We start from the raw sequence: 71,090 nt of genomic DNA, 5'->3' as shown, positions 1-71,090 counted from the left end.
TTTCTCATTGACGCTGCAACTGTTTCACAATAAACCTGCAAGGAAGAAGAACAGATAAGGTTGTGCTTAGAACAATCTTTTACAAATTAGAGCTGAAGGAGGACTTGTTTTTCCAGCTTTCTTAGCATGCACCCATGAAAAGAACGACTATCCCTCCCCTTACTTCAAAACAACTGTGTAATAGGCCAGCAACCAGCAATTAAAACCACACACACCTTCCGCTGCAGACAATGAAGATATCTGCTTTAAGCTGGGGCTTTGCTTCAAAAGCAGTTATATGCTTAGAGCAAACACCAATTAACACCAACGTTTACTGTTGTTCCGTCAACAGTAAATTTGGCAGCAACACATTCTGCTGTTACAACAGTAGTGGCAGCCTTTAAAAACTGAGAGCAGACTTGAATACCAGTATAATTTGGTTGCCAATAGTATAGCTATACACTACAGGGAAACATGCTTTGGAAGCTGAAGATATGCATGGCCTGAACAGCGCAACAGAAATCTGTGTTATAGAAGTACATATTTGCTTGTTTATCCAGAAAAATAAAAAGCCAAACACCCACAACCCTAACAACTCTTAGATTGACAAAAACTGGTAAAATGAGTTAGTTTATTAGGAAAAAAGTATCTGATGTTTTATTGGACCAGAAGTTTTGTTATAAACGTTTCATTATTATAAAGTTTTATTATTATAAAGTTTGGTTCAGCCTGGAAAAGAGAAGGCTGCTTAAGGGGAGACGTTAGAGCAGCTCCAGCACCTAAAGGGGTTACAGGAAACCTGGAGAGGGGCTTTGGACAAGACATGTAGGGACAGGACAGGGGGGAATGGCTTTAACCTGCCAGAGGGGAGATTGAGATGAGCTCTTAGGCAGAAGCTCTTCCCCGTGAGGGTGCTGAGGTGCTGGCACAGACTCTTCCCAGAGAAGCTGTGGCTGCCCCATCCCTGGCAGTGTTCAAGGCCAGGTTGGACACAGGGGCTTGGAGCAACCTGCTCTAGTGCAAGGTGTCCCTTGGCAGGGGGTTGGAGCTGCATGACCTTTAAGGTCCCTCCAACCCAAACCAGGCTGGAATGCTATGATAAGGAGATGGTTCGCTGCCCCAGGGTGAATCCCATCGGGAACAAGCGGCCTTGGCAGAGCTGGACACGACGGGGACCGAGGGGCGACTCTTCCCCAGCCTCACCCCTCACAGCAAGCCACCAACGCCGCTCCCTCAGCCTGCCCGGCCCGGCGGGAGGCTCGGGGGCTCTCCCTCCGCCTGCTCCGCTCGGTCAATATGCTTCACCCGCCGCTGCCCGCCCCTTGGGACGCCGCTCGGGAGCCGGCCCCGACACCGCTGCCCACACCGCCGCCACCGCACCCCGAACAATGGGGCAACGCCCGGGGACTGGACAACGCCCGGGGGCTCGCAAGCCCTCCTTCCCCGCCGCCGGCCCGCACCCGCCGCCGCCACCCGAGGGTCCCCGTCCGCCGGACTCCGCCGCCTGCTCACCTGAGGAAACAACCTCCGCCAGCACCGGCGGCAGGTTCCCGTTCGTACCCCCCGCCCTCAGGCGGCGCCCTGCCCGCTCCTTCCCGCGGCGACCTGGGAGTTGTAGTTCCCTCCTGCCGGACAACACCCCGTGTTCCCCGTATGGATCATCCGCTCTGAACTACAAGTCCCAGAAGCCACCGCTCCACGCCCTACCTGCGCCCCCCCTCCGCGCAGGTGAGTGCCCTCCCTCAGCCCTGCCCCGTCCAGCTCCGCCCGCCTACGCGTGGGGGATGCTGGGAATGGGAGTCCCGCGTCCGCAGGTGGGCGCTGGGACCGCGGGTCCAGGCACTGCAACTCCCGGCGTGCCTAGCGCGGCGGCCGCCATTTTGGGCGTTGCTCGGCAACGCGGACGCGCAGGGAGGGAGGCCTGTCCATCCCTCCCTCGACAAGCGGCGATATCGCGATCAAAGGATTAAATATTTCATTAAAGAAATGTCATGATAGAGGACACAGGGGACTATGGCACGTCTGAGATCCTCCCAAGCCTTTGTACATTACACAGGTCCCGTGGTACCACCTGACAGCAGCCTCCATCACATCTGAGCCCAATTAACAACTGAAACGTGCTAGAAAGGGCAGGATCTTGTGGCAAAGCCAAGGTTGAAACAGGAGTCAGGATAAAAACACTTTTAATCCAAAATCTACACCTTTATGCAACAGAAGTTTCCTAGCTTTTGAAAAGGAGGATTAAAGTTTGTTCCAAGTTTCAGATGGCAGTATGTTAAAATACAAAGATTACAGACAATGCCCAACATCATTTGGGTGAAGATATCTCAATCCTATAGAATGCTTTTTAGATGGATATGTTTAAATTCTGTGACAATTGCTCTCTCCTGGACCACATATTTTCTCCAGTAAGGAAAAAACAATCTCCTTGACCACATATTTTCTCCAAGAAAAACTGGCTGAGTGTAATAAGGAATAAAAATATTTACCAAGAAAACTCATGTTCGGCTTTGCTGAATATTTATGACTATACAGATAAAAACTAAATGCAGCTCTTCAAAAAATTCCTAACCTGGATACCTCAGAGTAACTGCAATTTACTGTGATTTAGGGACTCTAGTGATAGGACAAGGGGTGATGGGTTCAAATTTAAACAGGGGAAGTTTAGGTTGGATATAAGGAAGAAGTTCTTCACTGTGAGGGTGGTGAGTTACTGGAATGCGTTGCCCAAGGAAGTTGTGAATGCTCCATCCCTGGCAGTGTTCAAGGCCAGGTTGCATGGAGGCTTGGGTGACATGGTTTAGTGAGAGGTGTCTCTGCCCATGGCAGAGGGTTGGAACTGGATGATCCTAAGGTCCTCTCAACCCAAACCAGTCTATGATTCTACGATTTAATGCTTTCAAAGCAGGTGCGATGCTTCAGAGCAGAATCCCAGAGAAAGACTCAAGTGCACCACTTATTCTCAATGCTGAAGAAACCATCAGGAAAAAGCCTTCACGGAACTTTTGATGCACCAGTCCTAGAGTTTCTCCCACAAAGTGGAATAATTCAGTTCACTTTGCTAAAGAGCTGAATATGGGTGTTTAAACTTGCTGCTTTCTGCTCTCTGTGTGCAGCACCCAGTGATACACAGAGTAGATAAAGTGCTGAAACTGCAAGTGAATTGTTATCATTGGTTTCAATTGTGGTTACACTGAACTTAGAGATGCATCATTTGCGCATTAGCAGAACAGTTAAAACAGTTCTCAAATACTTTTGGATTCAGTGAGTTACTGCATGTAAAACCACACAGAGTTATACTACAACAAGGTATTTTTACTTAAAAGCACTACTTCGTCTCAATATCGGATTCATCCTTATCTCTTCAGAGATTAAATCTTCTGCTTTTTATTCTGTTCAGTAGCTTACAATGACTTCATAGCCAGGAAAAACACTTCTCGCCTTCTTTTCATAGCTGTGTATTGTGGTTTGGCATCGCTTTGGGTATGTGTCACTTGAGATTTGTTCTGCAGCTTGGTAAGTTTGTGGGAGCCCTTCCCACCCCAGCCTGCTACCAGCATCTCACAAAATAGGACACTTGGCTCAATGCAGAGTGTGACAGTGCAGCTGGGAATCTTCTTGCCTCACAGATTCAATGCATGCAAGAGGCTGCGATTTAAATCCTATGAATAGTTTAGTAGTTGACACCCAAACTTATTACATGTCTCCATAACCAGTTATGCTGTAAAACTCGGTTATCTTTCTCTACAACATGCCTGTGCAGGATGAGATGTGCTACTTTCAAGTTTATAGATAGAGGAAAGGTAGGAATTGTAAGGTTTGAATTTAGAGTCAACAAATGTCATCATTTACAAGGCAGAGCAAAGCTCTGCACATGGACATGCATAGATAGGGGATTTGTTGGTTATTTTTCCCCATAATTCAGAGGACAGCACTTCTGTGGGATAAAATAGCTGGAAAAGAATTGTAGATGCTGGCAAAACAAATGAAGATGCTAAATATCTGTCTGTCTGGTCCCACAGCTACTGCCACTGCAGCACTAAAACTGCAGTCCCTCAAAACTAGGTTGCTGCTCACAAGCACATATTTTACCAGAACAAAAGAATAAATCAACAGGACATATGGTTCAAACAGCTTTCTGCAGTGACCTTTCCAATCTGAGGGTGGGGAAAAATGGGATATGGAAAGTTTCATTGTGTGCAAAAGCATAAGCTACAATCACAATTAACCACAACCAGACAGATATATAGTAATAGATATTATTATATATTATAATAGGCTTTATTAATCCTTTTCAAAATGTGTCTACCTCAGTAGTGCTTTCAAAATACTTCTTACTGCATTGAAGTTTTCTGTTCAGCTCTGTTTAAGGTTTTCTCACACAACAACATGTCCAAACATCTCTTCAGAGTGATGGTGGCAGATGTAACTTTGCAGTGGTTTCAACTGCTGCGTGTTGTTTGGAGTGCTCAGCAGAAAAGGTGTCAAATTTAACGTTCCTTTAGCAGGCAGAGAATTACAAATTACTTCAAAATAAACAGCTATTATTGTATCTTACTTGACGGAAAGATCTAATCTATCAAATCTATTGTCAAGCTGTGAGACAGGAACAAAAATACTCTTTTAGATCATAGTATCTGTTTTCTCTGTAGGGTATTTCCAGTATATCTGTGCAAATGAAGTTTGTAATGCTGGGAAGAAACCACGCTGCCTCTGCTGTGTTTAGGAGGTTCTTCATCCTGCAAGTGTATGTCAAGCCTTGCTTTTGCAGTGGTTTTATTAATTAGGTTTCTGTACTCAGGTTCCTGACTCTCCTCTTTCTGCACACAACAGCCACTAAAGCGTTCTGGCATTGTGACTTCCTGATTTGTGGCTTTCAGCAGTTGGTTGAGGCAGTTACCAAGATTTCCCCTTAGAGACAAATGAAAAACACTCTCACTTTGCTTGTTACAGAGCAGCTCTGAAATAAACCAGAAAGCACAGGGCACAGTTACTGAGACTATGGTTTTCTTTGAGATTTCTGTTCTATGCAACAGCTGCTGTTACAGAGAGATGCTCTGTGAAGGTGCTAAAGGCAGGTAACCAGATTGCTTTCATCCATGGCACAGACAACGACCAACTGCTTTCTGATACTGACATCTGAAAGGATGCCGTCTGAAAGGATGCTCTGATAGATCTGACAGAGGGGAGATTGAGATGAGCTCTTAGGCAGAAGCTCTTCCCCGTGAGGGTGCTGAGGTGCTGGCACAGGGTGCCCAGAGAAGCTGTGGCTGCCCCATCCCTGGCAGTGTTCAAGGCCAAGTTGGACACAGGGGCTTGGAGCAACCTGCTCTAGTGGAAGGTGTCCCTGCCTGTGGCAGAGTCCTGAAACTAGATGAGCTTTAAGGCCTCTTCCAACCCAAACCAGCCTGTGATTTGGGGTATGGGAATGAGAATACAGGTTGTTGTAGAAAGCTGGATGCCTCTGAGCAAAGAAATAAGGAAGAATTTCTTTGACCAATGGCATTTTTCAGTGAATACCATATCCTTAAGGAAATACCTTGGAGTATTGACTCATGTGGAGTCTAGCACCATCTGCACCAATGCTGACAAGTTTTCCTAGATCTAACCTACTATACTACTAGTAAATTAAAGCATTAGTTCTTATATATACTCATTCCCATTCAAACTGCTCCAAATGAGCCATATTCTTTAATCTTCTACTCTGGAATTCTATCTATGAGGCTGCTTGCCCTGACAGCGCCTCTAAATGGCACCATCTCAAATATATCCAGGGTTTCTAGCACTGATTTCATACTGACAAGTTTCAAAGGTCTGCTTTGGATCAAAGCAGGAATAGGAAAGCTTAAGCCTTTTTCAAATCAGCTTTAACTGGTAAAAGTCTATTAGTAGATTTGCATTAATATTAAGGAAAAGCCCAAAACCTTTCTGTTTTTAAGAAGAATAGAAAAGCTATTTGCAAAACCTGCAATAGGACTCAAACAATGCACACAGATGGCAGATGATGCTCCCTTTCACATACATTTGCTCATCCCATAGCGTTCCTGGAGGAGTACCTGGGTGGCACACAGTGAGGCGGTCAAGCAGAAAGTTATTGCTCTTGAGCAGATCTGACCTACATAAGACAAGTAGAAACACTAGCTGCCATGTCAAGAGAAAACGACTGCTGGCACTGACATAATTTTATGGTCTGCTAATCCAGTGGCAATATTTCTATTAACCAGAGAAACATCTTGATATATTCCTGACACATAGAGCAGCCCTTCAGGAGAGCTGTATTTCCAGTGTGACTGGATAGATTGGGGCAGTTTAACAGTTGTCGTTCTGAGATTGCTTAACTGTTTGTTGAGAAATAGCCAGAAGATTCCCTGATTTCTCATTAATTTTAATGGGAATTCAAGACCTCCTGAGAAACACCTTTCAGTCAAGCCAAAGGATATTTCAAATTGAACTAAAAACATATGGATCTATCTACTGCTGTGTAGGATGCTCTTATCAACCAGAAGCCTTTAGCTTAAGATTTTCTGCTTCCCATATACCCTTTACTTCTTTCATTTGATAACTTCTTAGGGGAGGGGGCAATTCCAGCCCAATTTTCATGGACAGTTTGAGACTTAATACAGTGCCATTGAAGTAACTTGCTCTACTATCATCATTAAGCAGGGATTTTTAATACTACCAAGATGAATATGCACCTCACTTGGCTTCCAGCTGTATTTTATTTACAAGTTTCCTTTTTTTCCCCTTAAGGCATTTCATTTCCAAAGAAAATGAAATCACAACTGCTTTTTAATGGTAAATCCTGGAAGTTTAAAAGTAGAAGAGAAACAAAGAGCAGTCACAGACTTGATGCACACAGGGGATATTTCCAGAGTTCAAAAAGAAAACAACAGATGGGCATAGTCTCTGCCTGGGTTACAGTAGGGCATGAGATAAACAATTCACAGGCTACGTGGAATCTGATAATGAACAAAAGGCATTTAAAAACAACCAGAAATTATTCTTATGCCCAAGGTTGCTTTAATTGAGAACAGAAGAATTCAAGTTCTTTTCCCCAAGCTGGAATTACCCTATATTACTTCCCTGCCTCGTAATTTCACTAGGTAAACTTAGAAGTACCTTTCCATTGAAACTTAGAAGTACTTTTACTTTTAAACTATTTTCTGAGACTGTGTTTAAGATACACCAGGTGAAATGCAAGTCTTGTCCTGAGAAATACAACTAGAAAGAAGCAAAGAGAAAAGCATAGAGCAAAAAGCAGTTCAAGAAAAGCTGATCGCATATTAATAAGAATATCGCATCAAATCTGAAATTATTCCTGTTTAAACCCCCCCAAAATCTCAAAAACCTCCAAAACAAGTTTAAATATTGTCCCTGTTGATGATAAACCTTCTTTCTGTTCAAAATATGGAAACCAATGTTCTATGTTTAGTGTAAAAAGCATTGACACACTCTCACTGGTAACCTACTGCTGTGCTGCTGTTTTACTGTCACCAGTGTAAAGCGAGGAGTTGTAAGTGCACTGCTTATCATACAGCTAAGTGGCTTTGTCTGTGTAATCACACTACTCTTATAGTACTATACAAGAATAGAAACTTGCGAACCTCTGCTTTTGTGCAGTGCTTTCAAACCTTTTCTGATTTTCTATTCCCTAATGGAGGTGTAGAGTCCTTTGTGAAGGACTTCCTCTACAGGAGAAAATACTTTTGTTTTTCTTAGCTAAATACTGATATATAAATCCCTTAGAAGTAATCTACATGTTCTCAGATATCTGCAAACCACAGATTAGGTACCACAGGCACAACAAGATTATGCTGGAAGGGGCTGTCATTATTATGGATTGCTTTTTTGTGTGGTTCATTTTCTCCCCCTCTTTAATCTGTTGCTATTTTGCATGTATACAAGGACTAGCAACTTACCCAATTCTAGAGCTATCCTACCACTTGTAGCACATATATATTTAAACTGGGCATTTCTAAGTCGACTACTCATTTGCCTCAGATGTTTTGCCATTAGGCAACAGTTACAGGTTGACGACAGAGTTGTGGCATGTGGCATGCAAACAAAAACCTTTTAGGCTTCACCTGGAAGTTAGGCATGCCAGGAATTGCTCAGCACCTTGATCTTGCCTCTGTCCTATACCTGCACATGCTAGTAAGGTCCAAGAGCTTGTGTCTCACATTTTTCCCTGCCATTCCATGCTTTGTCCCTCATTCTGAGCACGACTATCATGCTGTAATATACTGCTCAGTGTATGACCTTGGCAACAAGAGCCAGGCTGCATGTTGTTACCTCGTGACGTGGATCATTCATTCCTACAACCAAATGTCATTTGTTAGCTTTGTCTGGATTTATGATAGACCCTTAGGATACATTTCTAGGAATTTTATAAACAGCTTTCTCCCATATTGCAGAACTAGCCTATAGAACCAAGCAATTTGTATAGATTAATCTAATACCGATTGAGAAGTCTGTAGATTCCACTGTATTTAAACAAGTTTCCTTCCTCCACCAACTATCTGCTGATGTGTAACACGAGGAGAATCTAGTTTTCTGCGTAAACTCTTTGTATATGGACATGGAAGAGACTCACAGCAATTTATGATGTCTGTTACCTAAACTTTCCTCACACTAGAAGTTGTACTCTGCAAATTGCACAATTGTTACTATACATTTTAGAGTTTTTTTTTCCCCTTCTCTTTAGGTGTTAGTTCTTTGTTATGAAACAAAACACCATCTTCACATGCAAATATTTGTAAAGCATGCAAGCATAGGATGTGGGAAACCATAAATATTCATCATTCTTAATGAAACGTTTATTTCTGCATGTTTAGTTGAAGGTAAATTTATCAAATATGATAATTATATGAATTACAGCTAATAAGGTTTAAATCTTTGCATGCCTTTGCAAACATTAGCTATACCTTTCACATAGGGAGAAGGGGAGGGAAGGAGAAAAAGAGGGTGGAAAATCACTCTTGCTGTGAGTACAAAGATTAAATATAAGCTATATAAATACATGTGAAAGTGCATTAAAGTTTTAATGCCTCCAGTAATATATAGCTTTGCTTACAATCCCATTGAAGAGAGATTTTCAGTGATAGATTGATTTCCATTTAAGTTTTATTAAAAAGTAAATTGCATTCTACATTGGCAGGATTTCTCATTTGGCTTGATAAACACAAAAATTGATGGCAGTGAAGGTGTATTTTAGCAGTCTGAAGAAATCACTATTGCATAGGTGTCCCAAAATGGAATATGTGTTGGCGTATGTCCTGTGCTGTAAGATTAACTAGCTTGAGCAGTATCTAGGCAAGATGGACAGCAGTGGGTCTTACTAAGGTGAGGACAGGAGCAAGAGCATAATGTTTTCAAGCAATCAGAAGAGCTTCTACTGCATTTAAAAAGTATAATGTTGTAATTTCTGCAGCCCCTGGAGGCTTTTTGGGGCTTGTGGGGGTTTGTTTTTTTTCTTGGTGACTGATTAATTTACTAGAGAACTGCTACATGGAGTAGTAGTGCTTTAAAAGATAAACTGTGGCCTTCAGATGGAAGACCTGCATTTACCATTTGCTAGCCATTCTCAATGCAAGATTATGGATGAGCTTTTGGAACAGAGCCTGTAGAAATCTGGAGAGAGTACTCATTTCATGGCCATTCCTAAAGACCTAACTGGATTTAGACATCTAGGCATGGAAGAAAGTTTCCACAAGAAAAGTAGCTCTACAGCTCAAAGGACCTTTTTTACTGGGTTGAGACCATTAGAGGATCACCACATTTATTTTTCCCTCCATGTGATCCAGCCATCTTCCACTCTCCATGTAACAGAAGAAACTGGGCATCTGCCTTTATTTTACAAACTCCGCAGCTCCAGGACATTCTACAGTGTATTTACAGCACAGCAACACTTGTGTTTGAATCTAAAGCATCCAGAAGTGTTGTTAAATACAACCAGTGCAGGGACACCTTCCAGTAGAGCAGGTTGCTCCAAGCCCCTGTGTCCAACCTGGCCTTGAGCACTGCCAGGGATGGGGCAGCCACAGCTTCTCTGGGCACCCTGTGCCAGCGCCTCAGCACCTTCACAGGGAAGAACTTGTGCCTAAGAGCTCATCTCAATCTCCCCTCTTTCAAGGCAGTATACGGTCACATATACAGAAACAACTCATCTTTCCTTCTGTGCTTTCAAAGAATGGAGTCTCAGGCATCCCAGGCACATGTGAGCAATTATCAGAGCAGCACAACTTCAAAAGCTGAGAAAAACCTGCTTTTCTCCCCTGAAGAACTTCTTTATCTGGGCCGATGGGAACTCCTGCATTTTCTCACTGCCTTTTGCATTGTCCCAACTCCATGCATTCCTCCTTTATCAGCACTTCTTCCACATCTGTGCTCATCAATTGCTGAGGCACAGAAAAATCAGCCCACAATTCAATACTCACAAGTTTTCCAGAGTGAACAGAAAGAACGCTAGAGCAGCTTGGAGAGAACAAGCCTGGCTTCAGGATTTCTCAAAAGGACCTTAGAGAATAAAGAATAAATTTAATAAATAGAATAAATCAAGAAACAGAATAAATCAAGCCATGGCAAAAACTCCCTTTCCTCAGTCCACAGCATTCAAAAGATGGATTGTTTCTGATCAAATTTACAGCACAGGAAGCAAGAAGGAAACAGATTTACGCAACAGGATTTCCTGCCAGGAGGCTTCTGTCACAGCCACTGGAACTGGGCAATTTGATGCTTCTCCTCCTTAGGGGAGCACAGAGTATGATGTTGCTGCCATTTATTAAGCTGTCCCTGAGGGGTTACCTTTTCCGTTCCTGAGCAAGCAGTTGATGCTTTGTAAATACCTTTCTCATCGCCAGGAAATTCACAACATACTTCAAAAGGCATGCCTGTAGCTGCAGAAGGAGGGAGGAGTCTTGGCACCTTTAATATTGCTTTTATGAAAGTAAATAATTCCCTTAGTTTTTGAGAACACCAGTATACAAAGCTCAGCCTCAGATCTATATCTATAGATCTCTCCATTAAAGCTCAGGGCAATTTTCTTTCAGCTATTCTCACAGCTGAAAGCATAACAGAGTTTGGCTAGAAAAAGCTATTACCTCGTCCTACAAACTCTCCCTTTTATATTCCCAAACTGCCACAAATACAGCTTTAAGCTGTTGTCTTGAATAACAGGAGAAATCCATTGCTAGCTTGAAAACTTATACTTTGATTTAAATCAGTTCAGCTTATGGCAAGAGAGGCTTATAGAAAATAACCTCTTCACTATGTTTAGCTACTCAATACACTTACTAGAAAGGAAATTCTCTTTGAAGAGTCAGTCATGACAACCTTGTGCTATCTTTCAATAAGGCTTTGCAGAGTGATACAGCTTCCATAAAACAGAACTCACTCCCAGCTTCCACCCTGCAGCTCACAACCTGTCAGGTAAGACATGAATGAACATCAGAATTGCAATTACAACTCACTTTCTTCAAGCTCATCTTCCAGCACCTGATTAGCACTGTCCTGTCTTCAGCTCAGGAAAGAAACATAAAAGACAGACAAAAAAGTCCTTCCCACTATTGAGCTTTCCTATTTATACTCCAGCCCTCCCAAATTAACACCTACTCAATGGGCACACCTGCAGCTTGCTGATCTGTCCTCTGATCTGAAACTCTTTTAACTCTATGCTTGCCCTATAACACACGAAAGATACAATGATTTCTCTGTTTTCCTCCCTTCTCTTTAATTTAACAGCTCTGAAATCTCTCATTCTATAGCTCCAGTTTTCTGGCTCCAGAAGCAACATGCCATCTCCACATGCAGCAATATTTAGATACTACTTTGTTCACAGTAAGTACAAGTAAATAAGTAAAATAAACATAGAAATATGTTCTATGAGTATCTCAATGTTGATAAAGATTCTACAAGGAAATGTAAATAACTAGGACTAAATTTTCTAGGGAAAAGCATGCATAAGAATATGGCAAATCAGTATAATGCAATAAAAAATTCAGGAATTCATCTGCCGGTTCATGTGTTGAACCCTCCAGAGGATGAATGAAGCCAGGTTGGACGGGGCTTGGAGCAACCTGCTCTAGTGAAAGGTGTCCCTGCCCATGGCAGGGGGTTGGAACTGGATGAGCTTTATGGTCCCTTCCAACCCAAACCAGTCTGGCACTCTGTGATTTTAACCAAATGCTCAACCTAGTGTAAATTATAGCATTTTTGTGTCAAGAAATGAGGATGGGATGAGCAATGGGGAAAGCATGTGCTAATCATGGCTCTCACAAGCTCCTCTGTGCCCAAGGCCACAGTTCCACAGGGGCTGCACAGGTTCTGGTGGGCTCTGGCACCTTGAGGAGTTTCTACCAGCTGCTTCTTCCCATCCTACCTGTGCATCAGTGCAGCCCTCATGAGCACTGGGAACCAGATCCCTAAACCAGTCTGCTCTTCCTTTCCCACCATGTTATTCATTCCCCATCACCTGGGGGCACAGGAGAGGTGAGGCAGCTCATGTTTATCCAGGTCTGGAAAGCCAGGATGTAGTTGTGCATCCTTGCAGACACAGGACACGAGCAAAGGAACCAGTAATTTTCCAGACACCCACTCATGGCTTTAAAATCCACACCGTATGATACTGGCACGTGGCACTTGTGATCTCCAGCTTGCTGGAGGCTACCATGCTCAGAACATCATCTTCAGGGCAGTAGAAGTTCAAACTGCCTCAGCACATGGTCAACAGCTTTCTGTGGGTCTTATAGCTCACCGCCATCACAAATATAAAGATTACCTCACTCTCTCTTGGTTACTAATATGAGACTAAGTAGGATGTTCCCTAGTTTAAAGAAAAACCATGGAGATGACCTGTCTCTTCTGTAAATGCTTCACCTACCTTTTCTACAGTGACTCTAAGTGGTGCAGCACCACCTATCCCCCTGCTCAGGCAACAAGATCTTATTTTTACGACATTGCAGTTGGTTTCCAGGACTATAATTCTCCCATCAACTCAGCATTGTGATTGCAGTACATTTGGAACATGAAAGCAGTAGGTATTGTTGGCTGAGAAAGGCAGCCATATGTCATTCAAACTATCTCAGGAACATTTAAAGTTGAGTGATGCACAAAATAAAAGGTGTTTATATACATATAAAAATGTTACAATATATTTTGTTGTAGAAATCTTGGTTATAGGAAATAGCAAAAAAAAAAAAAAAAAGGCAGGAAATTGAAAGAGAAATCTTCCTTATGGTTGAGAAACTAAAGCCCCAAAATTCCCACTTCCCTTTGGAGATGCCAGACCTGCCAGTATTTGACTTTCCTTCTCTAAAGGGAGTGCAATGAGATTAATAGGAATAATCATTGATCTATCAGTTTGCATTTGGGTATTGAAGTGAAATTTAAAGTTTATGCTAAATTGCAGCTCAAAGATGCCATTGAATATTATCCTAGTCATTTGCAGGCCAGGGAAGAAAAAGAACAGCAACTGATCCTAGAGCTGGTTTAGTTTTTGTGTCTCCTTTTCTGTGTGGTACATGAGGGAAATAGAGCAGTTGATTAGCCTGACCAGTATGTCCATTACTGGACCAGCACTGGAGCCATGAACCAGCCCTGTTCACACTGGAGCCACACTTTCAAGAGCTGTTTTACCCATGGCATCAGGAGAAAGACACGTTTATTATGCCACAGGTCTGAAGAAATCCAGATCCAATGGATATTAGTGCACCTCACAAATCTGCCTTGTTTTCTTCTCCATTTTTGTCACCATTGTCACAGTTCACTGACACCTTCCTTGGCTTTTTCCTCATCTCTGTCTTCCTGATGTCAGTTTTGATCAAAAGCCCTTTTATAACACAGAGCCCTGTCCCCTCCTGCCACCTGCATCATTTATTTCCCTAGTGACAACTGTGTAAAGGCTAACTTAAGGTCAGGAAGCACAAGAGGTGGAAAAGAAGGGTGCTCAGGAGACCCAGGGAAGCTTAATGCTCTTCAAACAAAATCACTTCATATCATAAATATTGATCATGAGCAAGAATGGCAAGAAGGATTAGAGCAACTTAATTATTTATTCCATGTTGATTGTACAAACATTTAAGATTGCACTTAGGCAAAGCAAATTGGGACACAATTAGTTTAGCTGTTAATATCACACCCATTGCTAAAACACTGGCTGTCTGCATTAGGTACATTAAAAATACATCAAAGTCCCTCCAGAGTTGCTCTCCTTTCATTTCGTGTTCTGATCAGTGAGAACTATTGACTTGAGGACTAACCAAATCCAGGTGTTGACCTTCCAGGGGGATGTCACCTGGGTAATTCTGGGAGAAGGTCCAGACAACGAGATGGGAAGCTTGGAACACTAATTGTGGGAAGGCTGGAGGCAGGTCTGTCCCTGGCATAACTTCAATCAGCCGTTCTGTTCTGATATTTCCCTTTCACACAAGGTCCACAGCTAAGCAAGAGAGCTTAAATATCATCACTGATGATTACACAGAGATGGAGTAGTAGGAGGAGGAATCTCTAGTTCATGTAGTATCTCAAGGCACGTACATCCCTATGACATCCTGGAAAATTGAATACAGAATCAGGTCTCAGGGGGTTTGCTACCTTGGATACACCATCTAGAACTGACTCTCTCATCTTGCTAACTAGAGTGAAGATTTCTATGAAGAATATGCAGCAATTATATTTCAACTTTAAAAGATTTCATTCTTCTGTTGGAGTGTAGTTTATTACTCAGAATGAGTGGCAGGGCACGATGCTGAGCTTGTGAGAGCCAAACATCTGTTCCTGGAGGCTGCTGAGCACCCTCATTGTCCTCTGAACTCGCTGTAAGTTGTTGTTTAACACAGGATTAGGCTTGAAGGAAGTGAGTGTAAAAAAACCACAAACATTTGCATTTTATTTGTAAACTAGAGTTAGGATCTGGATTAGCAGGTGGAAAATGGTTTGCACTGTGAATACAAATATTGGAATGTTCCCCTGTGTTTTAGCCCATGCACAAGGGATTCCTCCTTTCCATTATTTGCAGAGGGCCAAATCCCACGACCCTCTTCCAAGTTCCTCCTGCTATGCTGGGACAGACAGCCCATGCCTATCCAGTAATTGCACTGGAATGTCATTGTTATGCTAGATCTGAAAGGTGCCGATGCTCTGTGTGGTGTAAAGTGCTGAGCAAAGGATACAGAGCACATAACTGAGAGCATGTGGTGTGGAAAGACCATGTCGGGATGATGTAACTGGAATGAGAGCAGCATTTAGCTGTGCAACTGTGTGCATGCATGTGTGTATGTGCATACTGAAGGCAAGGGAATTGCCCCAGGAGGCACCAAGGTAACTCCAGTCTGCTTATTCCTCTGACCCCTGGGTCCTCAGCAATCCACACTGGGGAGCTCAAGGATAGCCCAGTGTAAAACCCACTTGTATCCACTGAGGATCTGGTGAGTTTTCCCCTCGTTTTGTTCTCTCTAGTCACGTACTTATGAAACACCAGCTTCTGTGACTCTACCAGTCCCCAGAGTGAACAGCAAGTGACTTGGAGCCTGGAGCAAGAGCTGCAAAGGGCTCTAGTGTCCTACTTTGCTAAAATAGCATAATAAATATGTATATGGAAAATAGAAATATATTAAAAGGACATCACTCATGATTGCTCCTTCCCTTTGAATTGTTAACTGGAATGATGTCTCTTGCTGGAACACCGAGCAGGAGAGTGTCTCTTCAGCTCGGATCCGTATGTCAGTGCTTGGGGACAGAACCAAACCCATGGAGGAAGTTATAAATTAAACTTTTATGAAGGCACAAAGAACATCCTTATGTTCTTTTTATATCCCCATATAAGGGTAATGGTGATAAATTATCTGAGGCATTAGAAGGACGTTTTACCCTTGTGCCAACACTGGCTGCTTTTCACTTTGCCTTATCTCACTGGAACTCAGTTTCCATCTCTGCATCTACTAATGTATTTACACATTCATATGAGGATATGTTTTCCATTCTTGCCTCACCACATTCTTTAGGATTGAAGTATAAATTGCTCTCTTCAGCATAGACCATTCACTAAGATATTTTTCTTACTGTACTTACAGCCAGGCTCACATCTGGGATATTATCCTACACTGGCTTAAGCAGCTGAATGATTAACTGTGTATACTAGTAATATAAATTAATATTCAATTGCAGATATAATTACAAGAACTGAACCTATTATGGCCATAACTGAAGTGTCACACTTGAAAAAGCATTCAATCACTGTGTGGAGGAGATCAATTCTATCAATACTTCAGAAACTCAAGGAATGCAAAGCAAATATAGATTCCATATATAAAAGAGGGATAGAAAGAGATCAGGGTTTTAAAAGGACAGCTATGGTGGCATGTCCTAAGTTCATTCACCACATCCATCATTTCTTTGTTGAGTCAGTAGAGGGTAAAGAAGTAACAATTTCTCTCTGGGGCTTTAGAGAAAGAGAGAAAAGAAAGCAAAAGATAAGAAGCATTTGCCCACTGCAGTTTTAGGACTATAATATGGCTCAGGGATAATTAAGCTTCTGGGATGGGAAAGGGAAGGAGACAGTAGGTGGAGTCCTGTGCTTGCTCAGTGTGGGAGAAACACAGTGCCACTGAGCCCAAAGTGTGCTGGTGTCCTTCCTGCAGCTGGGACTTACAGAGGTTCCCATGTCCACCACTCCACTTGCTTTGCTGAGCTTTATGGAGAAGTGACTTTACTGGTTTCTCAATCCCAGACTGAGATTTCATCTGGGTTGTGGGATTCCATCTGTGGGCATAAGAGAAGGAAGACTGTTCATCCTTGGGGATGGGGAGAATGTGACGAACGTGACAGAGAAATAGAGAGCTTATGATCACGCTTGTCCTTGGGGATCACTGAGAAGGTGTGTCAATCATCTGATCCTTCTCAAGCTGGTGGAGAACTTGGCCAGGAGAGGGCGGGTGGCTTATTGCATAAGGAAGAGTCTCAGTAGAGGAGATGCGAGATGTCCCTGCAGCCATTCACTCCTCAGCTCTGACATCACAGGCCATTTCCCAAGCTCATCATGTCACCACAGCGGGCCGGGAAGTGAGTAACACTGCCGGAACATGACCTGTGTGGGACAGTCATGGAGCGATTAGCACTGGGCTGGGGAGAGCTTCTTAACACTGCCCTTTACCTTGCTTCTATTGCCATCTCCTCTAGCCCTGCTGATAGTCTTCCCCATCAGCAACACGCTATGACTGCAGCTGCCTCTGGAGAACATATTCTAGTGCTGGCAACAAGCTACCTGTTGCCCATGGGAAGAGCATCCCGTTTGTGTTTCAGGAGAGCCATTACTTTGGTTCCTATGCACTTTGCATGCACTACATCTCAACTCTAGCTGCACTTGAGCCACTCACAACATCAAAAGGAGCTGGTGCTGCAGCTCTTAAGAACATCGAATGCCCCTTCAACCAAGCCCACTCCTTTTACAGGCCACATTGTGCCACACTCACAGAATACTTCCAAGGACCTTATTTCTGGTAGGATTTACTCTTCCTTTGAGCCACTGCTTATGAGTGTTGATCTCAAACTTTCATTGCAAGCCACTGTAGAAGCAAACATAAACATCTGGAAAGCCAACAGTCTCTTAGGCATGCTTTCATGGATCACCAGTGATTTCTGGACCACAGTTCAGCCATTGGTACAAGTCACTTCATCAGAAGTAAAGGGCTAGAAAAAGAAACCTGACCTTATGTCGAGAGAATGGATGCTATTCGTGCTATTTGAGAAGCTGGCCGCGAGTGCCTGAATCATAGAGCCTCAAGCCACTGAAGAGTAATAGTCACATGAGTGATGGAGTATCAGGAAAATTGCTATGTTGCTGCTGTTCTTTGTAATGATTATCTAATCATGGTGCTTTCCTGGTGACTACAGGAAACTAAGAACAGTGCAAAGTTAGGTGCCAGGTGGATCCAATATTTGAATAAGATTAAACTACAGAGGCATATGGTTCCAGAAGGTGGGCTTGGCCTGGTTGGTAAAGATGGGCATCACTTAGAGGACAGGAGATATCTGAGGGGCACAATCTGTGGCTCTATTTAACAGGAACAGTTTTATTTAAACCTGTATCAAGCTACCTTAGTGGATGTTTATCAACAGCGCACAACCCTGATGGTGTTTCCCACTCCACCTCCTGTTTAAAGACTTATCCCTCTGCTCTGCCAAGTCATTCTGCTGTGCAAAGGGGCACGACTTGTCCCTGCACTGCTACTTGCACAGAGGTCACAGCAGCATTTCTCAATGCTGTCAGGCCTTCCCATGCCCCACAAAACTTCCCTGGCTGTAAAAGGAGATAACTTCCTCAATCAACACAGTTACTGGAAGGTGCAGCTCACTGTCCCTGTGAAGTGTCTCGAGCTTGTCTGATAGAAACAGTTAGAGAAGGATAAAATATAATTATATCAAAATTACCCCACAGTGAGCTCCCATCTGGCTTATCTGGTGACTCACCAGGCTCTTTCCTGGTAGAGCAGATACATAGTTTGGAATTTAAATAGCCAGGTCTAGCCATAGGTGCAAACTACTGCAGGGATGATAAGACTTCACAGCAAGCACCCGGTTAGGCAGCTAGCTGCACGTGAAGCCCAGCCAAATCAAAGAGCTCCATGAGGTAGCATGGGAAACATCACTTAATGGTGCTGTTTACCACCCCAGAGCATTAACTGCGTAGAGCATCAGGCCTTCTGGCTCTAAGGAGCACTGTGAGATCCCAAAGAGGTGCTAAGGTTGAGGCTGGAGAACTGTTTGCCAGGAAAACCCAGGCAGTGCTTGGGTCTCACCAGTAATCCTGCATCTGATTAACAGATGATAACAGTGGAAGGTGGAGAGCTCAGCTACTGAGCTGCACCCATGTCAAAAGTCACAGGAGCCTGGGGATTTGTCACTGTGTGTGTATTTCAGCTGGCTTTCGTACCTTAAAAGCAGGCACACGGATGTGAGAGCTAACAGAAAACACAGTCTAAGCAGTATCCTCCTGCTGTAAGCATTTAACCCTGCAGAGACTTCTATTCCATGTTGCACAAGGGTGGTTGATTTAGTCAGGCTTGTTCTCACCCAGTTAAAACCAGCACATCTATCCTAAGCAATACCCTTATCTTTTTCCCTTGAAAGTAAGATACAGCTCCAAGAACCAAGCAGCTCCAAGAACATGCCTTTTTTAGGCAGGAATAACACTAAAATAGCTTGGAGCTTTGTCTTACAAAGGCTGAGTCCAAAGCAGTATGACCCTTGACACTTTCATGCTTCTATAGCAACTGCTCCCTTGGTTTTCTCCCAGCACAAAAGCCCTTCCAGGCTTTATACATGGCCTTAGGATGTATCCCAACAAATCAGAGCTGCAAATACCACCCAAAATATATTCAAAAAGGTCAGCACTCCCAGATGTGCTAAGTGGTACATAGGAATGAGAAACTAGCTAGCCTTGGATGAAGGGAAAGAGATCAGAGGAAGCTTGTTGCTCATTGCTTGGTGTTTTTACTTTCCACCCATCTTTATTTGGTGGCTTTATTTACTGAGGTGAAGCACACAGAGAGTGAAAAGGGTTATACACTTGGGCAGCGGTGGAGGTAAACACAAGCAATGGAACAGCCTGAAGCTCTAATCAGCAGTCTGTTTGTATTACTCTGCAGTACACTTTGCTTCTTGTTACACTCAAAGTTGGTAGTTGCTGTTAGGAAATAATCTTGTTCATTACAAACCTTCCTAAATACCCCCTGAAAAGAATACATACCCTGGAGAAGATCACATCCCTTCTCCAACAGTCCTGGATGAGATGGCAGTGGTTGCTGATAGTGGTGAAACAAGGAGAAGGGATGGTAGGAAGGGTTTGACAACTGAAAGTCAGTGTTTCAATCACAGTTATTCACTGCAGGTGGGATCCTCCATCAGATCTCTGGCTGGAGCCACTGTAATCAATCCCAAATATCCCAGGTTCCCATCTAAATACACCATCCAGACAAAGACTATGACCAAAAGGAAGGTTTATGATTAATTTTCTTTATTTTATTTCATTTATCTAATTATTTTTTCTATTTAGGAAATGAGCCACAGAAGTCCAGGGAAATTGTTTTGCTCAAGGTCACGGTGCTTGTATCAGAGAGCTACATCTCCTACATCTCATCCCAGTGTTCCAGTCACATCCTCTTGGCTCCTACATGGCTTAGCAAAAATCAATTTAAACAAGTGTTTTCAGCCTATTGTTTGCATACCCCTATGTCTGTACACAGAGAACACCTTTGAGAAGCATCTGAGGTGTGTAATGCAAGTTCAAGGAAATTAATGAACTAACTGTTTCTACTTAGTACCACTGTTCCTTTAAGCACAAACACGAAGGTATGTGCTCCCACAACTGATGGCTCCCAATGCTGTGGGATCCACCCAGGACCAGCTCCGAACATGCTCAGTCTATTCTTCCAAGCAGAAGATAAAAATAACAGCAAGCCTCCCACTCACTTTTGGAAGCCAAACCCTCCTCATCATTCCAGTATGGAGCTGGTCTCGACATGCTTGGTGCCTTGCCCTGCCACTGTGTCCTTGCAGAGGGAGGAATGTGCAGGCATGAGTGGGGCGGCCCAGTGTGCCCAAGGCTCTCATCTTTGGGTTGGACTCAACCCATTCCATGGTGAAGCTGATGGGAAACCAGCCTCTGAAATGCTGAAACAGCAGTGGTCTGCTCTCAATCCTGGCCTTGTCAGTGGGTAAAGGGCTTAAAAATGTGCCTATGTCTGTCTTTAGAGCATGACCATAAAGTGAATCACTGTTCTCCATTACCAGGGCAGAGGATCTCAGTTAGACCCAAAACAAGGACTTTTGTTCCTCAGTGTGTTACCCAATATAGCATAGAATCATAGAATAGTTAGGGTTGAAAAGGATCTAAAGATTGTCTAGTTCCAACCTGCTGCCATGGATCATAGAATAGCTTGGGTTGGAAAGGACCTTCAAAGGTTATCTAGTCCAACCCCCTGCAATACCCCAATACAGGATCGTAGAATCATAGATATGTTACTGAAATGCTGCTAATTTTGTGCCCAGTTTACTAAAGCGCTTATGCAAGTGACTAAGTGAGCAAGCCTTCTAAAACTGATTTACATCCATTCATCAGACATCCTGCTCTGTCAGCTGTAGGCAGTGTTTGCTTCCCAGCCTCACTCATCTCTCAACAGCAACATAAATAGATGGGGAGTACACTGTGCTGGCATTGCGTGCTCAGTCTAGTGTGTGGGTTGTTATTCTTATGGTATATGTGCACTCTGATGAGGGAACTATACCATTGGGATGCAGATCTGGGAAAGTTTGGACTTAACTTGCATTCTCCATTGAGGTGTTTGTCTTCTAGAGTCACCCACAGAGCTCAGCAGGGAGGAACAATGCTCTAGACCAGGTCCTGCTAGCTGTGGAAGGATCAGGGAACCTTATTTTAACCCTAAAACTGATTTAAAACTCTGCTAATTTCAACATCCTGAAGAGTCTCCTTCTGGTTTTCAGCTCACTAGAACTGAACAGTGCGACCCGAAGCAGAGGAACGTGGAAGCCAAAGTGAGTTGTATCCAGCTGCCACCAAAGTCCATGGGATTTAGACACTCCTTTGTCCCAAAGAAGGATACAGGTTCATATATGTTTAGAGGGAAGTTTCTCAACCATTTTTATTGGACTTCCTGATACTATCCTGAAAAAGTCCACAGACCATCTTGTATTATTTCTTTTGAGAAAGGGAGCAAAGTAGTATTTGCACAAATACGAACTAGACTAAATTTGGAATGTTCATTATTTCCCCCCCCCAATGCACACACTCTTGTTTCCTTATCTGCACTTGAGTGTAAATTTGTTGACTCTTTTTCCTGGATCACAGACTGATGTCCTTTGAACCACAAAAGATTTGCAGGTCAAATAATATTTCTCTATGTCAGTTACTACCAAAAGCTGGAAAGAATGAAATTCCTTCCCTGTGAGGATCCATACATTGTATAGGAGCCTGAAGCAGATAGATAACTGTAGAGAGTGTTACAGCCTTCAGGCTTTCAGATTTATACTGGATTTTATACTGGTCTAGTGGAAGGTGTCCCTGTCCATGGCTTGGGACTGGATGAGCTTTAAGGTCCCTTCTAACACAAACCATTCTGACTCTATGATTCTATTGCAACAATATCTTTTTCCTCAACCAATCACAAGAAATTTGACTGTCAGAATCCTGTAAATCTGAGGCACTTTCAGATGGTTTGTCTTTCATGAAGAAATAAGAGTACAATAATCACTGGTTTTAGGTGGTCCTGAAGTTTGCTGCCCTGTGAAAACACGCTGAGTACATCTGCACCAACCAGACCAGATTACAAAGAGTGATTAAGAAACCACAAAACTAGTTGAAGAATTGCAAGGATTTGAAAGCAAAAGGCCTTCCCCAGCCCAGAGACGATGAAGAAGTAAACATTTCCCACATCTCTTCCTTGCAGCACTGCCCCTTATCAGGAGCATTCCAGCCTGCCCTGTTTGTCACAGGAACCGGCCGGAGCGGGAGCACGCTCGCAGCCGGTGGAGTGATTCAGTGGTGATGGGGAAAGGCAGGTGGAGCAGGTAAGTCACCTCTGGACAGGAAGGTATAAAAGATACCTGAATTACAGCGGCAGGGCCACTTGTACACAGACCTACCGTGCTGGAAACAACTCAGGAAGCAACTGGGGATCTGGAAAACCAGAAGGCAACTTATAATACAAGACCCTAAGCCTATCCTCTTGCAAAGAGAGATACAAAGAGAGAAGACTCTTCAGGGGTAGAAATCAAGAGCTTGGAACATGCTTTTCTCCTCCTAAGCAGCACTCTGAACAGGTATTTATAGACTTTAATCTGCTGTACACCTCTTAACTCGCTGTGTAGTCAGTGGCTCTGAGTTACAAGATACCATTAGAGAATCATACTACATGGCCACTATCATAACTGTGTGTTCTCCTTTGTCTGGCTTTATGGTGTGGAAAGAAGTTTCCTAGAAGTTGTTGGGAAGTAAAAAGGAATCATAGAAGTTCATAGAAGCATTTAAGAATCATACCTAGTTTCAAATCTGGGTTTATGTCTCTCTCCTGGATGGTTTAGTTATTTACTGATGTTCCCAAGGTTTTTGGAAACCCTTGGTTTACCTTGTTCCCAAGGTTTTTGCAAAGCCCGGGTAAATAGCTGGGAAAGTGAAGGGAATAGGTGCAGGGCTAAGGAATTGAAGTGTGCCAGGGAGGTCTGAACAAGTGAAGATAATGTTCTGTGTTTAAAATATAAATAAATAAAAATAATATGATCGTGTAGTGCAAAAACCCCCAAAGGAAGAAAAATCCAATCAAATCCCCAAATCCTAGCTAATTCTAGTGAGATTCCATATTAATTGGTTTATTTCCTAATAATAAATACATAATAATGTGGATTTCCCATCCCTGGCAGTGTTCAAGGCCAGGTTGGACAGGGCTTGGAGCAACCTGGTCAAGTGGAAGGGGGGTGGAAGTAGATGAGCTTTAAACCAACCCAAACCAGCCTGTGCTTGGGACCCTCCAGCTTTAGTGAGCTTGGCTCTATACTCTTCATATCTTCCCATTTTAAGTCTACCTGCATCACCTCTGATCAAGGTACCACATAGCACAAAGATGTTGATAAAAATAAGTAGACTGTAAATTTATCAGAACTAAAAAGCATCTATAGTGTCACCATCAACTTTAACAAGTGGAAAATGCGAACAAAAGCCTGTATCTTCATTTTGAAGCAAATATTGTGAGTAAACTTCCTCAAGCTTTACTGTCAAGATAAGGCTGTTGCTATAGCTGTCAGATTACAACCCAGTAAAACCCCCAACAGAGCAGCTTTATAAGATAGGTTATGAGATTACAGTTTCATAAGCAAAGGTTCTCTCTGAGGTTACCTTCTGCCACTGGTGGTGCTGCTTATTTGTTACAAGCACTCCAAGCTGAGGCACTGCAAAGAACTGGGTGTAGGGGATGGAATTCTGCAAACCAGAAGATTTAGTGGGGAAAAAACACCCACAAAACTCAGGGGCTTCCCTTATTTCTGTGCCAACTTGGCTTTGGAATTCATCAGCATCTGCCACATTGTGCTAAAACATGCACAGTGATCTTTAGTCAGAGGAAAACTGCATTAAAGAAACATTACAACATGCTGAAGGGTGCAGAGAATCTGTGACTTGAGGAGAGGCTTCATAAGAATGGCTGCATTTAGGATAAGAGAAGAAGGAAGGTTCTTAGAGTTGGTTTTAGCTCTGGCAGTGTGAGCTGTGATGGGAGAACACTTCATTCTTAATGGAGACTTTTTTGTGCAATATAAGGAATACACAGTCTTTCTGATGCCTTAAATTAGCCTTTAATGCAGGGATGTGGAGTCTCTAGCCCATGCTGGTGAGCCACTGCCGGATAATAGAGCCCTATAATTACAGCAGCAATCGGAACCTTTCTGGCTTGTCATGGCTAAATCTCCCAACACAAAGAATCAAGCCCAGCTAGTTCAGTGACACAGCCTACAGGAATGTTCCCCAGGCACACAGCATCGGGCTGGGAATTTCCTCCAGCCAAACGCTTTTCAGGTAGAAGTGCTCAATAGCAGCGAAGTCACGTATCAGAGTCTCGGAATGCCTGCAGAGCTGCATGTCTAGCCTAGGATAACTCAAACTGGTGTATCAGCTCCTCAGGGCTCCTGCTTGCGTGCCATGACAAAGCACATGGCAGCACAGAGCAAGGCTTGGGCTGTGCTGGCACACCCCAGGGGCTGAGGACAGGGAAGAACTGTGTTTCCTGAGAGAAACCAGAGCAACAAGGAAACAGTGGAGAATTCCCCTTGCTCCCACACCAGGGCCATTTCCTCCAACATTGCTTTTCTTGCTGTGTCATGGTGATAAGTAGAGATGCTCCTTGTGCTTTTTGTGGCTGAGGATGCACTAAACTGTGTCCTCCCTTCCATTGGGTTCTCCGGTGAGATGAGGGAGCTCAATCCCACTGTGGATACACAAAGCCAGGCAGCATCACTGGGTGGTGCCTCACCTCCTAGAACCATGATCCAAGGCACAACCTCTATGAGCACACAAGAGAGAAGAGGTTCACCCCCCTTGCTACCTCCACAACTGAATAGTGTTATCTGTCTCTTAGGCCTTGCCCATGCTGCCACCATAATATCTGAGTGCCTCCCAGACTAATAGATTGCCATAGCGAGGTCCCTACTTGACCTCATGGAGTCTTCTGCTCTCCTCCCTGCTCAGGTATCGGGCAGCACCAGCCGTGGTAGGTTCTTGTTGTGTTTTATCTGCCCAAAGGGAGGCATGGACGGGGAAAGACTGCACCCATCTATCATGCCATGGTGGTGCTGGTGGAAAGGCTTTGGCTGGATGGTGGATCTCTGCTGGTTGCTTGCTTCTTCGCAGGCTGTTTAACTTCACCTTCGGTAACAGCTTCAACCAGGCTACCTGTGTCATTCTCACCTCTAGCAGGGATCTATTCCAGGCTCAGGATGCATTGGAAGTCATCAACTTGCTCTTGGTTTCTTTTAAGGGGTTAAACACAGGTGTGGTGATGGGCATCTTCACATTGTTTAAAATGAAGGCTGTGGTTTTCTTCTCTTCTAGAGTCTCCCAGGGCTCTCTTTATTTCACCGGGCACCATCATGTCGTGCTTCACGCAGCTATGGCATTCCAACACGGCAGAGTCTCCCACCAGCCCAGTCCCTGCATCTCCAAATGAAATCCCCATCCCCATCAGCCCCATTGTTGTCACCTCCCCAGGAGATGGCAAGAGGAAGGCTCGATCCCCAACCGACAAACCTGGCTCTCCGAACCCAACGTCTCCAAAGCCAACCTCCCCTGTTGAGTGTTCCATTTGCTTCAACACCTATGACAACACCTTCAAGACACCCAAACTGCTCCAGTGCTCCCATGTTTTCTGCCTGGAATGTGTGGCCCGCCTGAGCACGGGGTTGCCCCCAAACCAACCAGAGGACCAGCTCCCCTGCCCCTTCTGCAGGCAGTTGACCAGCATCCCTCTGGAAGGTGCCCCAGCATTGGAGACCAGCAAGGAGCTCCTTGCCACGCTGCCTCCTGAGCTCCAGCAGGAGAAGGTGCTGTGGATGGAAGGGACCAAGCTCTGCTGCCGTCAGCCATCCGATGACCCTGAGAATCCAGACTCGTGTGTCTCCATTGATGTTGCCATGAGCAAGCCAGAAAGCTCAGAGGCCCCTCCAACAGGGTTAGCTGGGAGGTTGTCCCGCTGCGACATGTGTGACGACTGGAAACGCATAGTGCTCCTCTCTGCCTTGATCATCATCCTGTTCTGCATCATTCTGTGGCCAGTCCAGTGTGCCCTGAAGACAGGGAACCTCCGCTGCTTCACAAGGACTGTTGCCATTAGCAGGCCAGAGTATCTTCCCTCCAAACACACCACGGCAGCGACACCAGTGACACAACTCCCTTTCTAGTAGCAGCAAAGCAGTTCCTCACTCCCATCTAGCAGCACATCATGGAGGCAGGAATAGGGCTGCTGCTCCAACAGCATTCCTTGGTCCTGGAAGACCTCGTGGCCTGCTCTATGTTGAACACATGCGTTCACCTTCAGGAGCTCTACTGAAATACATCCCTGCCAAGCTGTCGCCAGCCCAGGAATGCTCCAAGGAGCTGCTGCAGCATCCTGCTGCCAAAATCCCCATGGAAAGTAGAGCTCTGAAGGTTTCTGGGACTGTTCGCCCTGTGCACCATCCTGACCGGATACCAGATGACAGGGGGTGCAGTTCCTCTAACTCCCTCAGGGAATAAAGGGCTATTTCTGCAAACTGAAGGATCTACATGATTATTCCTAAGAGGAGCTGGGATTGGGAGGGTAAAGACATGTCCAAGGCATATAAACAGATGAAAATCATCCTTATGCCACACGCTTGAAACGTTTCCCTTGTGTTATTCCATGTTGGAGGTGTAAATGCTGCCTCCTGCTGACCAAACATGGATCTGCCACCGCTACCCGCCACCTCAGTTGTGTTACCATCCTAATGAGCTTGGGAATGGAACAGAGTGCCCATTCTACTCGGTTTTCCTTAAGAAGATGCTTAAAAATCACTCATTCCTACCTGGAAAGCAACTCTGAACACAGTGGGGGGAGTTTTTAGGCACCCTGACATAGCAGAACAACTCTCCCCTCAAGTTAATTCATCAGCAAACTTCATTCATGCTTCTCACAGGCAAACTGTTGCCAAAATGACAAAAGCTTTACCCTCCTAATCATCAAATGTGTCAGTATTAAGACACAGGCCAGTTGCTTACACTATATTTGTATTTAACGCAGTGATCTGACAGTGATTAAAGTCTTCATGATGAAGGCAACTTATGATTAAATGTTTTCTATTCCAACACATGGATGTAAGACAGTATTGTATGCAAGTACCATACATGTATGTATTAAATTATATTTTATACAATGCAAGGTGTCAATTTGCGGCAATTACTCCACATTTCCCTTCTTACTTGCAGTTGGAGGTGGTCACGTAGGAGCCCTGAGTCCAGCTGCGTTCCCAGATCATGGAGCTACACAGCAAGTGGCATGTCTGTGCCAATGTTGTATAATCCAGCTTTATCCTGTAAATTCACACTTACCATCTCCATGGTGTTGTCCCAGGTTCCACATCCCTCTGTGCTTACCTGATTTCGACCTGGAAAATGAGAAGCTGCAAAAGACTGCTCATGTTCTGCTTCCTCCCAGCTGGGGGAAAGATGCTTCCAGTCTCCCTTCCCAGGAAATCTAATTTGGAGCAGAAAAGGCTGAAGCAACAGCAGAAGTAGCTCAAGTCTGTTGCTATGCAAACCCTCGGTGGGAAGCTGGATCTGCACCACCTTTGTTGTTCAGCTACAGGCTGGTATTACTGTGTCTGCAGACGCTACTCCAGGCACCGTCACAGCTTCTGCCAAAGGCATTGGGCTTGACAGGGATTCTCGCTTGGATCCTCCTGTCCATTGCCACTGAAAGGATGCTTCACAGCACCAATTTATGCGTGTTCTTGGCAAAAAGGGGCTCAAGGAAGAGAAGGCACTTCCAATTTCCCCAGGTCCATTTGATACCAAGCCCAGCAAACAGACACTAAAGAGATGAAATGCTTTGTCACTGCATCTTTGTACCATTCAACTCCCACTGATGAGGCAGAGGAGAGGGAAATAACATCTCCAGCCTCCTAAAATCTATTGTTATGGTGGTAAATAGGCCACAGAGATGTTCTCACAGTACAATGTTCCTAGTAGTTTGTCACAGCATCTTTATGGATGTCCCTTTCCATTTCCCCTTCTCCCCATGTACTTGGAAACCGAAGTTGAAGGTTTATCTAACAGGCAGCTGAACCTCTCCCTCGTGCATAGTCAAAAGGAAGAGTCAAAACAAGTGAAAGACAAGTGAAAAACAAGTGAAAACAGGGCCCTCAATAGCAGCATTTGGTGATGGGAGATATCAGAATGCCCCACTGTCCACATCAACTGTCAGTCACTTTCCCAAAGAAGAAAAAAGCCTTGAGAATATTCAACATTTATTAAAAGTGCAATAAAAAGAAACAGTTCTCCTGCCCCTGTGACAAGGGAGCAGAAAGACCAGCCAGGAAATACAGCCAAGGTATGTCATTGTGCTTTGCTTCAACACTTGGAGCCGACACTCCAGGCACTAACACCCCAACCAAGCAGCAAGTCCATCCAGCTCCAGACCCAGGAGGACATCAACACATGCTCTGGAGGTTCAGGCACCAGCGCTCAGCCCCAAGGCCCCCCACAGCACTGGATGCTGATGAATCCTGCGGGAAGGGGTTCTTTGGCAGGACTTTTTGCTGGCTTTAGGGCTGGAACAGCAGGAAGCACTGGCAGTCGCAAGTCAAGACTTACCAGCAAGAGCTGGAATACTCTGCTCTGTAACACACATCTTCATGGCACTGGTCAAGTCACAAACACTCCTACAACACCCCTACTCAGCAGACACAACACTTGCCTTGTCATATAGTTGAAGGAGGGGGAAAAAGAGCTCATGCAGCAAGGTAATGCAGAGCTGCATCAAGCTTAGAGGGGCCCAGCTCAACAGGTTCAGCTCAGATTAGCACCCTAGGCTGTTACTCACTAGGGGTGGCTAACAGCACAGCACACAGCCAAAGCTGCTTTCCTACTCTTCAGCACCCTTCAGCTAGGTGGGATTTCACATTCAGACCCCTTCAAGGATGGAGATGCTCATCTCTGCCTCTCAGCTCTGCTATGAAACCCACATGCAGAGCAGCTTGTGGGCTCTCAGGCACACACACACGTGCATCTGCTGTGCTACAGCAGCACAGCAGGGACTGCTCGGTGTGCTTTGGCAGGGTTGCATAGACATCTACAACTGGTACAGCCAAAAGGAAGTGTGAGAAGCAGAATCCACAGAGATGCAAATACCTGGGGCCAGGCAGCACGCTCTGTTTCTCTCCCTTTCTCACAGGCAGCAAAGTTACTCCAGGATTTAGTCTAGAAACACTTCTAAGCCTAGAAATGATTGACCTAATGAAGACATTGAAGTGTACTAATGTTTTACTAACGCCCTAAGTGGGCAACCCTGGGAAAGCTCCTAAGCAAATAGTCGTTTCCATTCCTTTGAACATTTTGTGTGTAAAAAATAAGAATCTTAAATTAAAAAACAAATAATTAAAACTGAGCCTTGATGCCCTAATGAATGTCCAGAGGCACTTCCACATAAATATCAACCTACTGCTCCAAGGGAGAACGGGAGGAGATCCTTCTCATGAATAAGTTAGGTCAAGGCATGTTTGTAGGTGCAGACTCTACTTGCTTCTTAGTCAGCTTCTTGCTTCCTCGCTGAATCCAAGGTGCTTGGGAAGGCAAGACAGGCAAAAGAAACTGTCTGCAGTCGCAGGACTTGGAAAGGGTGGACGTAAACACTGTAAAACCTGCATTCCAAAAGAAGGAAGAAGGGTGGGATGGGTTGTAACTGGGAGAAAAGTGCAGTGATAAGCGACAGAGCGAGGTCTCTCCTATTAGCACAGTCTTGTTCTGCATGTCTGACAGCTTCCTGATATAACAGCCCAAAAGCAGATCTCGCCCCTCACTGCTGATGTAAATGTGCTTCCCTGCTGAGATTTCCTTACCCCATTCCCCCTGTTCTCCCATCTGGCCACAGCCACATCTTTAGGCTCCATCCAATTCCATCACAGCTCAGCTGCCTTCCTCAATGCAGGCAGAGTCACAGAGAGCTGCATGATGTGAACAGACCGTGGTGACACTCTCAGTTAAGCATGGGGAGCATTCCTACCTGTACAGCCTCCACACAGCTCACGCTGGCTCCTTTATCGCCCCGTGTTACTCATCCCTGAAACCTTTGGGCTTTTGATGTTCAGGTTCTCATAGACGGAAGCTGACTCATCATCAACCCTGTCAAGAAACAAAGCCTTAACATCAACAGCCTCCCTGCTCTGAGGCAGGTAATGGCCCAGCCAAGCTCCCTTTTCCCTCCCCAGCCTTGTGGATAGGATGACATCAAGCTTCCTGCTGTTCTCAATCCCTGCTTTCTCTCCCTCTGGCTGGAACACCCCTCTTCAGTTCAAATACAGCTTGGGAATGAGCCTTGCACCTTCCTCTGCATCAGCCTTTCATGGATGCAGAGTTTATGCTGGCTCGGTGGATACAGATCCTGGTATTCCCTACTCTTACTTTCTCTACATAGCCAATTTGAATGGATCTAAGTGAAGGAGAGGGCTGCTCCAAAGGGCAGATCCAAGTACCTCTAAAGGAGGTTTGATGCCCAAAGCTGAACTTACAGGAGCGAATATGTGACATCTCCCTTTGCCCTCTTCTCAGTTGGATCTTTCATTCTGCATGAGCTCAGCAACAGCTTTTCTGCCTCCACTCTAACACCCACTCCTGCTCCTGCCCAGCCATCTCTCCTCTCAGAATCAACCCTGCAACTCAAAGTGCCCAAAAGCTCTGATTTTTATATAGCTGACATATGGCCCTACCCACTCTCCTTCAACTTACGACCCCTCTCCATCATTCACTGCTGTCCCATCACTTGGGGCAAGAGGAAAACACATAATCTGGGGTATTTTCTCTCTGCTTATGTAAGGAACTCATGCTACTTAGCACATGGGTGCAAATCCACCTCCCTCTGCTCTCATCTTCCTTCACATTCTGCTGTAAGAGATGCTCAGTGGCAGTTCTTAGCTGATTCTCCAGAGCCAAGGATATGGGGCTCTACTCACTAAAGGCTGGGACCTGTTTCCTCCTTTCCTTTCCCAAAGCATAGCACACAAGCAAGGTGGGCTATGGGGATCATCTGGTTGGTTTTAGCCATTCCCATAGGATGCCAGCAACTGGTTAGGTGTCAGGTATGGGAGAGACAGGCTGGTAAAGGATAAATACTTCACTTAAGCTATTCTTTCTACTGATGAAGTTCCTATCCCTGGCAGAGAGACATTCAGCTTACACAGTGTGAGTCCGTGGTGAAGGGGGCTGCCCTTTGGCTCTGCCCTTTTCCATGGGAGAGTAGCCAATATTCAAGTAGTCCCGCTCTTTCCTTTTATTCCTCTGAAAGAGAAAGCAGAGACCATAGCATCCCACTCCTAGAAGAAAGCCTTACAATGTCCCATATGCCAGCAAGGAGCATGGCTATGGGCTTATTCCCATGTCTTCAGGGCAGGATTTGAGCTCCAGGGAGAAGGTGGAAGTAATGCTTGGTGCAGGCCAAGTTCTGCCCTGGCTTTTCCAACCCAGTTGAATGGGACTTACCTGTTCTTCTTCCAACCTCTTCTGCTCGGCCTCAATGTACTGCTGCACAGCCATGTAAACAAACTTGTACTGGGCCTCTGTCTGCACCATCCCCGAGCGCTGCCGGCGCACCATCTGGATGGTTTTGGGGATGTCGATGTCGCAGTCCAGCCCTGCTCAAGAAGGAGAAGGGCACATTCAAGGAGTGGGAATTCGGCTGGAAAACTATCTCCTCAGGACAACTTAGAAAAGCTTTCCAAAAGATCAAAAGGATTTGGTGCATCTCGGTGCCTTGGAGATGCTTTTTCACCTTGGACTGTGGTGGCAGAGGCATGAGGCAGGGAGGACTTGCTTGGAGTAAGGGAAAGGGGAATTAGGTCTGTTCTGCAGCAGCTTCCGATAGGTCCTGACTTACCATCCTTGCATGGTTTATGAACTAGATACAACCACTGCTGAGGGTACAACCATTGCTGAAGAACATCAACCTGCCTCAAGGCTCCTGGACCATGCACAGAGATACCACAGAGAGCTCCGTAACAGCTCCAGGCTCTCAGCAGAGGGTGACAGCCCTTCTACACAGAAGAATTCAGGGAGCTCATTTATAATGGGCTACTGGAGTTACTCTTACTGAGCCTTTTCCCCTCTGCCCTCAGTAACAGAGGGTTGTACAGGAGACCTTGAAATTCAGCTCCATTGATGCCAATGAGAGGACTATCCTGTGCTGTGTTGCTGAAAGCATCTCCCTCACTATACGGCTGTCCATGTGCAAACCCATTTGGAGAGGGTTCGTGTGTTATTACAGTAGAGCTCTATTTCCAGTCCCATGGAGAAACAGGGAGCTGGGCATCATACAAAAGCCCTTCTCACCCTGCGTCTATGCTAAGCCTATACCCGCTGTTTCCCAGACAAGTCAAACCCACTGCTTGGAGACCCTGTATCCACAAGAGCAGGGTTACCCCATAACTAGTCAGAGCAAGGCAAACAGTGAAAGCCATGAGACAGACATGGAGACATACCTTGCCTGTGAATAATATCCACCAGAATATCTATCACTATGATGGTGCCCGTGCGTCCTATTCCAGCACTGGAGAGGGAGAAGAATAAAATCAATGGAAGGTGTCCCTGCCCGTGGCAGGGGGTTGGAACTGGATGAGCTTTAAGGTCCCTTCAACCCAAACCATTCTATGATTCTATGATAAGCCCAGCAAAATGCTGACCCTTAGAAGCAGAGGAATGTGTTTATTACCCATCCTCACTGCAATGCCCCACTGCCAGCCCCCTGGTTCCTACCTGCAGTGCACTATGATCGGCCCCGTGTCTGGAATGCTTCGCTGTGCCCGATTCACTTGGTCCAGAAAGCTCAGAACCCCTCCAGGCTCATTGGGCACCCCATGGTCTGGCCAGCTGAAATACTGATAGTGCTTCACCAGCCTTGGGCGCTCATCCTGCAGGGAGCAAACCCCACCAGGTCATAAACCCTCCTATTAGCTGTCTCCTTCCTTTCTCTTTATCAAAGCTGGGCAGTGTGGCCCAGCAATGGGACCATTATAAACACCCAGCAAGCAAACAGAAGAGCCCCATCTCCCTCCCCATGGTTGCAGTGCAGTGGGCAGACAGCAGCAGGACTCACCCTGTCGGTCCTGAGGATCTCCAGCTCCCGCAGGTAGTAGCCCTGGGCCTCCCGCTCGCTCACGTTCCGCACGCAGATGCACCCATACTCCTTGGTGCAGCTCTTGTCTGGCCAGTAACGGAAGCACTTGTTCTGCAGCAACACCAGATAACACCATTAGTTGCGACTGGGGAGCTGGAGGATGCAGCCCCAAGCACCTTGCTCAGGGATGCTGCTGCACGCCAAGGACAGCGAGCCCCAGTGCAGTGGTTTAAGGGAGAGACACACACACACAGTGTTTCCTTTGTACCAGAAAGGGCCGTTCCTATAGGAAGGACATGATCCCAAGGGAAATCTCCCTCCTTAGTTAGCCCAGCCTCAGGTATTGCTTTGGCAAAGGTATAGACTTAATACACAGCACTGAGCTGTTGGTCTGGTCATTGCCTAACTCCTGAGCCAAACCTTCATCCCAAGGGGCTGCAGGTCAGCCTATAACCCTCCTGTCCTCCAGCACACCCTTCTCTGCTATGCTGGCTTTGCCAAGACAGAAGGCAGCTTGTGAGTGGACCCATCTCTGCACGGAGCTGCTGCAATCACAGCCTCCCTCTCACTCCAAAGCAAAGCCATTAGTGCCAACCATAGTGAATTAGCTCCTCTCTCCACTACAAAAGGCAGTGCTAGTAAATGGCTCTGAGTGGAATTTCACTGTATTTCTTGGCCTCTACCAACCCACCCTTGGTGAAATGCATGCAGGTGGTACACAGGTTGTACAATTACTTTTAGGCTTCACACAGCTTACATCCCTCCTCCTTGCTTTCCAGCTTGCTGTAATGAGCACAATGCTTTCTCTCTGCAACCTGCAATTGCCCTGAAGACATGAGAATAAACCCATACCCCCTTGAAGCAAGACATGAGGGACACCCTGTTAGTACTTATGGGGCTGTGGAGATTGTGGTACATTTCCCTCATGAAGAAGAGCTAAAGCAACATCACAAGAGAGAAAAGAAATGAGATGAAAGCTAACCAGAGACATCTCAACACTGTTAGTACCAGATGACCCTCAGGCTTGGTGACAGCACCCTACATGCACTCACTCTGCCCCGCTCCACCTCCTTGGTTGTCATTACAATGACGTGACTGTTCTCTTGATACACCATGGCCCAGAAGTCATTCACTGTTGTCTGCAGGCAGCCCTGGGTGGCTATATAGATCTTGCAGTGCTCCGAGTTCCTTTCGTCTTCAGGGATGCTCTGAGGAGCAAAGGAGAGGATGGAAAATGAAGCCAATGATGCTGGAGTGAGGAATGAGAACTGCTTTAGCGCATCTGCATGAGTTGCAGGTGGATGTGGCTGGAATAAGGTTTCCCAAAGGCTGGTGCTTAAGTGCCAGAGCAGCACTGCTGGAAATACAGCTTCAAGCAGCTCTTTGCTTACAGATGATAGTTATAATTTAACCTCAGAGATAATGTTCAATGACAGAGAGTCTGGGTCAGGACCTCTTTAAGAGGTGTAGGAAAGAAGGGGATTGAGATAAACTCTTAGATAGAAGCAAATAGGACGTGACAGAATGATGCGATCCCTTGGGATACAGTAGAAAACCAGTGTTTGGTCTGGACCCAGTGAAAAACACTGATCCTGACAGGCCATCCCCTCAGGACTTAAACCATCAGGACAACCCCAGATATTGTCTTCTCTTTCCCAATACCTTGATGTAGTTGGCATTGATGTAGTCTGACCCAGGCACGCTCTCATCCACGTCTCGGAGCGCCACCCGTGTGGTATCAACTGCAGAGAGTCCAAATGAACACAGGAGAGTCACACACACAGGGCAGTCACTGCGCCTCCCAGCAAGGGCTCAGCCATGCAGCCACATGGGTAACTACTGCAAAAGAGGGTGTGAAATGCTCTCATGATAACACTTCGTGGCACTTCAACACTACCTGGCTCACAGTGGTGTGGCCAATCCAGTAATCTGGATTGGATTGGGTGGACATCTGGGTGGACATCAGTGATCTGCAGTGTTGCAACTAACCTGAGCTCAAGTTTTCCACTATTTCCTCTAGAAGCTCTGGCTCCATATGACTTCTGAACTGCTCTGAAGCATGTTTGGACTCACAGCACAAAGAGAGGAGAGCAACCTACCAGTTTCCCATGCAAAAGGGAAGGACCGGGTTAGAAAGGGGATGGAGAACACTATGAACTCACTGGACCACTCCACTAGGACAGTGTGCATCTCTTCCCAGCTCAGCTACCATCAGCAAGCTCTGCAGGGTTAGCTAGACCCCAAAAAGGCTAGTTTTTACGATTAGAAACTGTGATAAAACCCCCAAACCACTATTCAGTGTCTTCTTACAGGGAAGGATGTTCTTATAGCGATTCTTAGCCTTGTTCTCCGGTCGTTGTCCCTCCTTCCTGGGGTAGAGGAGCTTGCACTCTTGCTGCTGCAGCATCTGTGGGGCAGAACACAACAGAACAAGGTGTTTTAGGCAGACAGGGGGAGTCAGAGGCAAAGGAAGGGCTCTTTGGATGAACTGCTTGGCTTCCTAATGTGGAGGAGAGCAGAGGGAATGGTGGCAGGAAGAGGACTTCAGTGCTGGGAAACCATAACATTCCCATGCAACTACGATGTTCTTCATGCACAGACACAAATAGGACAGAGCACAGGAGCATCTGGTACCTCAAACTCCTCCCAGAACCCTTGTTTGGCCTTCTCACTGTGGTCTGCCATCTTGTTCAGCTCCTTCACTCTGTTCTCAATATTAGCTGCGTTGATGCGCGTGGCATTGAATGGCTGAAAGACAGATGGAGATAGAATAGAAACCACTTTCAATAACAGAAAGACAGATAAATTTCCCGTTGAATGGACCCAGTTCCTGCCAATGCCCCCAGGGATTCCCATTGGCAGCAATTGGGTCCATTCCTGAGGCAAGGCCAGGGCCATCCCTGGCCAGCATAAGCCTGAACAAGCATGGCAAGCAGCCCATGGGATGTTCTGGGAGCAGAGAGTTCCCAAAGCACAGATCCCCAGGAGCATGGGCAAGCACAGAACCCACAAACATGTGCTAGAACAGCTATTACCTGCTTCAGATGAACCACAGCTCCTGATTTCTCCACCATGGGGTTCTTCTTATAGTGCTCCACCAGGTCTGTGAGTGTGTCAAACCTCTCTCCTCCCCCTACATCATACTTCCCATCTGGCTGCAGGAGAAGAGGATAAAACCACAGTGAGATGGGAACACTCGGATCCCATCTGGGTCACACACCCCATGCTTGTGGCAGGGACAGGGATAGCACATTCCCAACCTGGTAGTGGATCATGACATGGGTCACGTGTGGTTTCCGGTCCCCAGTCTCCATCTTATCCTCATTTGTCAGCACCGAAAGGACAAAGTCTCCAGGTTTGCTCTGGCTTTCCCGCACCAGGAAGCTCCCTGGTTTCCCCTTCTCCGTCAGAAGCTTCTCTGCCTCCTTGCCAGTGAGGTGCCCATGGTACCACCTATGGAGAATGATGGAGAGCAAGGTCAGCTCAGAAACACACAAATCACTGCCATCAGTGGTTCATGGCAAACCCACGTTAGGCTCCCAGTTTGGCTGCTCAACCCACTGGCATAATTTGGGTTGGAAGGGACCTTAAAGCTCATCCAGTTCCAACCCCTGCCACAGGCAGGGACACCTTCCACTAGAGCAGGTTGCTCCAAGCCCCTGTGTCCAACCTGGCCTTGAACACTGCCAGGGATGGGGCAGCCACAGCTTCTCTGGGCACCCTGTGCCAGCGCCTCAGCACCCTCACAGGGAAGAGCTTCTGCCTTATATCTAAGCCTCTCTTGTGCTGTTGGACACAGGACTGCTGAGGGGGTCTCCCCAGAGTGGAGTAGAGGGGGAGCATCCCTCCCTCAGCCTGCTGGCCATGCTCCTTCCGATACAGCCCAGCACATGGGGGGTTTCTAGGCTGCATATTACATATAAACAGCAGCACTGTTGTGCCAGCCCCATGCTCTGGCTATGCCAGGTGAGCTGTTCCAGTGCACAGCAGCACATCTCACCTACACACCAGCCATCCGTGGCTCAGGGACCAGCATCCAGCCTTCCATAGATACAAATAACAGCTTGGAGCAAAGCAGAGCTTCAACCCCCAGCTCTCAGCAGTGGCTCTGGGCAGATGCCACAGGTCCCATTCTGAAGGTGCTGGCTCCTGGCCCAGCAGCCAAGCTGCCAGGAATTGAGAGAGGCTCAAAATAACCTTCCCAGGGCCATGCGATGGCATCACGTCATGTCTGGGCAGCCTTGTCCCAGGGGATGAAGCTTATGGAACAGCAGTCAGTGATGCTTTGATGCCTTTGAGTCCCGACTCAGCATTCTGCATAGGCAAGCATTACAAGCCTGGCTGGGAAGACCTCTAAAGAGCAAGATTCCTTCCTGCAGGCTTGGGAAGGCATTAGGATCATGGTGCTGCATGAGGGAAGAATGACCCACCTCCAGTGAGGTCCAGCAGTGCCTGGTTACAGCACTGCTGCCATTCACACTCCGGTTTGGGAACAGGCCACCCTGACGTGTCCTGCTATATTCCAACACCATCGTCATTCCATATATTTAGAGAACTTGGCCCCTTTCCCTTCCCTTCCCCTTGATGGCACCAGATGTGTGGTCTGGAGCTTCTATGCCAAGCCAGACTTTCCTTGGCAGGAGAAGAGGGGGAAACCCAGCTAAAGGGGGTTTCCACTTTTCCAGAGGTTCTGCTAACAGGCTCCTCACACCAGGGGTTTGGAATGAGCAAAGAAACCTCCCTTGGGAGCACAGGAGCTGGAGGGACTTCCCATTGCCTCACATGATGGCATGGAGAGGAGCACCTCTGCTCTGTTTTGGGAACTGAGAGCAGCCTACGTTAATGTTAGAGCAGTTGGGAGCCTGCTTTGGCATCATGAGGCGTTCCTCTTTCCAACCACTGTGCCACTGCATGTGATACTGGGGGAACTGAGTGGGGGGGAAAGGAAAATAGCGGTCACTGGAGCGTCCCAGAGCAAGGGGAGGAAAGGGGAGGCTGGTGGTAACATCCCCAGTCATCCATCCCCACCCCTGCAAGGCAACAGTGTGTTGCTACAGGGGTGAACAGTGGCTACAGAGTGAGATGGGATGGGGAAGGCTTCTTCCAGGGCATTTCTACCCAGTGATCTGCAGGCAGACAAGTCACTTGCAAGGTCTTTCTTTTAAAACCAAAGCTATCCTGAAGGATAGACCTGCAGGACCCTTTCCAGACAGGGCTCTGAGTAACGTGATCTAGCTGAAGATGTCCCTGCTCATAGAATCATAGAATAGTTAGGGTTGGAAAGGACCTTAAGATCATCTAGTAGGGAAGGTTGGACTAGATGAGCTTTGAAGGTCGTTCCAATCCAAACTATTCTATGATTCTATGTTCCCATTTGATTAAAAGCTAGAGAAAGCTTACTGGCACATGATGACATTAGCATTAGCTTCTGGGCCTTGCTGTTATCTAGCCTTGCTGTTATCTATCTGGTCACGTCATGCAGCGCAGCTAAGGAGCCATATCCTAGAGAGATGCAGTTTTTGGGTCACGAAACCTACATCACACCCCAACACACTCTGCTTCAGGCTCCTTTCCAAACCCAAGCCAGCACCAGAGGCTGTTAGAAGGTGCCTTACCTCTCTGAGGTGGGGTCCTGGCAGTTGAGAGGGTACTTCAGCTCGATGACATTGCTGTTCTTCTCCCGCAGCAGCCCATGCTGCTCCGTGTAGTACTGCACCAGCTCTGCAAGGGTGGCGAACTTCTCCCCTCCATACAGGTCGTAGTAATCCCCTGTGTTCTGGATCTTGATGTGTGTCACCTCATCGTTTCTTCTGAGGAAGGAAAGGAAATGAGACTGTAAGGATGAGGGAATGAAAACCCAGTGCTGGTGCTCAGATGCTGCCCATCACTTCTACAGCAGGGAAGGGATGGATGTTCCTTGGCCAAGAACTGACTCTGTACCTTGCAAGCACCCAGCCTGTTCTGCTTCCCAGACAACCTCATGCGAGGAGGTGAATAACTCCTCCTTTGCCATCCCTTCCACTTTCTACATTCCTTACCCTCTCCATTAGATGAGGCTCTGACCTCTCTCTGGTTTACACTGAACAGTATTCTATGCAGAGGGGTACTCACTCTCATGTAATCACTTAAAAAGAGGGAAAACATCACCCAAACCAATATATTGCCTCATATTTGCAAACCTGAAGAACTGCTCTGATAAGGTTAATGCTTTCCCCTCTCCAGTGGTGCCCTCAGGCTCAAGGGAATCTGGATGCCTTTATCAGCCTCTTCCAAGAGCCTCCTCAACCAAAGCCCCTTCTCCTTCCTCAGAAGGCCACGCTGACCTGTGAGAGGCAGGTTAATTGCATCTTAAAGACACTTAGCAGCAGTTCCTGTGCTGGGTGGATGACCTTTATCAGAGAGATGTGGAAATCTGGACACATTGCTCATGCTTTAACACCAGCATCTCTCGGTTTGTTGCCAAAGCAACCTTGACAGTGAGATGCAGGACACCCGAGGTGGTGTAAGAAATGTTCCAGGTAAGAAAAGCCATTTCATGGAGCAGGGAATTAGAAAAGCTACAGTGGTCTGAGCATGAGGGTAAATGGAAGGAAGAGCTGGACCACGTAGGGGCTCCAGGGCTCTCCGTAGTGGTATTATGCCCCATTCCTGCTACCCTTCTGTAGCAGGGTACAGCCCCTATAGCAATGCAGTGAAAGAACATATCAGGATGGTATTGGATATCTAGCCCCAGCTCCACAAAATCATAGGATCATGGAATGAATCAGGTTGGAAGGGACCTTAAAGACTGTCTAGTTCCAATGATGCTGCTGTGTACTCTAGCACAGCCCGTTGGCCAGTCAGTGTTTAAGTTGTTCATGCACATGGGCTGATTCTGTCAACAAGATGAGGCCAAGCTGGGACTTGGCAATGAGATCTCTGTGTTTTAAGCCTTGAAGAACCCCCAGAAACATTAACAGCACTGTGCTAGCACAGCACTGTGTGTGCCTCCTCCAGACCTGCCTTTATTAGAGGCATTACGTATGATTAGACAGCAACACTCCCAGCCACATTCAAGCCACAGTCACAACATATCATGTGGTTCTCCTAAAACACTGCCCTGATAGATGGCCACATTCCCATTTCCTCCATCCTGATGTAGTTTGTGCTTTGTCTGGATTAAGGTGATTTCCAGTTAGAGCCAATTCAGCGGCAACAACCGAGTGTGAACAGGCAGCATCTACAGCATTACCATCTTCCCGCATTAACAGCAAATCAAAACCAGCAGAAGACCAACAAACAGGCTTGAGGTGTGAATATCTGCATCTGGATCCTGGACAGACAGGCTACATCTTCATAACAAGGTATTGGAAGTAGAACCAACCATCTGCAATACAGGGAACTGATGAGCAGCACCCCATGGTATTTAGAGGCTTCAGAGCCTGGCAGTGTTTGCATGGAGGGTTTGAGCACAAGTCACTGGATGGAAATGAGAACTGGCTGTGCAATTCTCTATCCCAGCCAATGACAATGCCTCTTCTCCCAAAGGAGCTGGTATATGGCATCTGCCTTCCATACCAGCAGCGGGACCTGAAGGGCCTTTGTGCAGCACAGAAGCCAGCAGATGAAGCTGTGGTTTGGCCACTTGGCCCAAGGCTCAAAAGCTCCCTTCTTTCCACAGCTCCATCCCCACACTCCAACCCCTTTAGGGACCTACAAAGGCTCAGTTCACAGACCCACCCCCATCCCAAGGCCTTTGAGGGATGAAAAGAAGGGAGATAATCAGGGTCATTTATCCCATGAGCCCTCCATGTCATGCTAAACACAAAGGGCATTGATCAACCCTCATTTCCTTCCCATTTTCTCCTCTTAAAGCTTGCGTCAGCTCTGCAGCTCCAAACTGGGCAGCACAAGTGGCCTGCACAGTAGCAGCATCCATTGAAGCGTGTCCTCCACATGCTGGCTAGTGAAATAAAGCACAAAGGAGATGCCCAAAGCACTCAGCTGCCCTGTGCTGCAGGGCACGGCTACTTCCATCAGACACACAGCTCTCTGATAGGGATGCAGCACTATTTAATAGCAGAATCTGGTTGTTTTGGCAGTGTCAGCAGTTAGAAAAATGAGAGTTGCTCCATTTCAAGTCAAGCTTCTCTGAACTATTAGTACAACCCCTTTGCTAGATATCCAGGAGGATTTCTTCATCCAAAGTGTTCCAGCTTGTGAGCCTGTATCCCTATGCAGATGACCAGTGCAGACCCAGTCTGCTCTTATTCACAAGCACAGCCAGTAAGAGGAGGTCTCACAAAATACCCAAACAGACCCTTTTTTGTCACTGAAAGCAATAGAACCACTTTAAATGTCAGAAGTACCTTTGCCTGTTGCATCCCCAAGAGTCTTTCTTGGTCATGTGTATTTCCTGCCTGTGTCAGACACACAAAGCCTGGAACTTTATAGATATGAGCCCATTGACAAGCTGCACAAAGCAACCCAAAACCACCCCAAACACTCTCTGTGGAAAAACCAAGATGATCCTCCCACAGGGTTTAGAAACTTTGCTGTTTGCTTTCAATTAAAGGAGAGTTTGAGAAAACTCGCCATTCACCAATACAGACAGACAACAGAACAGACATTGGCCTGCACTTTCAGAGACACAGCTGAAGGAATTCTAGAGATTAGGCATGGAGTTTGAATTCCTCATTCCCAGCTCCTAGGATGAAGCTGCCTTCTGCAGCCCTACTGCTCACTTACGCTGTTGTTAGAAGCTCCAGAAGGTGCTTATGGACCAAGGACATCCAACTACTCAGTGATCTCACACGTTGGCACTACTTCCCTACAGGGCATTTACGCTTTTTGCATTCCCAAAGGTGTTCCCTGCTCCATAGACACCCAACCTTTTGTCCTGGGAAGGGATGTGAAGCACAAGGATGCTTTCAGACTTCTCTGCCTTGCCGAACATGAGCACAAGTGAGCCCAAGGCATCCATCCATTAGTATTACGTCTCTAAATGAACCATCTGCTTCCAAACAAACTCAAGCCACTGAGGACAGCAATAAGACATCCCAAGAAGGAGCATGTTTAGAAGAGGAAGGAGCCAGGTTTGGCTGATGACAAGCTGCCAGCAGTTTGGATGCAGAGCTGAGGTTGTTTTGAAGACCAGGACAAGCATCATCCATTCACTAACTGTATCATGTCCTCTCCACATGGTTTGCCTCTTAAGAGTGAGAAAACAAAGCCCTATGAAGACTTGTTGCTGTCATGGTAAAGGCTGAAGAGTGCAGAGGGAAAGAAAGAAATAAAGGGAAAACAGCCCCAGAGTTTCATGGAAACATCATAACTTCACTATTATTTCCTTGCCTCTCTTTAGGGACACGTATCTGGATTCACACCAGCACACGGTCACTCACTGTGTGGTCTGGTCAGCCAGAACTCCATCGCCTGCTTTCTGCTCAGCCCACATCCTCTCTGTAATTAAAAGGAGCTGCATTTCCCCTCACTGCTGTTCAAAAAGCCTTGAAGAAGCTGAAAGGGGGGTTGAAAGGAGGAGGAAAAGGTTTTGGTTGTTTTCCTAAAGGTACTTTCTCCTCCTGACACCTCTGGTTTAGGTACTTTTTCAAAGACAACTGTGGTTTTCCTTTGAAAACCTTTTATTTCTCAGAAAGGGGAAAAATATATAGATCTGTCCAGTTCAGAGATAAAATAAAGCTCTTTCAGGACATAATTCTAGGTGAGAATAATAACACATTGTTCCATCTGTATGTGTAATGTAGCAGGGAAAAGGCAAAGACATAGGGGAAAGACAGCAGCCTAAGCTTTCAGATTTCACAGCACAAAGCTACTCATTCTCTACTCCATTAGGTGTTGCAGCTCTAATTCCAAAGAACATTTACGCACATGTTTTTGCCATCATCAGTGGGAGAAGAGCATATCACTCACATGAAGTATAAGCAAAACTGCTCTACCTAACCAGTGGCCATGTCTAGGTAAGTGTTCCAGAGCCAAGACTATATTCCAAACCATGGAATAGAGATGGGATGAGCCAGGAGGGAGCAAGAACTTGCAGATAAAAGTAGTGAATGAAAGAATTCTTTCCTAGTCTTCAATTCAGGATGCTTCAAAGCTCAACACGTTGCTCATGTGTCATGTTTAATGTGCTTTCCTGGAAGCATGGTATGTGTCAGAGCTTTGGTTTACTCAGAACTGTGAGACTTGGTCAGACTTTCCACTGTGTTACAATCAGCCAGTGGGTTGTTGTGGGTATTGCTCAATATTGGCCTCCCATTACTGCAGGGCATCACTGATGCATTCAGGACATGATGTGGCTTGATCTTATGGCTAAAACAATACTGTTGTTAAACATTTACTGCAACACAACGGTCTCCAAACCCCCTCTGATAACCTGACACTCCCTTCCTCCCTATCTCCGCTTTCTGCCATGGGGAGAGCAGAAAAGGGTAAAGAAATAAAGGCAATAATAGAATCATAGAATCAACCAGGCTGGAAAACTGCACAGGAGCTGTTCCATGGGATGCCCAGTTGGGGATGGACCAGCAAAAGTGAGAGACGACAACCCACAACAGCAGAAAACACACATCACCTTTGGCTGAGGAACAAGGACAGAGCTAAGGGAAGAACACTGACCCCACAGCACATGGCACCAGTGCAGCAATGCAGGAGTGGAATCTGGCTCTCCATCAAAGCCATTCACCCTGCTGTTGCAGGGTAACCATGCTGCTTGCTGGGTATCTTTCCACATCAGGACACTGCTGCAGAGCCATAACCTGCATCTGCTTGCACATGCAAGGCCAAGCTGGTGCTGTCAGTGCTTCGCTTTACCATCAGACAACAGCCTGACTCACAAAGCTACACTAAGAGAGACACTGAGCTCACATGAAGATAACCCCCGTGTTACACATATTGCCTTGCTCAAGGCAGCTGTGAGTTTGTTTTCCACCCTAATTAGAAGCACTTGCTGCCTCTCTTATTAACTCACAGCCACTTCTGATGGCAACATTACTGGGGAGCTGGTGAGGTCAGACCCAAACACTCCCACCCACCCAGTGCATGGAAAAAGATAAGTTTTCCCCTTCTGTTATGTTGCTCCACAGCATGAGAAGCTGTGGTTGGTCAGAGCCAAAGAGAGGCAAAGGATGTATTCCCCAACACAAAAAGAAGCATTGAAAAAGATAAGGGAGCTGCAAACCCTCCCTCTTGCTAAGAGATGACCGCATTTGGCATCGAGAGCAGTGAGAGTGCAGCTCCAAGTGTGGTGACCATGGTAAAGGGGAAGGAATAAGGCCGAGGAGGGTTTCACCTCAGTGCTTAAGGCAACAAGAAGAGGGTAAAGCCTCACTGGAGCTGGTTGGCATCACCACACTGCTCTGACCAGCCATGAGAGGTGCATGGGGAGGGATTGAGGCTCAAACCACGCTGGAATTGCTTTTGTCCTGTTAGATTCAGTGCCCTGCTAGGAGGAAACAGTCTGTCCATTCTGTCCTTTGCACAAGATTTCTCTAAACACAGCCTTGGTCAAAGGATTTACAAACTCACTGGAGTTTCCTAAACAAAATGAGGGTTGTTTAAAATCAACAGAAGCCACCACAAAAACAAGGTCTGTGCTACATGCGCCTGGAGAAACCTTTGCTATTTCCCTGTGTGGAAGGTTCATGTTGAAGCCACAACCTGCTCCTTTTATCATGGGGTCAATGCTACCTTTTGCCTCTTTAGTTCACCTTCAGAGAGTTCTACCCAGTGCATCTGCCCCACAGCATCGTAAGGATGACAATCCCAAAGACAGTTATCCTTTCTGCTACTGCCCTTGATCCCAAAGAACACAGGAGCACTTTAAAGATGATGCACATGATGCTGTCTGACACAGCCACCCTGAGGCTGGTCAGCAAGCTCATAATCTTACAGACGTGCTCCTGGGATTCCTTACAGACACAGAAAATAGGGCTCTCCCGCAGGCAGCTACATTTAGTTCCTTTGAAATTGGAGTGAAATTATTCATTCCTGTTGGGATTGAATGTATCTCCACAAAAAATAAGTGGGTTTGTTATCTTCCTTCTTCTGGCAACACATCCATAAGCACAGAGCTGACCCTGGCAGCACAGGGATGAAGGAACCAGGGGGAAGCAGTTCATGGATTTTAGCACATCCTCTGCAACAGGGAGAGTTCCAACACCCTTTTACATCAAGTGGTACCACATCTCTATGCAGCTCCTCTCCACTTGCACATTATCCATCAGAGCGGGGTGTGCTGGAGCACTCAGGACAGCCCCTTCCCGTGCGCTTACCTGACAGAGAGAGTGAAGTCTCCTGGGTTGCTCTTACTGGGTCGAGCCAGAAAGCTGCCATGGACACCCCTGGTCAGGAGCAGCTTCTCAGCCTCAATTCCGCTGATGTTGGGATGAAACCACCTGCAAAGTGCAAATGTGACACGTGAAATGGGGATTATATAGTATCATAGAGTGGTTTAGGTTGGAAAGGACCTTAAGATCATCCAGTTCCAACCCCCCTTGCATGGGCAGATGCTCTCTTCGCACCCATGAGGCAGGCACAGAGGCCCAATAATCCCCACCATGTCCAGTAACAGCTTTCACTCAGAAACCCCCTCCATTTGGATGTTACATTGGAAAAAGTCTTCCCAGACATCCATCCACCAAAAGAGGTCTCTTTCCCAAAGGACTTTATCCTCCTCTCTGTCAGAGCAGGCAAGAGCTGCAGCACAGACAGAAGATTGCCTCTCTGGAGGGAACCACTGGCTGAGAAACAGCTTGGATTGTTCCTAATCCCAGGTCTGATGATCCTGGCTGGCTGCTTCCACCTTCCAGGCTCAGACCCTTTGGGCTGTCACATCACTGACAAATGAGATGGGCCCAAGACCTGCATCCCTGAGGGCACTTCAAGCCTTTTTTTAGGGGTTTCCCAGCACACTTCATGACAGAGAAAAGCAGAAAAAGCTCCAATATCGGTGGCACTAAACCTCTTGTTCTCCCCAGCAAGAACACACACATCAAGTCTTTGGTCTCTGCCATTTGTTGCAACAAGAGGATGCTCAGTGCTGGAGAGAAGAAAGTCATAGCTCAAGCTATGGAGCCGAAGCCACCTTTCCCAAGAGACCCCAATCCACAACTGCTGTGTCAAAAGCAAACCAGGGTGCCCAGAGAAGCTGTGGCTGCCCCATCCCTGGCAGTGTTCAAGGCCAGGTTGGACACAGGGGCTTGGAGCAACCTGCTCTAGTGGAAGGTGTCCCTGCCCGTGGCAGGGGGTTGGAACTGGATGAGCTTTAAGGGCCCTTCCAACACAAACCAGTCTGGGATTCTCCTCACAGGACCAGCACATGGCCACAAAGCAAAGGAAACACTGCTTTGGATGCTGCTGGATGGCAGTAGTGCTGTTGGTGAGCAGAACACTGAAGAAAAGGGAAAAAGAGACAGCTCACCCTAAGGGGAAAAGTGTTTCATCATATTGTGTGCTGCTTTAATGCAATCTTTGTATTTTAAGTGTCATTTCTGATGCAATCAGTCTTGATCAAGTTTTTTTGATGGAATCACAAGAACTGGTGTTTCCCCAGGCTTTAACACATACTCAGTGCATACCAGACCAATGATTTCCTATGTGGCACCAGCTTTACAGCTTCATTTTACAGAAGCCACTGAAACTCCACTTTCTAAATGCCAGGCTCTTTTGAGTAATCTCAAGTCACACAAAGAGCACCCAAACCAAGCCACTCGGCTCTGAAAGCATTGCTCAGTTTTAGATCATGCTCCAGTAGATGTTTCTGCATGGGATGCTGTAATATTTTCCATGAGAAAAGAGGAGAAGATGAGCCACAACTAACACTTACGGAGTGTTTCTGGGCAGCACCAACTGCAAGAGAATAGGCTGCACACTCAAATGTCCCTTATGAGTAAAGGACGATGGTGTAGGAGCTCCTGCACTCAACACTGCAGCTTTCCAAGCCAAATAGGTTCTCAAAGAAGCTTATCTGGACACATTTAGGAAGCTAGTTCCTTGTACACTGCTGGCTGTGGATCAGATTAGCAAATACAGAGTCCCCCCAACGGGTTTGAAAGTTCATCTCAATCACTGCAGAGAAATGCACCACCTTGCATCTCACATTAGGAAATACACCCAAAGACTCAACCTACAAACGTAAGCACACACGCACTCATTAGTGTGTTTGTCTCTGAGATACACATAGAAAAGGGCAAGAAATGTCACCATCTCCTCCACAATTTGGGATTTCCTCCCTCCTACCACAAGCCAAACAGTTTTGATTAAAGAGCCTAGAATTCTGGAGGAGGAGAGGGCTATTAGGAAAGAGCCATGGAAACAGATGGTAAACAGGAATCCCAGCGTTTCCAAGCCTTGTATTCCTGACACACAAGAGTGACACCCTTTCACAAATCCACTCTCTGCAGGGCCAGCACTTATCTGTGCCACAAAACTGTTACCAGCATGGGAATGAATGCTCCTAATGGAGCTTAATGGAGCTCAGGGACAACACGAAGCTGCCAAAGGCCACATATAATGCTTCCACTGAATGCCTAATGGCAATAAAGCCAGCACAATAATCCTAGCCAGAAGGCAGTAGGAAACCTAAGGTTATCTCTGGTATAGCAGTGGGATGGGAGCTTTTGCAGCATGTACCCATAGCTGCGAGCATACACTGGTTCTGAGAATCCCAGACTGGTTTGTGTTGGAAGGGACCTTAAAGCTCATCCAGTCCCAACCCCTGCCACGGGCAGGGACACCTTCCACTAGAGCAGGTTGCTCCAAGCCCCTGTGTCCAACCTGGCCTTGAACACTGCCAGGGATGGGGCAGCCACAGCTTCTCTGGGCACCCTGTGCCAGCGCCTCAGCACCCTCACAGGGAAGAGCTTCTGCCTCAGAGCTCATCTCAGTCTCCCCTCTGGCAGGCTAAAGCCATTCCCCCTTGTCCTGTCCCTACAGGCCCTTGTACAAAGCCCCTCTCTGGGTTTCTTGTAGCCCATTTAGGCTTAAACTCTGCAAACACCCATGAGCAGGACAGCACTGCAGCAAGAGATAGGGAAGGAGTCTATCATGGGTAAATCTGGGGCTCTGTTAACTTTGATGTTGCCTTCTGTGTCACAGAAACCTGAATGCTGAATGCCCTTTTCTTTAATGCCTCCCACTGCTTGGACAGGAACCAAATCACACACGTACACACAGACAGCTTGTTCTTTAGCTTGCAAGAAGCGCAAACAACGCGCCAAGGAGAAAACCTTCACAAACAGAGGAGGGAGGAAAGGCAATATCCAAATGCAGCAGCAGAGAAAGGAAGAAAGGAAGGCAGGGAAAAGGCGCTCTGCACGCGTAGGCACCTCTCCCATGGGCTTTCAGAACAAAGGAAAGCTCATCTTCGGAGGGCTGCATATGGATGGGAACATATTGCTTGGCACTACCACACACAGCCTGCTTTCTTGAGCCAAGGAAGACACTTCAGGTCTGTGGCACAGAAGGGGTATTGTCAAATTGAAGGTCACATCCATGTGGGAATTCTGGTCCTGAAATTGAGCACTTGCACCCCAGAGGCTTTTCTGCCTGGACTACACGGGGTTTCACAAAACCCAGGAGGTTTTGCAGTGCACATCGTCAACCCTTTGTGTAGACTCAAACCCACTTCTTCCACTTGCAGGGTATTCTGCACACCTATTCCCAGCTCCCTCCCCATTCCCATGGAATAAAAGACCAATGGCAAAACCAGCCCAAGCTGAGCTTAAGGCTCTTTGATTTGTGATGGTTGCCCCATCCTGCTTAAAACACACCATGAGCTGCCTGCTTTACACCCATTCTGCCACTTCATCCTGTGGGTGAAGGCACAACTGCTGTGACCACTGCATAGCCCGAGTTGCTTTTATCAACAGCTTGCTTCCTCCCTGACCCGGAGCAAGCTGTACTTGCAGAAAGCCTCTCTTAGAGCTGTTTTTCATTATGGTTTTTACTGGAGTACATTTGTTGGTAAGCAAAACCAACCCACAACAGAGCAGGCAAGAAGAAAGCACCAACCCACACATCTCGCACTAAATGGCAATGCTAAAACCTGCAAACAGCTTCCAACAGCCCCACAGACTGCATCAGAGGAGCAAGCGCCACTTCCTTGCAGGGGAGCACTGGGCTGTATACAGAGTGTTTATAGGAACATGTGTAATATTCCAAGAAAGAGGAACCTGGCAGTGTTCTAGGCCAGGTTGGATGGGGCTTAGAGCAACCTGCTCTAGTGGAAGGTGTTGGCAAGGGGTTGGAACTGGATGAGCTTTAAGGTCTCTTCCAACCCAAACTATTCCATGATTCTATGAAACTAGATCTCCAGCATAGGGGAAAGAAAAGTGCATTATTAATATCATCATTTGGATGTCAGCAAGTGACAAGCATCATTGTGCAGTGGGCCACTGAGGCAACCACTCAACTGTTGGCGTTTGTTGCAGAACTGAGTCACACCTAAAGAATTGCTTTCAATAAGAGTGGGGAACCTAACAACTTTTCATCTCTGCAAGTAAATCCACACCTTGTACTTCAGGCAATGCTGCTTTCCTGCAGAGCAATGTGTTTCCCTGCCATCTGAAATCAAACTGAAATTAAAAAGCCACCCGCAAGTGCTCTATGGGAGCCAAGGCTACACAAAGAAATTGGTTTAAATAAACAGAGAGAAGATGGAGAGACTGGCACTGCAGTGCTAAGTCCCCAGCTGAACGAAGCGGAGGATAGTGCTGGTAGGGACCTAGTGTTGAGGTCAGAAGCAGAAAGGTCTGGTAGCCATGAGAACACCAGAAAGCCCATTATGAGAAACCTGTCACCCATAAAGGTGCCATGGGGATGGCAGCCACCAAAGTGACTCCTCCTTGTGGAGAGCCCCTCAAAACACCATCTCCAGCTCTGAACTCCTCACTCTGTATCAGCTCTTCACCAGCTCTCGCGTCCCTATGCTCCCCATGGCATCAAAGCCTCATGCACACCAAGGCACAGCCCTATTCAAGCACTCGGGGTCCAGCACAAGCAAATCTGGGCACAGGTCAGACAAAGGCAGATTGGTTTCTCCATCTAGGATCTACCCACTTACACCAAAGGTAGATGCCATGCACTCCCCCATCCATGCACTATGATAAACTCTGACTGATGCAACGGCCATAGACTCTTCCTAACCCTGTGGGTACCAAGCAATGGTGGTGGCACAGCTCCCCATGCCCAGGTAAATCACATACAGGGATCTCTGGCTTCAAAACAGGCCCTTGAATGGGAGCAACATTCCAGCAGGAGCTCTGGAAAAGGAAACCTTTCTCCATGTCAACAGTTATTCAATAATTTCTCTTTAATTACTAAAGAGTCATCGCTTCCATACGGGATTACTCATTTCCTCCCTAACATGAGCAGGAATGCTTTCTTCTGCTTGAATGCATCCTTGTGCACCCTGTCTTGGGATAAAACAGAACAAGTAGTTGGGCAACACCTCCTGAAATCCATAAACCGAGCAGTTTTAAAGCCTAGCTGGGAATGCTTGTATTCCAAACAGCTCCAGCAAACATCCCATGGATAAAAGGCACTGTACCTGACATGATGCTTAAGAAATGATTCAGATGCTGGGGAAGTAAGATCCTTTAACCTATAGGTAAACAATAAAGCTCATAAATGAAGTCCCAAAGGAGATGGAAGCAAGTTATTCCACATCACCTTTTCTTTTTCCCTTCTCCCACAGCTCACAGAAGGCATAATGAGCATCCTGCCAAGCGCCCACCCAGTGCATCCCCCTGGTCCCTGGGTTTGAAGGCCAATTTAGCCCAACCTCAGCAAGAGAATGTGGAGTATTTGTAGTGGTAAAACTTGCCTTTGTTAGGCTTGGAGAGGATCAAAGCAAATGCGGCTCAAGAGACACAACGCCTACAGGCTGTGCGTGTGGTTTGGTTTGGTTCAACTCAACTCCAACCCAGCAAGCTGAAGTGGTTCAAACTGGAAGAGGAGGAGGAGGGGACCAACAATCACCGGACCTCCCTTATTCTATGCTATAGCCTCTCAACACCAGCCAGGAGCAAGGGGCAGTGTAGCAGATGCTGATGATACAGGGCAGATGGACCCCTGGTTCCCCAGGTAGAGTCACCCCATGTCCCACCACAGCGAGGAAGGGCAGGATGTGGGTCCTGCCCCTGGATGCAGCCAAGCAATAAACAATGGAGGATTCTTCCAGCACAGGAAGGAGAAGGGTGACTTGTGTGAGCAGGAGTAACCTGGGGCAATGCAGTGCTTGGCAACGAGGAGTTTCCTATTCAGCAAATAGGAAGAAACCTTCAGAGCTGCTTAAAGGATCCAGGCATTTATCATCCAGTTATAAAGATGCATCAGTCGGTTGTGTTTGCACTCAGAAACACTCCTTTCAGTGCTAAACAGCAAAGGATTCCTATCAGCTAAGTTCTTCCAACACAGTTGAAGTGAGGCTGATGCCATCAGCACAAATTCAGAGCAGGGTGCTTGCACAGCATGGCATGGCACTTCTGGGGGCAAAAGAATATAGAACAGAGGACAGACTTTCCTAAAGAGATAGAAATAAATAACTCCATTTTGGTTGAGGAGAAAACATACTTGTCCTGCAACATCTAATTCAGCAAACTGTGCATGTGCCATAGAGCAAGGATGCGGTTGGTTTCAAGATGCTTCCATACTGAATTATTAGGGTTCACATCTTCATGAAAAGCTGTTCTACCCGGGTCTGGCTGCATAGAAATCATTTCTCAAACCTGACAGAGCTGAAACAACCTCCTTTGTTGTTTCTGGTCTGGTTCAATTCAAATGCCATCAGAAGACTCATTAGACCAAGCATAGCCTCAAGGGAGCATATTAAATACATAAACCCTGCAAATCTATTCAGTTCTATACACAGGTAAATGTTTTCCTTTTCCTAAAGCAATTAGCATCATGACAGCTAACTGTGCCAGTGCGCATCATCTAACATCCCCCAAGACTCCTGCAAGCAACTTGAAAACAAACAAACCCATTTCTAAACGAGCATACCCATTTCCATAGCAGGTACACAAGTCCTCTGGGGTCCGACAGTCACTTATACAGAAACCAGCTTCCTTCCTTCTATATGTTACAGAGCATTTTCCTGCTGGATCTCACACTCTGGTGGGAATGGTTAATAATGTCTCTGAGAAGGTACACATCTTATTTCCACCAAATTCCAAAGAATCATAGAATGGTTAGGGTTGGAAAGGACTGTAAGATCATCTAGTTCAAACCTAGATGTCTAACATGCTTGGGCTCATTTAAAGAGTCCCACTATGGCACAACCCAAGTTCTCACCACCAGCACAAGCAGCCAGCTCAAAGCAAACAAGGTGTTTATGCAGAAATTATGGCCTGTTTCCTCCAATGCTTAAAGGGCAGCATAAGAAACGGGGAATATTATATACCTTCATAATGAAGAATGTACTGCTATGATTTAGGCAGTCCCACTGCCCTTCTGCAGGATATACCACTGCTTCTTGCACAAAACCGGTGTGAAACAGCCTTGGCTGCAATGGAAACTTCAGCCCACACCTCTGCCTATTAGATGATGACCTTCATGAACGGCAAAGCAGAGGTACTTTGATCTGCAGAGCAGCACGTACCCAACGCTCCTCTGTACTACATTCAGAAATGGGGTTTAATTCACCACCCACATCTGGTTCGAAACTCATACTATAGTCAGAAAGGTTTCACATGCAGCTCTTCGCAAGAGCTTTTCCAGAGATGTCAATTGCAAGACAGCAGTTTTGGTGGCTAAGATCAGTTTTATCGCTGTCATTTAATCTCAGTTCCATTCCCATCCCTGGAGACCTGGAAGAAGGTGGCTGGACAGACCCACAGACCCTGGGGAAGAGGGTGGCTTTTGCTGTAACGGGATGCGGACAGTACACATATAAACCCCAGGGACAGCAGTAAAAGCACTCCAGGAGCTCCTTCCTGCAGGCCCTACAATAACAGAGGCAGACAACACCCTCCTGGCAGGCAGCTGGTGCAGACAGTTCCCATTTACTGGCTCTGGAGCCTCAGCTGGCATTAACTGTTAATGAATATCAACTCGCATCTGTCCTATCTCCCTGATGCCAGGTTCCGCACTCATCTGCTCCCTATGATTCAGGCCCTTGATTCCAGTTACTCCAGCCCATGCTTGCCACTGGCACATCTTCCTCTCCTCACGTGTGTCTCATTCACCTTCTCCCCATCTCCTCCTAAAAACAGCACCACATTCATGATCTGCCACAGTCTCTTAGCAAAGTGTTTAAAGTTGGGTGTCTAAGGCAATGATTTTGCCTATGAAATTAGGTAGCTCGTTAAATCTGGCTGACATCAGAACAGAGAAATCACTCCAAGGACAAACACCATGAAAAAGTGCTGTCACATAAATAGCAGCCAGGTAAGGCTACTGCCTGGGCTGGATGCACAGGCAAACACATCATCCAGAAGACCTGGTATCTCTCTGTGGTCCCAGGGTCTCTGCTTTGCAAGGGTTCATTCTGCTTTAAGGTGAAACTGCTAAAATCAGCATTTTAGCAGTTGCTAAATCAGATGCTTTTTCCACTGCAGAAACAGACCCCGCTCCTGCCTCATCTCTCACTAAGACAAAGCAAAGCACACAGCTACAGCACACCCTCCTCCATCTCTGGAGCCAGTGACTGGCCACTTAACCATGGAGATGCAGCAGTTTCTCTATCCAAGACAGCATTGCTCCAGCTACGTGCAGGAACAACATTCCCCTTCACGACCTCAGCTACCATATAGCCAAGACACAGTCTGGACTGATGAAGGTGTAGCCACATCCTCCTTTGAGCTGCCTTGGGTTCAAAGCCTGCAGTGACAAGTGGCCCTTCATTCAAACATGTTTCTACATCTTAACTCCCTTTATAACACAGTCGTGATGAGGAGTAAAGCCCCACAGCGAGAGATAGTGCAGAAAGCTCTCAAAGGGTGGTCCCTCAACAGGATCTCACAACGTGAAGTGGGGGTAGAAGTACATGGGAGAGGCCAGAGAGACCAGGAATAGGATGGGTGCACCGGGCATGGTTTTAATTCTCTGTAGGTCACGTTCCTACAGAAGGAGAAAAGAATAAAAAGAGCTAAAAGACTGACACATCCATGTATTTCCTTTTGATCCAAACAAGCACTTGCCAAGCAGGAGGCTGTGACACTAAGCACCTCAGCTGAATGCCCTCCTATGGACTGTGCTGTGCGGATGCTCTTTGTCCCAGGCACACACACCACACATGGACAAGGACACAGCTGCTGCAGAACAGCCTGTCAGCACATCTCTTCTGCATCCACATGCAGCTCCTTGCAGCAAAGCTTGGATGGTTTCCTGCTGACAGCTCAGCAAGGGCCTTTGGCACACAAGCTGCCCCATTCCTGGCACTTGTTTAGGGACACATCTGTTTCAATGGCATTTCTGCTGGGATATTTCAGCAAAGATGAGGATAAGCTGGTCTAAAGGGGTGGACAGCTGATGAGAGATGCTGATTTCACAGCTTCCAGCAGCCAAGGTAAGTCCAGGCTATACTGAAGTGGCTGCAGAGCCTGATTCCCCCCTGCACACCCATTAAGCCAGAGCATTTAAAAGCTCTTCCTATCACAGCAACTTCCTCACAGTGCATCCCACACTGCCCATATGGAAAACCTCTTTCACCATCATGTCTTGCACTCCACAGATAAAGACTCTGTAGCGACAAGGAAAGGAAGCCATGGACAAAATTAAGATCCAGGACACACAAATACATCATCTGCAGGCAAACAGGATGGCATGCTCCGTAGGACTAGAGCAAACAGTAAGGCACCAGAGCATGAGTGTGTGACCTTCAGCTGCAGCATGAAGATGAGTTGCATTAGATGGGTGCACATAAAGGATGTGAAAGAGACTGGCAGCTGTTTGCTGTCTCCTCCTCATCTCAATGAACATTCACTGCCCGTTTCACCCTGCCATGGCGAGGGGCTTATGCACATGTACAAGAAATGAGAGGGATTATGAAGGTCTACCATCACTCATGGCCCATCATTTTGGTCTAGCATCTCTGGTTCTTAGAGCAACAGCTTGTAAAAACTCAAGCACTTACACTGATCAAGCTCTCCCCTTGCCAAAAAGACTTCCTGAAACAACATCTTAACACCCAGCGTGTTTGCTTTCATTCCAACTAGCTGGTTTCTCTTTGGCTTTTGCAGCCAGGAGAGTCTATCCAAAAAGTGTAGAGTGAGCATTAGTGCTGGTACAGGGGACATTTACCACACACCACCAAAAAGTCCAACTGATCATTCCACTCTGCCATGGGTCAGTGCAAAGTGAAGCGTCTATTTGCCTTTATGCTTGGGTATTCTCACACCTGCATTGCCTTGTGGCTGCCACATGGAGCATGACTTGCTATAGCCACAGAAGGACACTGTCAAACTGGTCGTCTCTAGCCACAGGATGGGATGCTGCAAACTAAGAACTGAAGGCAGGAAGGAAGGAGGAGTTGTTTGAGAGCTTGGCCTCCTGCCACAAATGCAAACTTACATCTTCACTTCCAAAATAAGACATTACATGCTCTTGCTTGGATGTGAGAGTTCCTTCTTTAGAGCATCACAGTTATCGGTCACAGAATAGAATAAACTAGGCTTCATCAGTGGATGAAGAAGATGGGCCATTTACAGACCAGCTCCAGCAAAATCCCAAAGATACTACTGCAGACCCAGCTGCTACCTTAGCACATGGCTTTTCCACATGCGACACCAAGGGAGAGGACAGGAAGCGCAGCACAAGACCAAAACTGGGAATAAAAAGACACAGATTTTGCCTGACAGCTCTCAGTTTCCATGGAATGGGAGAGGCAGAGCTAGTTTTATCAGGCCAACGTGCATTTCAACACCCAGCTCTGCTCACCTGCACCAGCAGGAAACAGGGAGCTGGGGCTCTTCCAAGTTGCCCAGAAGGATTTACACCCATGTTCTTCTAATTAAAACAAGGTGTAGCTAAGTCCCTCAAGCTGTTTTGAGCACAGAAGCCAGAAAGGTGTGTGAGGGTATTATTTCCAGCTGCAGCTTTCATATATCCTGATTTAATTCTCTGAATTGAACTTATATTTGAATCAATCTTTTCTATCTAAGTGGTATTCCACCATTCAGACCACCATAAACACCAAGCTACACTTTAACCTCACCCAGAGAAGGCCTTACCAAGTAGTTCCAAAAGGACTAATAGTGGGAGAAATCGCTTTTGGACTCCCTCCATTCACAGATTTCATAGATGATCTTAAGGCCCTTTCCAACCCTAACTATTCTATGATTCTATGGAGGTTCACTGGCCTATATATCACAAAAGCAAGCTAGAATTGAATTGCAAACCCACCTGCCAGACAGCTGGAGCATTACAAATACCTATCACCAGCCAGCACCGAAACCAGCCCAGCTGCTGTCTGACTGACAGGCTTCCTCCTGGAGCAGAACAGGATTTGTTTAGCTGCTTTGCTATGATCCAGCGAAGCAGAACACACCCAAAGAAGAGACCAGAAAGGGAGAAACCAGCAGTACACCAGAGAACAGCTTTGCAATGAGGCTTGTGCCAAAGCCTTGGGATGCTCTAGAGATACAAGGGAATGTAAACTACCAACAGGCTGCTGCAACTTCCATCATATGAATCCCTGCAGGGAGCTGCAGACCAGCCCACACCCTCCGCACACCCATGGAAGGAAGGAAGAACGGAAGGAAGGAAAACCCAAGGCATGCTCCACATTACACTCCATGGCAAAGATCCATAGCCACTTGCACAACGATCCCAACGCATTTAACAACCTCAAACACAGCTTCAGACAGCCCAGTTCCTGCCCTGGATCCGTTCCCTGTGTTTCCAACAGACAGGATTGCTTTCTTCACACATGCATTTGCTGTTTTGCCTCCTGGCCTGGCAAACACATCCCTCCCCTACTCCAACAGACCCTTTCCCATACAGCTCCCTGTACAGTTCATACCCTGTATATAATCCTCATTGCTTTACAAACTCTTCTGACTCAATATTGTTATTTCAAGCAGTTTGTAAGGAACTACACAAGTCCAACACCTTCAAATTACAACCCTCCAACACAGACAAGCTGGTTATCGGTGCAGGAAAGCGTGCTCAGCTAAAGACACGGCAAGGCAAGCAAAGAGATAAGCAAGTAACCTTGTTAGCAATGCAATGTTAATAGCAACCCCAGATAAAAATCTAATACCAGCACAAAATAACACACTGCTCACAGCAGGGATAACCTCTCCCAGGCTGCAGTCAGCACCAAAAGCCTCCCCAGTAATCACATTAACAGTAATCATAGTAATCATACAAACGAAACTGCTAACGCACCATTCTGCAGTGCTGAAGCCAGCACAAGGAGAAAGTTACCATCAGCCCTGTGCTGCAGAGGCATCTGAAGGGTAGTTTCCACTGGAGAATCTTGCTCTTCTGCAGAAAATCTGGCTTATGACCACTATTAATCACTACTCCCACCCTAATAGCACCCACACCTTCATGGGTGCTCTCTGACTGTTCTGAGCTCCCATCCTCCTATAGCACAAGTGGAATCTTTCTGTGCAATCTCAATGACTATAGATGACATCCATGCCTTCTCCCCTTTGCCATGTTCCCACTCTGAAATATCAGCTTTGTTAAAAATAGAAGCTAGACACACACAGAGCAGATATCCTACCTCACCATAACTGGTCAAGGCTCCTGACCCAGTAGAGTAGGTGAAGAGATTCGTTAGTCCACAGAAACCACAGGGCAGCTCAAAAGGCAGCAGGACTCGTAGGATATGGGAGGTGGGGAGAGCTTGCTCTAGGATGTGGAAGGCAGTTTGCTGCTCAATAGCAACATTCCAGCCTCCAGCATCCTTCAGGAAGGTTGGCCAAGGTGGTGGAGCCTGGGAAGTTTCAAGTGAAGAAGTGACAGCGGGTTATTTACCCCAAACCAGCTTATTGTGGAAGGGAGCAGGGGTGGAGAGACGAAGAGGAAGTCATCTCGTTCTGTTATCAGTACGAAGCCAGCAGCTGTGAATTGAGTGTTGAGAGGGGGACCGGGGAGGGTAACCACCACCACACGCACACAGAACGTGACGACATCCATCTGCCAGCCCATGGGCAGCAGAGCTAAAGAGAAAGGAAAACGAAGGGCTAACAGGCAAAGTTAGATATTCCATGGGGCTCCTGTTTCTGAGTAGCACTTCCTACACAAGCTTCCTCCTCCATGCAAAGCAGCAAGAGAGGTTTGTGCTCCAGACCTGCAGTGAAACAGCCATCAGCGCAGCTATGGGTGGAGAGCATCAGCTCATAGGTCCAGGCTCTGCTCCTCTCAGGGACAGGACCATCATGGGACATGCCGCAACACATCTCTGCATCCCAGCTTGCTTTTTGAGTTTCCCAATTTCAGCTTACAAAGCATCCCCTTAGTTTGGCTCTGACTCGGTTCCTCTGCCCTCCAAAGCAGCGTTCATACCCCTTCACTTGTGCACCTTATCTCTGTGTTCTATGAGCTCTTTGGGGAAACACAATGCCCTGCTCTGCGTGTGAAACAGCACGTACTGGTGAGCCCCAAAGACAGCTGTACCTCAAGCAAAAGCGTTTTACACAGCCCTTTTGAGCTCTCTCTTTCTAGGCAGTTGACAGGAGCGTGTAGACTATGTGGCTGTAAGTCCAGTCCCCTTCTGCAGGCATGGAGAGAAACAGTCACTTCCTGAGGGTGATGCAGAGCAGAACCCAGTTGTCTCCCTTGGCTAGAGGGACACTCATCTCACCCATCCAATGAAGGTGCCTACAGTTAAACAAACAGCTCAAGCACCTCAACATGTCCAAATCTAAGGTTTAATGTGCAGTGATAGCAAGGTTACAGGGAGAGACATCTTTTATTAGATGGGATGATATAAGTGCAGAAGCAGGCACACAGACCTTTCTTCAGGCCATCCCTGGGCAGAAAGAACTTGGGTTCTCAGGCCTGAAAGAAGCCAAAAGCTGCGGTGACAGAGGACAACTCCACTCTTCCAAACAGAGCCCAAACCCACCATCGATCTCCCTATCTTAGCTCCGCAAGCAAGAGAGGAAGAATGCTTCTAGCAGTGTTGGAGCAACCTGCTCTAGTGGAAGGTGTCCCTGCCCGTGGCAGGGGGTTGGAACTGGATGAGCTTTAAGCTCCCTTCCAACACAAAGCAGTCTGTGATTCTCTGATTCTAAGACCACAGCACCCAGCCCTGGCAAACTCAGGATCATTACACTCCTGCCACCACATGACTGGCCAAATAGCTCACTCCTGCCTAGTTCTTTTACATCCTTGCATCACCAGCTTGATGGAGCAGGAGAAACAAGAGCTCGGAAGGCTGTCCTCCTGTGGTCTGGCAAACAACTCACCATCCATCAATCAAGGTATTAAATAGCTGGGAATGCGGCTGCCTCTGCAATCCTGAGTATTTAGTCCATTATCCCACAGACACTCAGTACAATTATGGTTTCTTTGCGGCTAGCCTTTAATGTGCCAACAGAGCAGCTGAGGCACAGAGGAGATTAGAGATCAGCAACAGGCTCAACCACAGAGCAAAGCCTGATCTCATTGCAGGGAGCTCGGGAACGCCGGGAAGGACTGGGAACTGATGGAGAAGGCGAGCAGGAGGGGACCAGCACAGAGCTTTGTCTGCTTTTAGGGGCTGTTCCCAGGAGCTGGGCTCCTCATCATGCTAAAGGAGGCAGAAGGATGCTCACTTCCAAGCCAGCAGGAAAAGCTGACAGCTCCAAAGGGAGACTCAGAGCAACTCAGGGGCGTAATTCCTGCTAATGGAGCCCTCCAGCAGTGCCAAGCTTCCCCTGAGTGCAACACAGGTTTTCTACTGGCATTATCCTCACAGGCAAACTCCTCCAAAGACACTCAGCAAAATATCCAAGGAATAAAAACACATCCTATCTCTGTCTGTGTCATCATTCCAAGGCTGAAAGCAACACTGGAAAACAAGCTGTGATCCGTCAAGGAAGAGCTGAACTGGCGTCTAACAATCAAGGGCATCAGTGATTTCACAACCAGAACAGGGCTTTCCTTTGTTTACTGCCAGCACTTCCCTGCAAATCTGGGCTTTAAAGTACCAGTTTCCTACTGGATACTCACACACTTTGCCTCTGCTCATGCAGGCAGACAGCACTACCCACCAATAGTCAGACATACAAGATGCCAGAGATAACAGCTGCAATGATACAGCAGAAAGCAGTGGGGGAAGAAGAAGGTTACACCGTGTCTTCTTGTCACAACACATGTGGCCTCATGTGTCCACATACTTGGCCCACAGAGCTCTGCTGTCACTGTGGCCTTGGAGATCTGCACTAGAAGCAATCTTATGAAGTTCAGCAATGTCTAAACTGTGTCAGTCCCATAAAGAGACCAGACTTTTATTGCCTTCCTTTGTGAGTGGTATACACAACAGCAAAGCCCATATGTTGAAGACCTGCATCTTCATAGAGTCATGGGATGGTTTGGGTTGAAGGGACCTTAAAGCTCATCCAGTTCCAACCCTCTGCCACGGGCAGGGACACCTTCTGCTAGAGCAGGTTGCTCCAAGCCCCTGTGTCCAACCTGGCCTTGAACACTGCCAGGGATGGGGCAGCCACAGCTTCTCTGGGCACTTTTATGCATCCCTTCATGCAGGAACCTGTTCAGTGTTCCTTTCTTCCAGCCAAGGGGAGAGAAGAAATGGCTGTGTGCCTTTACATCAGATTCACTGCCCAAACACCCATGCACGAGTGACAAGGGCTAGATGTGGCAGCGCCTGCTGACCGTTTGTGGGAGGCTCATCACGCAAGAGAGACCATATGCAAAGAGCTTCTACTTGTCCCGAGATCACCAGCTGGCTGCTTTCATCTGAGAAATACAACTATGGGGAATTCCAGCCCATTTTCACTAGTCTGAAGACCCTCAATTCTGTGGCTTACGCTAAACACCAACTAGGAGATGCACCGCATCCCTCTTCTTCCATAGGTCATGAATAACACCAAACCAGCCAGTTCCAACCTAGTCAAACCCTTCAGAACCATGCCCCTCACTAAACTGCACTTGTTGAAGTACACCAGCTCCTCTTGCTTTGAGCACTGAGATGACAACACTGAAAGTTTCCACTGCTTCAAAGCCACAGCAGAAACAACTACTGACACCCCCAGAGAAGGAGTGAAACTCTGGTCCAAGACACAGATGGCAGCAGGCAGTGGGTTGGTTCAACACAGAACATTGCTACTGCAGCACATCCTTCCCTTGCATAGGTTGGAAGGAGCCCTGACTAAGGATGTGCTTAGGAGGGAGAGACTGGGAGCTGCAGCCCATAGGGCAGGTTATGACCAAAGGGCAAGGAACAAGCTTGCAATGCACGTTGTCTACCTGCTGTCTTGCCAAGACAACCCTGGGAAGGCTGGAGAGGAGGAATTCAACTCAATGCCAGCCAACGTGCAGGCACAGCAATGGCCCACAGGGCAGTGGTGACACCTCAGTGCCCCATAGCAGCCCCTGGCCCCAGAATCTCCCAGGGTTGTTATAAGTTCCTTTGCTCCATCTGGTGGTTACAAAGCTTTTAAAGCTGTGTAGAGCAAACACATGCTGCTCCCATGCATGGCCTGCTCATCTTCTGATGGGCCGGGACACCTTCCACTAGAGCAGGTTGCTCCAAGCCCCTATGTCCAACCTGGCCTCGAACACTGCCAGGGATGGGGCAGCCACAGCTTCTCCATCCCTGGGAGGATAATGCTTAAGCATTCAGAACTGGTCTGCGGGAAAACAAACGTGCTCTGTTTGTTTTCCTGGCTGTTTTACTCAGCCAGGAGTAAAACAATTTATCATCAGGATACACCAAGGGCAGAAAACCCCTGACCCATTCTCTTGGGCACAGAGGAAAACCAAAACCAGCCCCAAGGGTCCTTCCTCATTGAGCAGGTTCCTCTCCAAGTCCCAAAGTGAAATCAATCAGGCAATGAGGAAGCAAGGCAAGAGCAGAGCCTGGTGTACAGCACCTTGTCTTCCTTGGGCTGCCTCCCACTTGGCACTAAGGCCAGGAGGAGGAGAGGAGATTCCTTCTGCATCGTCCCTGCCACACCAGCATCCCGAGCCCACAGCATCACGTGCACCCTCATTGCACCCAGAAAAACTCTCAGCTTTCAGGATTATCTAACCTGGAGAGCTAAATAAAACTGAGGAGGCTTATTTCAGACCCGGGCAGGGTGACAGGACAAAAATATAGCCCAGAGCAGGCCCATGTCCCCTTTGAAGAGTCGCCAAGGCTATTTTTTACCTAGATACATCATGAAGAATGGGAGAGGGGAAGAAATACCATGGTTATATTTAGAGTTTAATCAGTGGCAGGGCTCGTTGCACTTCTTCGAGAGGAGACGGATGGAAATGCTTCAGGAGGGTGGGAGGAAGAAGGGGAACAAACAAACAACCAACAGAACTACCCCCCAAAACCCAACCCAAGGACAAACATAGCCCTGGTGACTCCCTTACATGGTGGGGATGCTGCTCAAGGGTGTGAAGGGGGGTTTAGTTGTTCTGAAATGAAATCCTTGTCACCTTCCCACCCTCTTGACATCCCCAAGGCCAAAGAACATGTCCTAAAGGATGGGTTCTCCTCTGCCTATGACAAGTATTCATAGTTACCCCAACCCTGAGCCTAGCCAAGCATCCGGTTCCCTGTGTCACATGTGCCCAGCGTGACAGGGTGAGGAGCTGAGTCCTTGCCTGTGAGTAACCTCATGGTTACCCTGGAGGTAGCATCTAGCAAAGAGCCCAAGCATAAGGGCTGGTGATACTGCCAATTTCTTACTCTCTTGTCACTGCAATCAGATCTTCCCTCAGTTTCTCCAATGGGAATCACTCTAAAACCACTTCAAAAGCTCATTGGAGCAGGGGGGAAGTTGCAAGTTCCAGCCTCCTGCCTATTCTATTTGTTTTCTTAAGGCAGGTCTTTTGCTGTTGTTTTGTGAACCCAGCCATTGCCTTTTGACACCCTTTTGGTAGCCACAGTGCTCCTCAAACCTATCTCCGTGTCAAGCCAGAGAGCCCAAGCTGCTCAACCCTTATTAGCTCATGCCCTGACAGAGGCAAACTGCACCCCAGAAGGTGAGGAAAGAGGAGATGGGACTTTCAATGTGGGGTGCGAAGGGGGACCAGAGGCTGTGTCACCCTCAATTGAGCCTGAAATTTAAGTGAGAAATTAAATAATCTCTTCTGTAGCACCCATAAATAGCTAAACACTCATGGCACCATTCAGATAAATCTGATAACTGTATATTGGGAATGGGAGGGATTTCCAGAACTTATTATCCCTAAGGTTCTTGCTCAGCTGGATAGGAAAAAGGAAAGGATGGGGTTGCACGAAAGACCCATGTGCATCAACAGCATAGATACCTTCTCCACAGAGACACCAAGGCATGAAGATTGCCTGGATCATAGGAGGACACTGAGACCTCAGCCTGCCCCAGCATGGCAGTGGGAGACACCGCTGAAGATGCTATAAACCTGCGCAGCAACCCCATCTCCAGGAATGAGAAGGACCACATGGAAGTGGACACTGAGATGCGCTGAGCACTTGCCTTTCCCTGCTGCCGGTGCCTTTCCCCCGGGTCAGGAAGCACATCCATACTCATATTTCCCTTGGGAAGACCAAGAGACACTAGCCACAGCGCGCACAGGCTGGGAACCACCCCCAGCACAGGACACCTCGAGTAGATACTTGCTCACAGGCAGGCTCTTCACCCGATAACACAATCAGGAGGGTTGCAGCTGGAAAGCTCAGCTCCCCCTCTCCTCCCCCAGTGCTGCTTTTGGCACAAAAACCCTGCAAGAAGCAAGATAAACTGCATCACTCCTTGCTGCGAGAGGCTTCCCCAGCCCTGAGCCCTCACAAGGGGGGCTGTAAGGAATGTTGTGATTCCCCTGCCTATCCCATGCCAGCACCCATGGCAAGGGATGGGTACCCGCAGCCACATCTGGACTGGGTGACCTTCTTTTTAAGGCACTTATTAGGGAATCTGCCCACTGCCCCTGCTGATGGGGGCAGAACAGAGCTCATCTGTCTCATAGACATGGTCCATGGAAGCCCCATAGCCTGTTCTGCAGCACAGATTGAAGGGCCAGATAAAGCAGAAGGGCTGGGCCTGCAGTATGGAGACACTAAGACTGAAATGTCCATCATTGACAACCACGAGGGCACTTCAAAGAACAAGGCAGGGGGTTGGAACTGGATGAGCTCTAAGGTCCCTTCCAACCCAAAGCAGTCTGGGATTCTATGACTCCCAGAACAACTGAGATGCTTTTACTGCACCTGGATCACAGCAACATCCTTTCCACATGGACCTGCCTGTGACAGCATCTGCTACAAGAGAGCAGCAGCTCAGGAGATGCTGAAGGGCCCATCTCTTCCAAGTGTGTCCCTCAACCACTGCAAGCAGGCAGAGCTCTTTGGAGACCATCACCGACACAAGCAGCAGCGTGAGCTATTTGCAGCAAGCACTGCATATACAGGAAGCACACAGTTCCTGATTTCCAGCTCAGTTTAATGCGAAGAATTTCCTCCTTCCCTTCAGACCCATGCAGGAAGCGTGCAAACAGACTGGCCCCGTCATCTGGTTAGACCCCATCCTACACACACTTCCTGGAACATGCAATTGGACTGCGGGAGCCACTTTCCATCCCTCCCCACCACTCACATGATGAGGCACCAAGTGCAGCCTGCCCAAGCCATTGCTTTGGGTCAAGGCAGGGAAAAGCAATAGAATAAACCCATTCCTACTGCAGGGAAAGGATTAATCAAGGCTTAAAGAGCAGCCTTTGGAGTGCTTCTCTCCAACACACACCCCAGAGGTTTGGACCTTTTTTCAGCTTGGAAACCAGTGTTAACTTGGAAACAGATATTAGCTTTGTTCATAATTTTGGGATGGAAACCCAAATATCAGCATTTGGGAAATAAGTTTTTAGATGCTCTGATTCCCAAATGGCTCACCATAATGCAAGGGTGGGAGGATGGACACCACAAGGATGCTATGGTGATAGGTAATGAAGAGATGCTAGGTGCTAAATCAGTGATCCAGCTGGGAAGTAAAGCTCCCAGCTCTGGGTTCTCTGCTCATAGGATCCTTTGAAGAGGGACCTGGTTTGCTCATGGAGTGATGAAGGTGATGGGCACCAGGGATAGAGGAGCCCTTTGGCTAGTGAAAGCCAAGGAATAAGTAAAGCCCCCCATTATAAAATACAAACTTTCCCTCTAACTGCCTTAAGTGGCCTCAGGGAGAGATCCAGCATGTAGCAGCCAATGTGAAAAGCCTGGAAAAGCCTTGGGAGCCTGGGAAAAGCTCCACAAGGGCAGAGGGAAATGCCAGTGCCCACCCTTTTGCTCACCCAGAAGCATCTCCAGCTGGATGACACAGGAGCCAGGTTTCCCATAGTGATTCCATTCCCCTTTCCAAGGAGCAGCAGATCCACAGGCACACTTCTGCTGGGACCCCAGCACATGCTATGGCCAAGGAGCCATCCCTGGGGAATAAGCTTTTGCTGGGGGATGCAGCTCATGCCCTGGGCACTGGGATCAGGCATGCGGAAGGCTGCTCAGCTCCATGCTGAGTGAGACCTGGATACCTGGGAGAGTCCATCTGGATGGTGCTGCTCCGCTGGCACAGCTCCACTGCAGCACAAAGCTCCGATTCATCCATCAGGTGCCTCTGAGGAGAATCATCTCCTAGAAACCCAGAGAACTGAAACCCTGCTGGAAGCAGCTCCGGTGCCACCCAGCCACAAAGGAAACTCGCCCTGGATATAGCTCTGGCAGGAGCGGGAAGGCCGGCTTCCCCTTCCGTGTGCTTTCCTTACCCAGACGGTGAGGAATTCTCTTTGGCAGCCCACAAAAGAGATATAGCTGAATCCCAGAAATGGGTTCCAGGGCTGAGAGTGCTTCAGTTGCCTTGGGACCATAATGAGAGCAGCTCACTCTGCCTTGGGAAGCCATAGGATGCTGGAAAATCACTGAGGACCTCAGCCAAACACCTCTCCTAAGCAAGGCAGTTTCTCTCTTTGAGCTAGGGCATTAACCATTCTTATTCCCTCACTGAATTCATGGCCTGCAGTAAGGTACTCACTCTATCTGGGAATAAACAGTAGGCTGGGGCTTGGAATTGAAGTGTAATTTAAGTTGCTAACATCCTCATCCTCATCTATCACAGTAAAGTCTGGTGAAAGAGCACATCAACTCATTCCACTGCATTTCCCATCTCTCACCCCCCCACTTGTCCGTTTTTAAGTCCCCTGCACCAAAGTCTTTGAGCTCTGAATCCCCCATCCTGCTAACAGAGCCTGTGTCCAAAGACATCTTCATACAGTTTTACCAGAGAGAAAAACCAGGCAGCATCTGAGATGAGATTCAGATGCAGCAATGGCAAAAGAGGGAAGCAAAAGGCACCAGTTGCCTTGCTGCAAAGGTCTCATAAAGCCTGATTACATGAGCAAATCACTGCAGAGGGCCAGGATGGGAATCCAAGCTGCTGCTGGGAGCTTACAGCTAGGGATCTGTGCTTCAGAGACACAGCAGCCACAGACTTGATCCACAATCACCCTGGTTCCAACCCGAAGCTCTTCCCATGACGTTGATGAATATCCAAGATCACAGATGCCAAAACACTGACCTGGTTTTGCTTCCTGGACCAGAAATTAGCACCTCCCCACCACCGCCCAAGCTGCCAAAGCAAGCAGCTACTGCAAATACTCCAGGTTAATATTTACATTGGGATTCAGCACAGGAAGCATGTGTTTTCCCACTGGGAAAGAGAGGGAAAAGTGGGACCATTGGCTGTCACTGCAGCTGACGCTCAAGGTTGGACATCAAGCAAGCTTTCAGGATACAACTAAGTGCATTTGATGCCCCAGATGCACACAATGCAGGCTGCACAAGCATGGTAAACATCGTGGAGAAAGCACATGCAGGACTATGGGCATTCCCAACTTAGCAGTGATGCTGGAACAGCCACAGGGGTGGGAAGTAGTGGCTTCTCCAGCCCTGCTTATGCTTGTAATTACAACTGATCCACAACTTCAAAGGGAACCACCCACCATGTGCCACAAAATCAGTGCTGACAAAGTGGCTCAGCTGAGCAGTAAAGGAGACGTTAAAGAGGATCAGCTGAATGCAAGGGAAACGTTGTCAAACAAACATACTCAGCTCTGGAGGTGGGGTATCACTCAGCAGCTCCTTGTCAGGTCTGCTACAGAAACAAAAGCATTTTACCACCGTATCCTTACTATTACCCTGCTCATTCATTGTCCTGAAAGCTGGAAACTTGGTCTCTGTGTTCCCTTCCTTGGGACAGCCCTTTCAGCGCTGTAAGCTGCTGCCTTGTGTTTAGCTCTGGGATGCAGAGAGCTGGGCTCTAAGAGCTGCAGGACAGCATCTCTCCAGCCCACTTTGATGCAGGACCACTGTGACCATACCCCTCAGCACGCAATCCTGCTGAATTTAGAGAGACAACCGGGCTCTGGAGGCTGGAATTTACTCATTTCCTCCACGCTTCCCCTTCCTTCCGGCCACAGCATCCCAGGAAACTGCAAAGAACAAACCTGCCCTGCAAAGGGCAATGCATGAGCCAGTGCTCCAGGCACTGTGCAGCTCCTTTCTAGGAAAAGAAACAGGGTGTTTGGGATCTGCAAGCTATGGGTGAGCGATGGGGATGTGAGGTTTATCCACCAAAATCTCTATGTCACAGCAAAAAGCCTCTAATCACATGGGAGTGGATGTAAGCACCAAAGCAGAGGAGGGGCAGCAGTTACTCAGCTCTGGCTGCTCCAGATGGACCATTTCTCTGTCCTTGCTGGGGGGCACATCCCTGACATCAAACTTTTCCTGCAGTGGAGAGGTCCTATACCAATGAAGCTGGGAGAGGGAAAGAAATGGTCATTGTTTCAGCAAGCTGTTTGTAAGAAACAAGGCAGGTCATGCACAGTCCAAACCTAAATGATAGTCCACAGTCACACTCACAGCTACACCATGCCCCAGGATGGGAACAGCCTCACCACAGCCCACGGACATAAAGGAAGAACACAGCCCTAAAGGTGGTCCTTAAAGAGAGGAACCAGCACCTCAGTTGGGATGGAGCTACTGAGGAATTGCTTCCCCATGGATAGCCCTGCTGCGTGGTACCCTTTTTCAGCACAACAGGGCAACCATAGCACTATACACCATCAGCTTTTGTAAAAGTCAGCCTGTAAACCTATTAAGGCCAAATTGCCCTTGATTCCAAGAGCCCCCATGCAAACCTGAATGACCTGCAGGAAGGGATGCAGATATGATGTTAACAGTGCACAAAGAAACCACTATTCAGTAGTTTAAGTTGGGCCTTGTAGTGAGCATCCCTTGTGAGGGATGGCTTGAGCCTCTCAACGCTCCATCAGCACAGGTCATGGTCTCAGTAGATCCACCTGGGCAGAACCAGAACACACTGAGCCAGAAGGAGAACAGGCAAAGCAGAAAGATGCCATATAGATCCGGTAGCACCCTATGTGTAGCTAGGCAAAAGAAGAAAGGCTGGAGCCAAGCCAGTCCTGCCACAATGTGAGGAAAAAAGACCTGAGCAATGTTATAGCACCAGGAGCAGCAAATCCAGTGCACAGATGGAAAGGATGGGAGCAATCAACAATCCTTTGGCTGTCTCTAGCTGTCTGCTGCCCAAGGTAATGGCCTGACAGGGAGGAGTTAGCAAGGTATGGGCAGTGTGGACAAATATTGATTTGCCTGTGGGCACAGAGAACACTGCCAGAGGTGAGAATGAAAGCCATGGGCCCCATGTCCCAGCCTTCTGCTTTCTACTCCATCACCCATCAGCGAGTGTTTCACAATCACAAGGCACCACCCAGATGAAGGTTGCCTCTTCCTAAACTTCTGCATGCTTTGAACCAGACACCCACAAAACACAGCTCAGCTCTTGTACAGGAGACAAGCAGCCAGTGCTGGATGGCAAAGAGAGACCCAAAACACCATCAACCAACCAAGCCCCTGAACCCTGGCGTTGCAGGAAGGGGCATGAGGAGAACACGGAGTACGTTGTGGAGGTGGTTGTGGGAACCGCGCTCACGACCTGCCCTGTTGGGTGCTGTACCAACACCAAACAAGCACTCCCTGTGCTGTAACCGATCCCGTTTCCCAGCTGAAGTGGTTGTCAGCTGTACGGCTGCTCCCAGCCACCACCCTCCTGCGGCTCTTCAAAACACGCTTGACTCCTAACGGCAACAAAAGCCTTTTCAGGTCACCTTAAGACACCAAAAGACAGATTGAAGAACCCCCAAACCAGCTATTAGGAAGCCTCTCCACAGCATGGCATGGGGAACTGTGCCTGGGGCTCAGCATCCTGAGCAAACAGGGGTAGGAAGAGCCCATCCACCAGCTATTTGCCCCTTTTGAAGCCATCACAGGGAAGGAGGAACCCAGAAGGGACCTTGTCCTTTCCAACCCTAACCACTCTATGTCCCCAAGTCACACATGCTCCTGCCACCACCGAGACTGAAGCTTTGTAACCAACAACACACCACATCATTTTATCAGCTCACAAAAGGCATTTCAAGCAAGTTTTAAAGCTTGGTCCCGTTCTGACATCCCCTGTTAGCATCTCTAACTACTACGAGAAGTCCAGAGAAGCTGCGGCTGCCCCATCCCTGGCAGTGTTCAAGGCCAGCTTGGACACAGGGGCTTGGAGCAACCTAGTGGAAGGTGTCCCTGCCTGTGGCAGGGTCCCTTCCAACCCAAACCAGCCTGTGACTCTAAGACAAGATGCTTTAAGCAAGCAAAAGCTTCTCCCGCAGGTTCGGGGCGATCAGAGGCTGCCGGTGGGAACGGGACCGGCACCGGGGCAGGGAACGCCTGGGCAGGGGCTCAGCTACATCCGAAGGTGCTGGGTCACCGAGTCCCGAACCCGCTCGTCCCCGGCACCGACCCACGGCCCCACACGGGGGAACGGGGGCAGGTCCGAGCAGCAGCCGGTACCAGAAGATGAGGCATCCGGTAGCCGCGAGCTGGGCTCGGTCCGTCACTCAGCCCTTACCTGCGGGAGGTCATGTCTCCGCGGAGCTCCGGTCCCGGCCCCGCACCGACTGCCCGCAGCACCGCACCCCGCGGGGCGCTGGGCCCCGGCCGGCGGGGAAACCCCTCCCAGTGACGCGAGGGAATCCCCGCCCTCCGCTCCGCCCCGCCCCGCAGGTCGCGGCCGGGACCCGCCGGGCACCGGGAGCGGCACCGCGCTGCTCCGCTCCCCCCCCGAGGTGCCGGGTCCCTTCCCCTTCACCCCCCGGTGCTCGGTGCAGCCGCGCAGCTCCACAGCATCCCGGGCTCGGCAGCGTGCGGGGTTTGCACCGGTAGTGACTTCAGACGGCACTTAGTACCCAAACACTATCGAACGTCTGGGTGGACTATGGGAGGTCGACAAGAAACCTGGAGAGGGGCTTTGGATAAGGGTCTGTAGGGACAGGACAAGGGGAATGGCTTTAACCTGCCAGAGGGGAGACTGAGATGAGCTCTTAGGCAGAAGCTCTTCCCTGTGAGGGTGCTGAGGCGCTGGCACAGGGTGCCCAGAGAAGCTGTGGCTGCCCCATCCCTGGCAGTGTTCAAGGCCAGGTTGGACACAGGGGCTTGGAGCAACCTGCTCTAGTGGAAGGTGTCCCTGCCCGTGGCAGGGGGTTGGAACTGGATGAGCTTTAAGGGCCCTTCCAACCCAA

General features: G+C 47.4%; 3 protein-coding genes across 10 annotated transcripts in view; 1 reads left to right on the top strand and 2 right to left on the bottom strand.

Annotated features, from left to right (window-relative positions):
• Window positions 1-1,597, bottom strand: part of C16H1orf159 (chromosome 16 C1orf159 homolog) — a 17,753-nt gene extending 16,156 nt beyond the window's left edge. For all 7 annotated transcript variants that reach the window (XM_030507832.1, XM_030507831.1, XM_030507834.1 and 4 more), the window contains exons 1-2: window positions 1,492-1,597; window positions 1-35 (exon numbers count right to left, since the gene is read on the bottom strand). The exon at window positions 1-35 is cut by the window's left edge. The gene's annotated coding sequence lies outside the window, so the exon portion shown is untranslated. The remainder of the gene's footprint in view (window positions 36-1,491) is intronic.
• A 21,017-nt stretch (window positions 1,598-22,614) lies between these two features.
• RNF223 (ring finger protein 223) lies at window positions 22,615-29,647 on the top strand. Of its 2 annotated transcripts, none has more exons than XM_030507721.1 (2): window positions 22,615-22,809; window positions 25,586-29,647. In XM_030507721.1, the coding sequence occupies exon 2, from the start codon at window positions 25,624-25,626 to the stop codon at window positions 26,428-26,430; it is 807 nt and encodes a 268-aa protein (XP_030363581.1). In that variant the 5' UTR covers window positions 22,615-22,809; window positions 25,586-25,623; the 3' UTR covers window positions 26,431-29,647. The 2 variants fall into 2 exon arrangements, with proteins under 2 accessions (XP_030363581.1, XP_030363582.1); XM_030507722.1 differs by lacking the exon at window positions 22,615-22,809 and adding an exon at window positions 24,873-25,244.
• Window positions 28,496-70,532, bottom strand: LOC115617351 (tyrosine-protein phosphatase non-receptor type 11-like). The gene is made up of 16 exons (XM_030507720.1): window positions 70,421-70,532; window positions 45,641-45,763; window positions 38,984-39,178; window positions 36,629-36,821; window positions 36,404-36,523; window positions 36,003-36,116; window positions 35,679-35,775; window positions 35,031-35,110; window positions 34,421-34,576; window positions 33,348-33,479; window positions 33,008-33,162; window positions 32,734-32,801; window positions 31,739-31,890; window positions 31,437-31,537; window positions 30,267-30,385; window positions 28,496-29,904 (listed from the first exon to the last, which is right to left on the bottom strand). Exons 1-15 carry the CDS (start codon window positions 70,432-70,434, stop codon window positions 30,301-30,303), a joined length of 1,785 nt encoding a protein of 594 aa, XP_030363580.1. The 5' UTR covers window positions 70,435-70,532; the 3' UTR covers window positions 28,496-29,904; window positions 30,267-30,300.
• Window positions 70,533-71,090: the final 558 nt, after the last annotated feature.

This window comes from Strigops habroptila, chromosome 16 (assembly GCF_004027225.2).
Source record: "Strigops habroptila isolate Jane chromosome 16, bStrHab1.2.pri, whole genome shotgun sequence".
NCBI classification, from domain to species: Eukaryota; Metazoa; Chordata; class Aves; order Psittaciformes; family Psittacidae; genus Strigops; species Strigops habroptila.
Note: the sequence above shows the minus strand (reverse complement) of the source record. Positions and strands in the feature narration are given on the sequence as shown.

What these genes read in the sequence shown, in the direction of transcription:
- RNF223 (XM_030507722.1), top strand. Translation starts at nt 25,193, where the DNA reads ATGGAGTCTTCTGCTCTCCTCCCTGCTCAGGTATCGGGCAGCACCAGC. An exon ending in ATCGGGCAGCACCAGCCGTG is followed by an intron (nt 25,245 to 25,585) that starts GTAGGTTCTTGT and finishes CTTCTCTTCTAG; the next exon opens with AGTCTCCCAGGGCTCTCTTT.
- LOC115617351 (XM_030507720.1), bottom strand. An exon ending in CTGTGGTTCATCTGAAGCAG is followed by an intron (nt 36,117 to 36,403) that starts GTAATAGCTGTT and finishes TCTGTCTTTCAG; the next exon opens with CCATTCAATGCCACGCGCAT. An exon ending in CTATAAGAACATCCTTCCCT is followed by an intron (nt 35,111 to 35,678) that starts GTAAGAAGACAC and finishes GACTCTCTGCAG; the next exon opens with TTGATACCACACGGGTGGCG.